Source organism: Tinamus guttatus, unplaced genomic scaffold, assembly GCF_059628265.1.
Source record: "Tinamus guttatus ecotype Peru unplaced genomic scaffold, ASM5962826v1 Tinamus_guttatus_pri_ptg000318l, whole genome shotgun sequence".
Classification (NCBI taxonomy): Eukaryota; Metazoa; Chordata; class Aves; order Tinamiformes; family Tinamidae; genus Tinamus; species Tinamus guttatus.
Window position 1 is genome coordinate 18,407 of NW_028288852.1, and position 72,089 is coordinate 90,495.

The 72,089-nt window shown below is 39.8% G+C and overlaps 2 protein-coding genes across 5 annotated transcripts in view; one reads left to right on the forward strand and one right to left on the reverse strand.

Moving 5' to 3' along the window:
• The window catches only part of LOC148593946 (T-complex protein 1 subunit theta), a 10,377-nt gene extending 9,068 nt beyond the window's left edge, over window positions 1–1,309 (reverse strand). For all 3 annotated transcript variants that reach the window (XM_088528960.1, XM_088528958.1, XM_088528959.1), the window contains exons 1-2: window positions 1,200–1,309; window positions 1–55 (exon numbers count right to left, since the gene is read on the reverse strand). The exon at window positions 1–55 is cut by the window's left edge and continues 36 nt beyond it. In XM_088528960.1, the coding sequence (XP_088385086.1) occupies window positions 1–55; window positions 1,200–1,259 (115 nt within the window). In that variant the 5' untranslated portion in view covers window positions 1,260–1,309. The remainder of the gene's footprint in view (window positions 56–1,199) is intronic.
• Window positions 1,310–14,974: 13,665 nt separating this feature from the next.
• MAP3K7CL (MAP3K7 C-terminal like) lies at window positions 14,975–44,026 on the forward strand. Of its 2 annotated transcripts, none has more exons than XM_010227287.2 (5): window positions 14,975–15,148; window positions 17,930–18,038; window positions 26,083–26,144; window positions 35,607–35,722; window positions 43,495–44,026. In XM_010227287.2, the coding sequence occupies exons 2-5, from the start codon at window positions 17,969–17,971 to the stop codon at window positions 43,673–43,675; spliced, it is 429 nt and encodes a 142-aa protein (XP_010225589.1). In that variant the 5' UTR covers window positions 14,975–15,148; window positions 17,930–17,968; the 3' UTR covers window positions 43,676–44,026. The 2 variants fall into 2 exon arrangements, with proteins under 2 accessions (XP_010225589.1, XP_088385135.1); XM_088529009.1 differs by lacking the exon at window positions 14,975–15,148 and adding an exon at window positions 17,551–17,673 and having other exon boundaries at window positions 35,577–35,722.
• The last annotated feature ends 28,063 nt before the right edge of the window (window positions 44,027–72,089 follow it).

Sequence of the window (72,089 nt, forward strand, 5' to 3'; positions counted from 1 at the left end):
GTTCTTTGCAAGCTTGGATATTCCTGTAAACAGCTTCTTCAAGTCCTGAATAATGCTACACAGAAAAAAAAAATGTTACCAGTTTGAAAAGCTACAAGTTTTTGACCATTCTGTTTCAGCACACACTTTTTATTCACATTTTTGCATTCTACAGAGATCTACCATCAACTCTATTCTGTATTCAAACATACATTCGTGTTAAAAAAAAAAAAAAAAAACACACACTCAGGAAATAACTGCGACTGAGAAGCTAATCAACACCTATTTGAAAGCCTTATAAAATGAAGGGATCCCCAGTAAGAGCCTAAAGAAGAGGAAAACATTACAGCAAAGAAAAATATAGGCGCATAGCCAGGTATTCTACAAATACAAAGCATCTTATGGAGACAAATGTTCCCTTGTTTTCTGAAATACAACTCGTGCTGTTCTTAACCCTTAAAGAACCAGGATCTGTGTTATTCTGCTTCCCCCTACCTCTCTGTAATATGCTATTCCCTGCCCCCAGAAAAGCTTTTGGAGAGATAGTACAGAGTTTTCTGTGTTGCCTAACCTCCTTTCGCATACAGTTAGCATCAGCATTCATACATTTTTTTTTCAGGAAAAACTCAGCTTTCTCACACTAGTCATACACTCCATCAGGCATTTGATAACTGTCAAAATAAATGATTATTATATAAATGTAGTGCCACGTGTAACTGTATGAAGATTATCTGCTCACTTTGCAGTACCCTTTTTTTATAGATAAAGGAGCAGAGAGCAACGGAGGAACATTGGCAGGAAGCAGAGAGGCCCGTACAGAACTGATCCAGCTCTAAGAGTTGGCCCCCCTCTGCAAACGCTCCCCAAAAACCTTTCCTGCTGAGACCACTTTCAGCTCGAGGGCGACCACGGAGCGACTCCCCAGCCCCACCCGGGGGCAGAGCTTTCTAGAAGGCCACGTGCGCCGGGCCCCGCCCGCCGCTGCCCCGGCCCAGGACGCGCGGCGCAGGCAGACGGGCAGCAGCAGGCTCGGTCCCGGGGCCCGGAGCCGCCGCACACGGAGCGCCAGCCCCGCCAGCCTGCGGAACCTTCCAGAAGCTTCCCCGCGCCGCCATGCCGCCTCCCTCCCTCCCTGCCTCGCCGCCGCCAAAGAAGGAGGAGCTCTGGGGCGGGCAGGAGCAACGTCCATCCATCCCTCCGCCCGCCGCCGCCGTTCTCACCTTCGCGCCCTCCTTGAGCATCTGGGCGAAGCCCGGGGCCTTGGGGACGTGCAGCGCCATGTCCGCTCAGCTCCGGCCGCCGCGCGCCAGGGACCACGGGAGAGCGGCGCACGCGCACCACGCTCCTCGCAGGCGGCAGGAGTCGCTCGCCGGGAAGGTCGATGGGGGCGGGGCTTGAGGGAGCCGTTGGGCGCCCTAACGGCCGCGGTGCCGCCCGCTCCGCTGTGGGGCTTGTGGTGCCGCTTGGGGAGCCCGTGGCGACCTCAAACCGGGGCTTATGAAACAGGGCAAGGCAGGCCGCGGGGATGGGAAACTCTCTTGCCTGGAAGCCTTGTCCTCAGAGGAAAGCTCAGTTTCTGAAAGAGGTTCTTGCTTTGCAGGAAGGGCAACGATTAGAGATTACCGTATTAGGGCTGTTGTTTTCCTTACAGCTTGGTATTTTGCTTAAATGAAACCAAATGCATTGATTTCTACAGTATTTGAGCTGGCTTACATTTATGTCATTTTATGTAAAAATAAAAGACCTCCAAATCATACTTTTCTGAAGCAAGTGATACAGTTTCTTCACTCCCTGCATTCTTACTATCCTTGCTCCCCTTTTTGTAAAGGGCCCCAAAGTGGTGGTGGTTTTTCCTAAGGCACATTGTCCATGCAGTTAAATAGAGGCAAGTAGTATCACAGTGGTGGATGATGTTTGGTCCATCAAAAACTATTTCTCACTGTCTAGCTCAGCCTCTTGCGGAGCAGGCATGTCTCTGAGTGCATATAGTGATGGAGAGTCCAAAAACAGGAGCTACCAGCAGCAGCCAGTTGTAAAACCTTTTACATTCCAGTTTAGCATTTGGTCTAATACACACCTGACTTGCTCAGAAGAGCAAAACATGTCCATAATTCCAGCACTTCTTATTCAGCACTTCAGCTGTCTAGTTCACTTCAATATAGGCATCTTTTTGCAGAATTAAAATTTCCCAATCTTTGTTTAACTCAAAATATTTCAGGTTCATAAGGAAAGTGAGTGGTGGCCAATAATTCCATGCTCTTCCTCCACTCAAATCCTCTTTATGAGGAACTGAGTACAGTTATGAACCCACAGAGTGAACTCAATTAGGGAACTATCTTACATTAAAACTGAACCAAAAGAAGCCTGACCAACTTTCAGATTTCTCACTACATGGCTGTGCAAAAGCTTGTGCTGGCACAAAGAGGAATGAAGAGAGACAGGGAAAGAACCTCTTTCTGTGTCAGTGCTGCCTTATGTTATAATATTTCTGGAACTGCCTTGTAGGTACAGTACCTTCAATGAAGCTTATGCTAGCTACATTTTTAACACAAAAGCTCACTAAAGCTAATGCTTATGGGTTTGCATGTGATTAAAATATATACTACATATATGTGTTTACACATATCTATATTAAACCATCACTAAAAAAATCACTAAAAAAATCTAAAGAAATCACTAAAACCAAAAATACGAGCTATTTGGGGCTGGATGTCTAATTACGACTTTGTCTTGGCCTTGATCTTTTTTTAGCCACTCCTCCACTCTGTTTATATTCTGCACAGATATTGCCATGTTAAAGGACCATCCAAAGGTCAGAGGTTTGGCTGTTGGCAGTTGGCTGTCCTTTCACCAGCCAAAATCTATTATTGTACAAATGGAAATCCCCAGCTTATCTGTAGGCACATGTTTGTCAAATTTTGGGATGGTAAAATTTAAACTTTTGACAAGTTCATGCAGAGGACAGAATGTTAAAGAATGTTAATTTCTAGTTGCTTATGTAGCAATAGGAACATGAACAATTGGAAAATAAGGGATAGAAAAGTGTCTGATGAAAGTATAATATCTAACTGTGTTTGCCAAATAAAATGATATTTGGCCAAAGAAAAGCTTGAGTGGCATGTTGAGAGAAGCCTGAGGTTGATACCTGGTTCGCATAGAATGATATTTATTCCAGAAACACAGAACCTCATAGGGCTTGCAGGCTCGAATATTCAAGGTGGACATTTCTCTCTTAGTAATAGCAGAGCAGTGACACAAGCCTGTCTCAATTAGTGCTCCTCTCCCTTGCGGCATAGTGAGAAGGAGCACTCTAGTCAACCTATGAGTATTTCTTAAGTCATTGGTCCACAGCTCCTAGCTAAAATGCTGCTCGCATGCTGGACTTAGCTTGCATGATGGTAAATACAATTCCAAGCTAGACAGGAAAGACGGATTTCAAAACTACCTCAATATATGTGCTTTCTGCTAGCTGTCTTATAGCTAAGCCAGCTAGTTGGGGTCACTCGAAAGCACTTCAGGGGACTTCAGAAGAGTATTGCTCTTGTATGGGAGCCATAGATGAAATTATTTGAAAACAGGGAGTATTGACAGTCCTAGCTGATCTAAGGATCCACTATGCTAGATTTTGCTTCACATGTTGCAAGAGTTCAGAGGTTACTCTGAATAGACGAGGTTGGAAAGGATGATAGGCAAAAATTGGAAGTGATGCTTTTTTACTTTTTTATTGCGGATGCAATCAAGGTATGAAATCTTGTTGTAACAACAGGGTAACACAGTCCAAAATATAATCTAAGTCTGTCATGAGAGAAAGCTACATTACTGAGATTTTTCAGGTTTCATCTCACAAAAAGGCAAGATAACTAGGTAAAAATGGCAATATATCTTGCAGATTATGGGTTCTGTTTTGCTTGAGGAGTTCAAGTCCCTGGTCAGATAAGGCCTAGAGAAATATTTCTCTTTAATACTATGTGTGGTCATATAGATGCTTTCTCCAGGGGAGTACACAGCAGCCTGGAAATGCAAGCCAGCTGCTATTATAAATGCGGGTATTCTTAGTGGAGGTGGGAAGAATTTATCAGTACTTCAGGGATATGGAAACTCAGAACATCAAAATGACGAGTGGGAGAAAGGGTCAGTCATTTTAGGTTGCTCTTGCAAAGGAAAGGAAATACTGGAACAAGATGACATAGCTAAAGACTTCTGCAGAAATAGCACCGATCTGAGGTCATGAAGCATAAAGGAAATGACAACTATCTGCAGTCTACTGGAAATAAGATGCTACTCACATAATTAGGATTACTTTCAATTCTGTGAATGCTACAAGAACTGCAGCTAAGATAGAGGATTCTGAGGCCAAGACCACACCTCGTGTTGATTGGCACTGGGGATGTTGGGGTGCGTGATCTTCTAAGTTTATCTTCACAGTTTCATGCCTTGACTTGGATTCCCAATTTGGAATTATCTAAGGAGGGTCTAAAACAGTACTAGATCTTCAAGACAAAGATGGAGAGTTTTCTTAATATTTAGAAGTTTGTTTCTCTACCCAAATAAGCTTAAAGACCTTGTCCAAGTAGCTCCAAATATTATTTTATAGCTCCAATCTTATTTTGAAATTAATTTGAGGATTCTTAATTACATATGATATGAATAAACCTGTTGAGAAGTCCATAAAGTCTCCATAACTCAGTCAGTGGGAGCCTCCTGGCTCAGCTCTCTCTGTATGAGGCCAGGGATGTGTAGAGCACTCTCCGTCTTGCTGCCAGCAAAGACTGTGACCATCGGCATAACCTAGGGAGCTTCCATGTATCCCGATATTTCCTGGCTACTCCATCAGCCCCATATATCTGCCAGCAGCTAGGAAATTGGCCTGACTCTTGGTTGCGAATCAAAAGAATTCCGAGGACACCTTTGCAGCCCCTTTTTCTGTCCTGCATAACCTTCTTAGGGGTAATTAAGAGTTGTGGCTTGCACAGTAATGTACAGTATTTCATACAAGTTTCTTGAAGTTTTTAAAAAAATTATTAATGAATAAATTCTTTGCAGTTCTGCAAAGAAGGAGGTACTACTTCGGCATGTTACAAATCAGGAAATCACGTCCTAGTGATAGCAAATGGCACGCCAAAGGCCACAGAAAGGATTCATGCCAAGATTGGGGACTACAGCACAAGACTTGTTCCCAGTAGGGTATACTAACTTCCAAAACTGTGACCCATAACCATAGTCCAAGCTGTAAAGCCATATTAGTACCTTAAAAAAATTGAAGTTGAATAATATACTGTTATTTAAATTGCCTTAATAGAGAAAAAATATACCAGATATAACTATGTAAATGTTATATTTTTTCTCTATTAAGGCAATTTAAATAACAGTATATTATTCAACTTCATTTTTTTGTTATACCAGATATAAATATATAAATGTTATAACAATTCTGGGCAGTTGCGTAAGCAGCACTTAAGTTGTGCAACACGGCTTACATGTAAAGAAGAGCAGTGAACATTTTTTAATAAGCACCTTTGAAACAGTTACTTATAATATGGGCACAACACCAGAAATAAGAGTTAACGGAGTTAAAGTCTTGGAGGTTCATTTAATAAATTATTTTAATGTACAACTGAATGGTAGCAAGTAGTGTTTGTACAGTGCTATGGCAATATCTACAGCTATTTAAATACTGCATGACTTTATCCTCCCAGATTCCAGTGTATTTGCGAAGTACTGGATCTGTCGCCGTTTTACCTACTATATACAACAAATGGGTTAAATGAGCACTAGAAAGCTCAGTGAAGCACAAGGTGTTACAACACACTGAAGTACTTTGGAACTGGGGCTTGCAATAGGCAGGGATTGCAGGTGGCAACAACAGATCCCTGACTCAGCAGTAGCAGCAGTTTTTCAGTTGGATTTCAGCCAGATTTCATTCTGAACCCTATATTGGGGTTAAGATTCCTGAAACAGTACCAAGCAATAACAGAATCTCTGCCTTTTTGCTTTTGAAGGATAGTGATCACAGCTGCTCTTTATCATCAGTATTTCTTATCTTACCTTACCAACTCTGCAGCCTAACTGTTTAACTCTTTGTGAAGAACAGAACGTATCTATGATACATTGAGCTTCTCCACTTCTATTTTTTTTAATATAAATCAATAGCAAAATGAATGCCTGTCTGTTCTGTGTGTTTTTATGGTCCAGGTTCTGAATTCTGTTCACTGAAATTTGGTCCATCAGTGAGTCACATAAGAGATTCATGAAAGATTCTCTCTGAATCATTCTTCTGCATGAAAATGGTCCAAAACATATATTAAAACTTCATGTAAGTTACGTCGATCCACTAACACTTGTCCTTTATTATCAGCCAGCTGGCAAAGGGACGGTAGAATGCATTAAACCAGCTCTTGAAGTGGCACAATTGCTGGCAGCGTGCCACACCAACCACTGCTCTCCCAGCCTGAACGTCAGCGCGCCGCCACGTCGGGGGGACTCATCCGAGTTCCCAACACCTGCAGAAGCTCTCAGAGAGCAGCTGCCTCGTTTGAGCACCTTCAAGTATTTTAGATAGGCTGTTCCAAAAGACACCACTTCCACAGAAAGGAGTGATCAAGACAGTCTACTCACAGTTTACTGCTATGGGAGTTTTTGTTTGCTGGTTGGTTTTTGCTTTTGCTTCATTTGAACTCTGTTTTTTTTAAGGAAAATATTTAGCAATTAGATTTGCTTTGTGCATGGACTCAAAAAAACAAGCAAGCAAGCAAACAAAAACAGAAGAGTGGAACAGAGTTCAAAAAGAAGTCTTTGGGAAAGATGAAAAACCCAAAGGCGTCACTAAATGCCAGAAATGTTTAGTTCAATTTACTGCACACTGGAAAACAAAAATGTAACTCCCTTTGCGTTCACTGGTGGTTTGATGCTTTCCTTTATGGGGTTACATCATTGTGCTTCCATCATAGCTCCATGTGTAACCAGCAATTTGTCTTCCATCTTTATTTTCTCATATTGGTGGCATGTGCAGGTGAACTAAAAAATAAAATGTTCCATTCTGTTGACCCCTGAAAATAATCATGAATTAGAAGAGGTAATAATGATGTATCATAATTGAGCCACAGGCGAAGCTGAAACAGTGAAATACAGAGTATATGCTTTAAGGGTGCCACATATTACTGATATTGGTAAGGTATTGTTACTGGAATTGGTGAGGTTTGTTTAGTTATTCTATAGTCATATTTAATAGTTAAAAAATCCCAGAACCACCAAAAGCATGAAAATAAAGGAACTCTTAAACATTTTTGTCAGGAGCTAATAGTTCAGCTGTGTTAGAGATCAATATTTCCTGATACCTCCTTGCAATTGTAGGAATTTGTAATTGCAGGAGCATAGCTAAGATACCATTCCTGTCATTTTTGGAAATAAATCAGGATTTGGGGATATCAAGCAGGAGCTACTGTAGCCTGCTTGCAGTTAATTGTGTGATACCATTGCTAACAATACAGAAGAGAAAAGGGAAGGGAAGGGAAAAGGGAAGGGAAGGGAAGGGAAGGGAAGGGAAGGGAAGGGAAGGGGAGGGGAGGGGAGGGGAGGGGAGGGAAAGGGAAAGGGAAAGGGAAAGGGAAAGGGAAAGGGAAAGGGAAAGGGAAAGGGAAAGGGAAAGGGAAAGGAAAGGAAAGGAAAGGAAAGGAAAGGAAAGGAAAGGAAAGGAAAGGAAAGGAAAGGAAAGGAAAGGAAAGGAAAGGAAAGGAAAGGAAAGGAAAGGAAAGGAAAGGAAAGGAAGATTTGATACAGGCTTATCTTGGAAATTTCTTTTGTTCTTACATTATTGTGGAATTATTTTGGATGACAAGGAAGAAAACATGAAGATCAGGATGCTGTTAAGGGACTTGGGCAACAGTGGTACAGGGAATCCAGCTATTTTTCTGAAAAATAATAACAAACAAAATTTCTTAAATTAATTAAGGAATTGTACATGTCAATATGCCATATTGGTGAATAGTTGGTATCAAAATAACCAAGAAGCTCCGAAGGGCCCAGTCCTCTTCGTACCGACTTCAAAGGATCCGTGCTGGGATGGGTGAAATTCCCGCACGTGCCCTCTAGGGGGCAGCATTGAAGAACGGATACCGCTGAAAATGGCCGTTGCCGTCCGCAGCCTGGGCTGCGGGTAAGCGAGGGCCTAACGGGTGAGCGCCTCTCTGTTTTCTGGAATGAACAGTTTGCAACGGTGGCCAACGTGTTTGGGAGTCAATATAACCCAAGATCCAGTTTCAGATGACGTTCTAAAAACACTGACATTCTCGCTTATGGAATACTAAGAATTATATACAAAAGTTGGATATTTTATTAAATTCTTTTTTTTTCCTTTTTTTTTTCTTGGGGTGAGGAGGGGAAGAAACTGATGCTAACGGCTATTTTCATTTCTTTCCTGTAATAAATATCAATATTATGTAATTTCTAGGAGTAATATGTCATCTTTTCAGCTACTACTAATTAGATAATGTCAAGTCAGGCAGTACTGCACCTAAGAAACAGTATTGTAGTTACTTAATTGTGCAAATATTCCAGAGTATTAATATCTCTGAGTTAGTGAGTATGCTGGATCACAAAAAAAGGTCTTTTTTTTTTTTTTCATTATTCCATGGTAAGAGGAAGGAATATGACATTAATAATGAGAAAATGGTAGTATTTGGCCCAATCGCAAGGGCATAGCCAACCCTTTAGGAAAAACAAAGTTCAGGTTGTTGAACTTTGAAATGGGAACCCTTTTCCCTCTGGAAAAAAAAAAAAAAAAAAAGGCAGCTTCTACTTACCCCATTTGTCTTGCCAGCATCCAAGTAGAAGACTGGGTAAAGTCTTGCCTCCTGGGCAAGAACTGGCCATGGGTAAGCTGGCCTTTGAACACATCGTGGGTAATTAATCTGTCAGAAAAAAAACTTTTTTTTTTTAATTTATTTTTTACAAGCATAGCTGTATAAAGATAAAACAACCTTAAATTTGTAAGGCTGACCTCTTTTTTTCTTCTCTCACTTGAACAAGCAGGTTTGTCTGATTTGAGTTCCTGGAGGAATATAGCATGGACACTGTCATTAAAGACTATATCATAGATGCACAAGGGTTCAGAACCACCTATAAATAGACAGGCTGTCCATAAGTTTGAAAATGTTTGGCTTTGTAACCATAATTATACCTTTTTGGTGTAATTAATTCTATTGAACAATATGAATGCAGGCACACACATAATACTGTGGCCTTTTGTAACACCTAAGTGCCTGATTCATCCACTATACTCCAAAACTGTCTGCCCTGCTCTGCACTTGCTGGTTATAATGCCATATACATTGTCTCTTTGGGTGAAGGACAATATATATGTAGAGGAAACATGAGAACATCCTGGCCTGTTACCGGTTGTGTGTTAATGTTGAAATGAGAAATGATGAAATGTTGTTTTTGCTAATAAAGAGTCCAGCATTTATCCTTACTGAAGTTCCCTCCATGTTTGCAGCTGGCACTAAAGCAGAGGCAGCTCCAGTGCTGTATCAGCAGTGAGGGTTCAAGGGCACCAGAACACCAGCTGCTGCTGGGGATTTTACTGCAGGTTCTGCCAGGGGCTGGTCCCTTCCTGATAGTAGCAAGGCTCAGTGAAAAAATACTGGGTGAAAAGTCTTCTGCATAAGAGCATGTTGACCTCAGCTATTGATCAGTGAGCCTGTAATGTCTTGTAGTAATGTCTTTAAGGTAAGTTCTTAAGGTGATCTAAGGATCACCTTAAGGAATAGCAGATCCAGCCTGAGTGGTGACTCCAATTCTACATGGATGTAACCGAATTATTTTCCAGCCCTTGGAGTGTTGGATTGGGGTCAATCACACAATCATTAAGCAAAATCTATGTACTTGTGTTTTAAGCATTTGTGACATTCTACTAGTATTTCCAGAAGTCTGCTCAAGCCAATGCTAGCTCTGAACACTCAGCTGCTGACCCTCTAGCAAAGTGCTACACTATCTCCATCCATATCCTCCCTCGCTATCCTCTGTCGAGATGACCTACCACCATTCTTCCCAAAATTAGTTTCTGAAGGTTATTTCCATCTTCATGCTGATGCAAGTGAAGTATATAGGTTTGCACCTGTTGATTTCTGACAACAGAGTGAGCCTTTTCCAATAATATTTCTAAACTCGTCTTTCATCTTATTTTCCAACCAAGAGATATGCAAGGATCTTTGGCAGCATCATATCTCAAAGGCTTCAGTTTTATTCCTGTCAGCAGCATTAGCTTCCCACAGTTTCTGTCTAGATGTTGCTGTGGATGAGATGGAGCTTTTCATCAGTCAAGACTTTCAAATGATTCAAGATTAACTGTTCTTTCTAGATGGTCATAAGGCAAACATAAATTTGCTGAGTCAGGTCCTGTCATTCCACATTACCCTGAGTGAGCCAATTCTTAATTTTTCCTTTTTTTCATTAGGTATACATTATCCCATATAACTGTACTCAGATATTGTATCAATTTGCCATGAATTGTAAGGTTTTTATGTGCTACATTTACTCATCAAGTCAGTGCTCACATTCATGAATATTAATCATATGACCTTGAAAAAAAAATCAAGTATTTTAATTAATTTCATCTGACAGTGTTCAGCCATTTATTAGTGTAGAGCTTGGGAGAAAGTACATGATCTTATCTGTGTTAAAATTACCAGTGATATTTCCTACTAATGGCTTTTCAAATTCTTGGAAGATGAGAATTGAAATACAGCGAGAAAGTAGCACTTTCATCAGAAATGTACCTCTTCCCAGAGAAACCACTCTATCTAAGATGTAAGCCCTTGACAAAGTGCAGTTTTAAATTATCAGGTCCTGTTCCTGCTTCACAGAATCTAGAGCATGATTTTCTCAGAAAGTTAGGAGGTTGCTGATACCATATTCAGAGAGTAAGATGGGGAACAAAGGGAACTGCCTTCTTGAAAGTGAAGGAAGCAAAAGCACCATCCAAGAAAGGAAGGAAGAGAAAAGACCCAAATGGAAACTGTAATGAAAGGAGAAAAGGAAGTGAATCTCTGATCAGAGACCTTCAGCTGCAAGACAGAAACTTAGAGCTGAGATGGACAGACACAGGGCTTACCTGGGAAGGAAACTGAGAGCGGTCCGGTAAGGTGGGAGAGACCAAGGCAAAGAGACTGGAGATGGACACTAAGAACAGTAATGAAGTGCTCTGTAGCAACCCCAGTTGTTAGGAGCTGGGCTGCTAGGTTGTGAATGAAGTACCACAAGACCTAAGTTATGTATATTTGATACATGCTTTTCTGTTACTCAAAAGACAGGAGAGCAGTATGGCTGCTGGCTTTGAGTTTCTAACTGGGAAAGTTGTGGCTTTCATGCTTGATCACATTGTTGTCCATGTTCTGATCTCAGCAAGTATAGCTGCTGTGTTCAAAACAAAACACTTCCGTACTCACTTCCATGCAGACTTGAAATGATTATTCTCTTAGACTGCAAAAAGAGATCAGATCAACAAAGAGCTTATATTTTAGTGACTGGTTGAAGGCACTTACTTATCATTGTAGTCTGCTAAAATATACCATCTAACTTTTAATATTTAGTAAATTCTGAACCTTGCAATCAAAATGGAATTGGAATTTCATCAGATAATATGGAATTACAGCAGGAGGTGACTCAACAATGTTTATACCTTCAAAAGTAGTTATGTACAATGATGAACAACTTCACCCTAATCAGTCCAAATGAGAATCAAGGGAAACAATTGCCTCCCACAGTGGTTTTTTTTTTGAATGTATCTTGCTGCAGAAAAAATGTTTGCCAGAAATTCCCCAAAATACGACTTGTTTCTACTCAGAGGGAGCTGTAAAGTGAAAATGTTATTCTCTGTTAGTTTTTAGGCAAAGTGTTTTTAAGATTTTTTTCTCTTTGGGACATCTTCCATATGCTACAATATTTTAAGTGTATTTTTAAACAGTGACTGGCAATCTCTGAAACACCACTTTAGCAGGAGTGAGGTCATATGCCACTAAAATACTACTTATACTGGGAAATTGAAATGAATTGAAAGTAGCACAGCTAAAAAAAGGAAAAGCAACAGGTGTTTTATTAGATAGCAGATATTGGCCTTTTTTTTCCAACTGTAGAATAACTGATACCTCATCCTAAAAAAATTCTTAAAAACTTGCATGTTTCTATTGCTAGATATTAATAAGTGGCAGGGTTCCTGATTTAAAGTGTTTCTTTAATTGCTTTGATAAATAGAACATGGTAGATTTTCCCCAGTTTCATATTGTGATACAGTATTGAAATAATTTTGCTTGGGTACCAGGCATCTGATGACTAAAAGAAAAAAAAAAAAGGAGGAGCCATCAGCACACTGATTTTCACAGAGATTACTGTAAATTGCATATGTAGCCTGTAATAAAGAAGTATTTATTGTACTGCAGTAAAGAGTAATTCTCTTAGATGCATTTCAGTCAGCCTACTTAAGTAAGAGAAGTGGGATTTATCTCTTCCTAAGATTTACAGTGCCTTTGAATATTAATGTGAGAAAATCTTCTCAGAATCACAGAACTGAAGAACCCTGTACTTCAATTTTGCTTTTGTTTAAAATGGATATGCTAAATCTTACCCACATTATTGCTACAAAATCATTTTGAGAAACTTTTAAAATATTCCGTTTGGATCCATAACCCCCAAAATAAATAGATGATAAAATAGTTACAGTTTGATCATTTATCCTGATGTTTCAGATTGAATGTTGTATATACAGAATGCCATAATGTTCTCATATTTTTAAAATATGCTGTCTTTTGCTCAGTAGAAGTTCCAAATGACTGTTTTATAAAGCACAGAGCTAACATTTAAATAGAGATCAGAGGCTTTTTGGTTTGTGCAGTTTTGATATCTTAGCACATGATTCACTGCCTTCAGGAGCAGCATGTTGATTAGAAGAGGAATGCGTGTAATAAGTGAAGCACAGGTGATTCCACCTCTTTTTGCAAAGTGTATATAACGCTACAGGATTTAACTAGAAGCACTAACATTTAAGAAGTATGTATCTGCAGTGGATATATAACACAAAATGATTATGAACTCAATTTGCAAATGCGGGTACTGTTGAAACTGCGTGCCACTAAGGTGTCACTCTGGAAACGTAGAGCCATGTGGAAAAACTATCCTTGGGCTATTCAGCCATCATTTCAGTCCATTTTGTTAGTATCTTAAAGGAACTGCTTATGTACGATCTATGCCGGTGAGCGGCCAAGACCCTTGCAGTGATGACTGTTGAAGATTTTGCAAGACTTAGCATTTTACATAGGGCTTCTTTTTTAGGCTTTACTTTATTTTATGGCATGTAATGAAGTCACTCATGCAGTGTAAATACCATCTGTCCACACAGGGCACAGGAGAATCTTGTGATTTGGGGGAAACCCTGGCTCCATGGAAACTGAAGCACAATATTTTTCAGTGGCTTCGGCGGAGCCAGGATTTTCTGCATCTTTAAATAAATGCTTTCAAAATAATTACTCGCCAAGCTGGAGATCAATATCAACTGCTGATGGTATTGTGTTGTGGAGTATTATTAGTAGCGATGGCTGTGAGCAACGACAAATCTCGCTCCCGCCTCTTCCAAAGGGGACACAGAGGGAGGAATCCTTGCTCTTTTCAGAACCAAATTAAGAGAAGAAAACGGTGTGCGTGGTCAGGGGCATGTTGCTGCTTTTGGCTACCCTTTTGGGCCAGAGCCTATAGTCTGCTCTGGAAGCACCGTGCTGTTACAGAGAAGACCTCACCAGATGCCTAAGTAAGGCAATTGCTGTCTGATACCCTCCGGGGTCAGTGCTGGAGGAAGGAAGTGTAGGTAGAATATCTTAGCAGTTTAGTCATCGCAAAGTATGAAAAAGGCCCTTTGAGGCTGCGAGGGCAACTCCTGGGTTCCTGAGATTTGCACGGATCAGACCAATCCTGGGCTAAGAAAGTGAGGTGAGAAGAAGGCGTGAAGAGATGAAATTTGATTTAAGATAGGCCTTCACATCTCCATGCATCCGGCAGCCTCTGCGTTCCTCAGCTGAGCCCAGAGAATTGAGCAGTGTGCCTTTAGAGGAGATTTCTGTTCCGTAAAGCTTTGCATTTGGACTTTTCAAAAATAAACAAGCGCAAGCAGAGGAGAGTAAACATAATGATATTAGAGCTAATCATTCTGTAATTGCTCTGCATTATCCTCCATTTGTTTTAATCACTGTGATAGCAATCAGTCACAAAGGGTCGTGTAGGCAGGCTATGTGATACAGCTACAGCAGATAAACCCTGAAGCTGGAGAAGCGCTTTTCTGTTGCGATATTTCAAGATTTATCTATTCCTTGCCCATGCTTCTAAAAGTGGCAAGCGCTGCCAGTGAAACCCATGCCGGTAAATCCCTCGAGTTCAGTCGAACCCCAGGTTTAGCCTCATCCTCGCCCGCCCGGCTGTAAATAGGCTCTGGGGAACTCGCTGCTGGTCCGCGGGCGTCGCGAGCCCGCCACGCGCTCCCAGACAGGCCTCCCTGCAGCGAGGCCAATGCGGAGCGAGCCCGAGCCGCGAGGGCAGCCCTTGCCGCTCGCCTGGACAGCCGCTGCTATCGCTCCATAGGTCTCCTGTAGCCGGTCCAAGTTGGCAATGTCACCCCGAGCTGATTGGAGCCGCAGACATTTTTGCTGACTGGAGTCATGCTATCTTTGCCAGTTTGCTGGAATAGACACAGACACTGATTGGGTCATGCTGAAAACATTCCTGTCCCATGAAGCAAGTCTGTTTGTATTTTAGGTTTGCCAGGACTAATGAATTAAAAATCTTGCGCTCACCAGTTTGCTGCTTAATAATGCCTGTGGCAGAAGGATTTTTTCCTCCCCGAAGCGTGACAGCGTCGTAACCCCCCGCCACCACGGGAAGGGAGAGGAAGGAGAAGCGGAACCGTGGCGAGAAGCGGAAAAGGGCGCTCTTTCGGGGCAGCAGAGCCCGTGGGAAGTGCAGGTAGCAGCATGTTGCCCTGACAGCTGTCTCAGCTCCTCAGAGCGTGTCAGCCTGTTGCTATGCAGCAGGTGCAGCCTTTTCTTTTATTGAAGCCCTAGTGCATAGAGGCAGCAAGAAGCCAAGGCAGTGGCTGGCCCGGGATTACACAAGTGCAGACACTCCACTAAGTGAGGTAAGGCGACAGGTGTGAAAACCGGACTAAATTGATCGAGCTGTAGCAACACTTCATCTCAGCTCTGCTACGGATTTCTTTTTTTTTTTTTTCTTTTTTTCTTTTTTTTTTTTCCCTTGTAGAGACATCAGCCGGCTCTATAGGCAACTGCCAGGAACAAGGGGGCTGCTCATGCAATCGCACTGCATTCCACAGGTTGCCCACTCGCCCACCTCTCTGCCTACAGAGACACCGCTCTCTGTGCCTGCGGAAAGCACGGAGGAGGCAGCATGTTCCTGCATCCCCTTACTGGCACGCAGAGCATTCCCATCCCTTTTTTGTCCCGTTTGCTTCTCCCCCGGATGAAGAGCTCAGGGAATCTGCATTAAAAAAAAAAAAAAGAGTGCAGGGATAAGTGTTGCATAAAAAGAAAAAAATGCAGATAGCAGGTTACTGGTGTACACAGAGATGAGATTTTCTTTTTTGTGAATGATGAAAAGGCTCTTTTGGGTGAAGAAGGAATTCACCATTACTCACCAAAGGGGATATTGATTTTTGCCCTCTCATGGCAGGTGGTTAAAGGAGGCAATTTAAAAATATCAAAGACCACATAGTATGTAACTGGTATAAGGCGACAGATTTGCTTCTTGCAGTATTGTTATGGCAAGTTTAAATCCTCTAGCTGAATGTGTCGTTTTAATTTCTTAGGCTATGATATGAAATGTGAAGTATCTTCTTATGTGGAAGACCACTGGTGCTAGTAAACAGATGTCAGGGGGATGTGTGCCAGCAACATAGACTCATGTCTTAAAGCCTTGTTCATCATCTATTTTTGTTTTGTTTTGTCTTACCTTAATTTGGGGAGAATGGAAGGGAAATATGATAAAAAATGTTGGAGTAGCAGTTGGGCTGTTCTTCTTAAAAAAAGAGTGAGATATCTCAGATGTTTCTCTAAAAGTGAGGCTCTGCGACAAAGAGATCAATAACTTTGAGAAGGTGAAAATTATTTAGTGTGATGCAATGCTCTTCAAAATAGAATATTTCAGTTTACCCCAGAGATCTTTTCCTGAGATGACAAATATACACTGTGGAAGTTTAGTGCACATTTTTGTGTCTCTGCCCAATTCATATTGATCAGTTCAGTTTCTGTGTGTTGTGATTATTACTAACGAGGCATAAAAACTATACTGAAGATCCTTCTTGTATTGAGATGCTCAGCTGCTAATCAGGATAATTCAAAATAATTTTAGAATATTTACTATCGTTTTCAAGTAAACATTTTAAACAACCAATTCTCTGATCACATTTAATGCTAAGACAGATGAAGCCAGTGAAAAAGAAATGTTGAAATGAATGGGCCAAATGCAAGTTTGGTTCTCTTCCAATGACTGCGAGGCAATGATACCAGGGAAGAATTTGATTCATTCGTGCCTCACCAAGGAAGATTATAATCCTGTAACATTTTTCTGTTCTACTGATTTTCTGAGATTGCCAGTAACTAAATTAGAATGGATAGTTGGGTTTTCAGTGCAATATAATGACCACTTGTTGTTCACTGAACACCTGCAAAATATCAACTTAGGAATAGATTGGCTTTTGTTTTCACTAGCTAAGTGCTGTGTTATCTACTGACATATTGTACAGCTTTTAGTAAATTCATTATATTTTCATAAAGAACTTAATTTTCTAATTGATTGAGGAGTTATTACAGTAATTTAAGTGCTATCATAATTGTCCACATAGTTGGTATGGGTGCAGTGCACTCTGGATAGGATACTTTTCAGTCTTAAAATGATTTATTTATGGGCAGATCCTTTGCATGCATCAAGTCCCATTGGCTTCATGTTCTGCACAGATGGAGCTAATTGGAGGATTAGTAACTGTGAATTTTATCAGCCTTGTGCTCACTACACAAGGAGAATAACTTTGTGTTTAGATGTTTAATAGACTTGTACCAAAGCTTTGTGTTCTAAAGGATAAATATATATAATAGAACCATGAGGGCAACTTGATTTGGAGATGCTTTAGGTACTAGTACAGATAAGCAGTAACTAAACTTTCTGTTGCGCAGTGATTCTATGGTGCCTTGCTGGAAATGAATTAGTAGTTTTCTTAATGGACAGGGTTTCATCTCACTTTTTGGACCTGCTGGAACCTGCATTTTGGAGCTGGTGGTCTTGGAAGAAAGAGCAAGGACTGACTAACGGTCCCGATCCGGGAGTCAAACCCATGCAGGCAGATCCCTACATCTGCGCAGAGTTCCACTGAAGAATCGCCACCAAGGTTTGGAGAGCCACTAGCTTTGTGGCCATTACGCATGGGTCTATGTGGCACAGCTTGCCTGGGGGAGCATGGGTGGAAGGTAGGAGGACGGGTTCCTCCTCGTTGACACCATCTGGAGTGGTGTGCACGTTTCCAATCACATGGCAGCCGTGGGGTCATGTTACTCTCCACTCCCCACCCCTTCTTCCTTCTTCACCTTCAGAACCAGGCAGCATTGCCACGAGTCAAGGCTTGCTGAAGGGGCAATGGCAGGGAGCAAGCAGGTGAGGAGAGGGGAAGCTTCCTTTGCCACTGCACTTTTTGATCTGTAAATAACAGAGAAAGGCAGTCTCTGCGCTGAATTGCACTTAAAACCTTTTTAACTGAAAAAAAAATGGAATGGCACTCCCTTGACTTTGATGCTGAACATTACTTAGCTGAAATGAGAAAGGCAGCTATAATGCATGTAAAAACATTTTAATTCATTCGTTGGATGGTGTCACATGCTCTGTAATGAATGTATTGTTTATATTATTGCAGCTGGAACAAACAAGTAAAAGCGTTGACTCGAGTGCCCACATGATCACCACCGCCAGGGTACCTGCTGATAAGCCAGTACGAATTGCCTTCAGCCTGAATGAGTCCCCAGGTACAGTGTAATTTACAGAGTAATCCATAAAGAAGTAATTGCTTTTTACATTTGACATGTTCTTGCTAATGTTTACAGTATCGAGTGAAGTCCAATGTTATGGGTGGATTTTTTTTTCCTCAGTGATAGCATGTGATCAGTTTTTCTGCCCAGTAACTTTTAATGTTTTCATTAAAAAATTCACTGGACATAAATTGCTTGACTGACATCTCAGATGTTAACTTTCTTTCAACCGCCTGTGGACCTTAAGTCTGCTTAAGTCTGTAATTAACTATCAAATTTATTTACATAGATATAGTGTATCTGATATAGTATAGATATAGTATAGTATATAGTACTATAGTATAGTATATAATACATAGATACAGTATATCTGACATAGTATAGATATAGTAAAGTATATAGTACATAGATATAGTATATCTGATTTGGAGGTGTGATTTAAAAAAAAAAAAAAAAAGGAAATATGAGAACTTCATAGTGAAAGCTAGAGCAGTAAGAGACTTTCCCTTCAGCAGCAAGGCTGGAAAGTGCCACATGTGCCCAACTTGGTGAAAACTTTCAGGAAACGGATGCCCGACATGGCATGTTCCCCGACAAAGCAGCAGAAATTCCACTGATGTTTATCCTGTCAGTGCTGACTGAGCACTAACTTCCCCTATGCCACCTGTGCAGACGTGGCTCCTTTGGATTAGAAAAATATGGCTAGCTTGTGCCCTAAATTTTATTAAGGTCTGGAGAGCTTTTGACATACAGTAAAAATCTGAATAAAATGAAGTAAATCGGGAAGCATCCCAAAAAAATACCAGGTGTGCTTTTGCTAAAGGTGAGTGCCTGAAGGCCAGGAAGCCGAGATGTGTTTATAGCATGAAATACAAGGACCTCTGATAACGGTAATTGAAATCTCCTGTTGATGAATACTTTGTGAGATGGCATGCATTGTAGGGATGCTATGTCAGGAAGCTTCCTGAGCTTTGTGCGAGTACAGTTTCAGCCTGGATACATTTTTGTCATATTCAAAATATTCTGAAATGTACAGCAGATTTCTTAGTTAATTATTATGTAATATGCATTTGTGGTCACCAGCCTGAGTTCGAACCTCCTTCCCTGTACAAGGGGACTTAAAATACACATTTTTCATATATTATTGCACATAATTTACATTTCATAAGGATAAGTGATACTGAGAAGTTGGGAGAAAGAATATGATGAAATATACGTGGCTGTCTATGAGGCTCTTTTTCTTAAATTAAAATAATTACATTTTTACTACAGAAACTGATTATGAACAATTCTCAAATCTCAACATTTATTAAATTTGCTTGTCTTAAAGAGCGATGTGAAAGGAAGAGGAGTGCTCTTACAAATTATGGAAAAAGAATGCTTATGTGAGAAACTGAAAACAAGGCAACGAAAGCTGAGACCATAGGAAAATCAAAGAGGGTAGAATAATTGGTGACAAGAGATGGCAATAGGAAATGACAAGGTTGTGAGTAGCTTGGAAGAAGAAGGACATGAAAGGCAGGAAGCTTTAACTTCCTTAACGTTGCATCACATTTTATTTTTTGCTTTTCTATCCCATTAATAGTTCCAGTCTCTCTCTCAGAGTTTATAGTATCTCAGTTACAGCAAGGTAGTATTTGCTGTTACCTTTTGTTAAACTTTTCTGTATTTTTCAGTCTTTTATCATGCATATACAAGAGTTCCTACTGTGTTTCTCCTCCTTGGCAAGGATACTGTTCTCAGTTCAAACAGTTGCCTGTGTCAAGTGTGATAGTAAAGCATTAAGTGAGGGTTTTTAAAATTTTTTGGACAGCCAAGGTGGACAGGAAAGCCCTTCACCAGGGCTAAGTGGAGTGGGAATCTGTTTGATTTGAACTTTCCCTTAAATTTTATCTCATTTGAAAGGCGCAGAGACAGATTTCACCAAGTGGAGCTGTATTATCCTCCCAGGAGCTGCACAACTGCTTACTAGAAGGAACTTGCAGCATAACTAGATATAAAAAGGGGAAATGGAATGTTTCTTCTGGGTGGTGATTATCTCACTGGCTAGGATTGTGACCAAGCGCTGACTGTGAGAAGCACTGAAAGGAGAGACTGCACTCAAGAGAAGAAGCTTACTTTCTGTTAACTGGACCTACAAGAAGGGATTTGTCTTATCCTGAGCATCCAAGAATAATTTAGTTATGTTATATTATTTATCAGTCAACACAGTATGACAGAAATCGTGGCCAGCCTTATGTAGTATTTTCAATGAGAAAGTTGGCTAAACAATTCCTTAAAAGTTGCAGAATCAGCTCTTCAGCTGCTGACAGGGATGCTATATAAGAATACAATTTTATTGTGTCTCTTATTCCTGTATGTATAGATATCTATGTTTGGCTCTTTTAATGAAGTTCACTAAGCTGGCATCAAACACAGGTTTCCCAGGGTGTGTCTACACGACATATTGCACCAGTTTGACTAAAGGTCAAAGTTTTAAGTTAAAGAGTTAGAGGTATTTTGTTTCAGAACATCTTATATACTTGGAAATTAAGGGCAGTTGAATTGAATAGGGTGTTCAAAAATCAAAATAAGCATTCCTAGAGAGAAAGTTTATGATTGTCACTTAGCAACATCAATTTAATAAAACCAATGAAATTCAGTATGTATTTATTTATATCATTAAATCTCATTTATTGCACATATTAAGATAGGCTATAATAGGAGCTTTATTAAATTTGGCAGAGTGGATTTGCTTTGTGTAATTTTTCTGAGGAAAGCTTTATAAGTAAACATCCCTCCACCTTCCTTCCTAAAATAAAAGTTTGAATCTAGCTTAAAAGTTTTGCTAGTGACATGTGAGTGATAGTAAATGACTGCTTTTGAAATCATTAGTCATTTCTTTTGTTTTAAATTAGTCTACCTTTAATAAGCAGTGTAGAGAAAGCACTGATAACAAAGGCAGGAACTGACAGACAGGGGAACAAAGTGTATTTGCAAGCATAGCAAATGACTTATTTTACACCTCTTTGTTATCCTCATGACCAGGAAGATTTTTTTTTGTAGTTGATAATGCAAGGGTGTGCTGCTTCTTCAGTAGCTCCTTCACATCCTTCTCATCCATTCTCACTTTGGTTCTAATAGCAACAGAGGATTTCCAGCGGACAGTGTATTGATTGAAAAGTGGTGGGGGCTAAAATTTACAAAGCTCATTTCCCAAAATTGCACTCAGTGTGCAATTAAGTGCCTGGATTTCTGGAAATGATGAGAACCATTCTGGCTTAAGATACACTGTTAGCTCCAGAGGGTAGAAATGCTTTCTCTTTGGCTGTCTGTCCAGAGGCTTTCAGCGTGGGTCTTTCTTTGGGATCTTTTGAGCACTTTTGTGATACAAATGAGAAATTATTACTTTAAGAGAAAGTGAGAACATCATAGTACCTTCACTTTTTAGTTAGCTCTTAGACATGTTTTTGCAGCCCCACATCTTTAAGTAATTATTAGAGCTGGACCTCATTAGGACAGGAAGTACCCACTGTTGTCCTGTGTGGGAGTTTGAGAGGAACTTAAGGAAGATAATCCTCGGAGGGGCAGAGGCTGCGTCTTCTTCACAGGACCTTTTTGGCATAGGTGAAGACTTACTGAGCTAGAGATATGCTGGAGATGGAGCTTATCTCCTCTGGTATGAGCTGTTGCTATCTTTGGGATGTCCACAACTCTTATTGAACAAGCCCTCATAGCCTATTCCTGGGTCAGGCAGTGACCATTCCCCACTATTTTATGAGTGAGGTAACTGAGAGGTTGTGTAAGGTCATTTCAGGCAGAGCTGTGAATAGAACCCAGGGAGTTTCATACACCACTGCCAAATCTCAGTCACTTAGCCACAGAGCCTTCCAGGATGAATTTGATAAGTCTGTGTTTGTCTGTCAGTAACCACAGCTCTAGCCAGCAGCTCTCGCCGCACTCCCAGGGCCAGGACTGGACCCCTGATCCCCTCTTGTTCCCCAGCTAGTTGCAGGACTTGCAGCAGAGTTTGAGTGCTGCTCCTGTGCAGGGGCTGATCCGCTTACAGGATAACAGCCTACTTACATTACCAGTTTGATTCTTTAAATTAGGAGGAAGAGATCTGAATACACTTGCCCACGCTCGGGGAGAAAAAAATAGTACCTGATCATATAATTAAAAACTGGATCATAACTCAGTTACTCAAGGAAGCAGAGTTGTGATTGGCATTTCCTAAATTCTGAGTGCCTGATTTAGCAACCTTAATGTGCTTTTAACACATTCAAATTTGTATCTTCTATTTCTGTCTACCTTTACATGCAGGATCTTCTCTAACTGTGAAGATCCTAGGGAAACTGTAACTTGTGAGATTATTCTACAAGTATATTTAGATATTTCCTTAAAGTATTTATTCATCACAACGGAGCAGCCATATAAGAACAGACTAGGCCAATACTCTTTACTGTCCCAAGCAGACAGTAAAGTGTGAGCAATTTTACTTGTTTGTCACTGTCACGGAGGTTTGGGCTACCAGGACCTCCAAAGGCCAGAACATGATTAAATCATCAACCAAAAATAAGGTCAGGATGTACAGGAAATCAGGAAGAGCTACTTATTTAGAAATCATGCCACATTCTTATTTGAACTTCGGAGGCTGGTGGCGAAGTCTCTAACTGTCTCACGTGACAAATTAGTGAGCATGGCTTTACGGGGATGGCCAAAACACACACATGTACATTTTTCCTCCTTTTTTGGTTTTGACCAGAATCTTGACTCAATTACAGATGCAGTAAGTTTCTGGTTTTAGCATTTTTTTTAACAAAATTGGCTTTGTTAGAACAACCATCTTCATCTATAAATCCAGTTTAAGAGTGATGGAGAGGGAAGGCAAAAAGGTGAGATGCTGTCTGTATCTGGTGTAGAATAAGCCTACTTATTTTCAGGCTTTGTCAGTCATAGAAAAGTCACTGACTATTAGAAAGAAGGTCTTTGATTATATCAATGACACCTTATTCCAATCTCAGAACTTATTGGTGATAAAATAAGAAAAGAAAATGCAGAGAATTTTCTGAGCTCAGTTGTCCAATGAAGGAAATATAGAATAGAAGTACAGGTAGATAAGCAGATAATTGGGAGAGTCTTTTGATCTTCAGAATTGACATTTCATTGCCATTGCCATTTCAGGTATTTTCACTGTTTCTAATTTTCAGAGTCACAGATTTTTAAGGCTGGAAGCCACTGTGATTTAGTCTGATGTCCTGCATAACACCCAATTTGTAAGGGCAGTAGTGGTTCTTTTGGAAGAACATGCAGGAGGTTATAGCTTTCCCCTTAACTTTCTGAAAATATCCTTGAAAGAGTCTTAGAAGGTGAGTGATTGCTGTCATTTCCCTCTCTGTGAAACCTAAGCATGTGCCTAATTTTTGCCAAATGATTTTTTTTTGTGATTGCTGTTTTTGTTACTTTGATGACACTGAAATGCAGACTGACCTGAAGAAGTAATTTATTTCACTGGAAGCTATGAGGAAAGTTTTTGTTCATTCTGTGGGAAACAAGCTTGCAGTTAAAGGTTTCCGTTCATTTTTGCGGATGAAATAGTTAAGCTGAGAATTTCAGAAGAGCCTAAGAGAATTAGGAACTCAAAAAAATTTCAAGCTACCAAGGTCTCCAGCTTATCTGATGTGCAGAACATCATACGATTTAAATAAGTCTTAAACTAGCATAACTAAAAAAAACCCCAGCAGCTGTTCAATAGATGCTAGGGCAGGCCCATTATAAAATGTACTATGGTATGCTATAATGGTTAGGATACCGATATGTTCTATTTTTAGTACCATTGACTCAGTCACTTGAGTTCAGAAAATAAGCAGGGAACATCTGCTTATTGAAAGGATTTCCTCTATAGTACTTTCTTTCTCCATTCTATCTTTTTTGAAGTATTTCCAAGCTTTTGAAATTTTTTATTGTTTTTTTTTGAAGGTAATAGAATATATTTCTTAATATCCTGATACAGCTTTGACTTCTTTTTATTAATAGTAGATGATTCAGGAGAAAAAAAAGCTGATTTTCCCTCAAAATTTCTTTGGGTTACTTTTGCCTCGTTTCTATTAAGTTAAAATCATCAAATGTCCCTTCTTACTGCTCCTGTACCGAAGGTTGTACTGCTGGAATTGTCAAAACAAATATCAGCTTAACTGCTGTCCACGACTCAGGTCCAGTATCGCTGTCAGAATATTTATCAACTATTCAGCCAAATATTTGTAGAGCAGCTGTACTCCCAGTACAACTGAGTCCTATTCCGTCCTTCCTTTTAGCCCTGCCGTATGATTCATCTTTCTTCTTTTAGAATATTAGACTATTTTTAAATATTGTGCAAGAAAGCAACAGCAACTTAAAGATAAACACTTTCATATCATGGTGAAACAACTCTGTATAATCACAGCAATTTATTTATTTTCCAGAAGGGAAATGTTTGGGACAAGGTATACAAAATGAAGTTATGTGGGAAGGGGAGGTATTTTTTTTTGTTAATAACAGCAAGAATCCTGCCCCAAAAGACATAGCACTTCACTTTGGTTTCTGATGAAGTTTATGGTTTTGCTTTTGTCTCTGTCTCCCTGTATCTTTTTCTTCTCTGGCCATCCCTTCCTAAAACTTCTTGTTCGTGTAGGTTTTCACAATGGCATGCAGACTGAGCCTGGGGATAGCTTGTTTCCCTGGTGCTCAAATCTAGCCATGCTAGTTGAAATAATGTTTAGACTGTAAGTTATCTAGTATGTTCGTTCTTGGTAGTACAAGGTGGCGTATTTTACTCTTCACCCCTAGGCTGATTTGCTGTGTGACCACTGGTGGCAGGGTAAAGAGATAAAATGCTTAATGGGACACATAATGGGACACTGGGATCTATCCCAGTCTATACTCATTAAGAATATGCAGAATACTGCTTTGACGTATGGTTCTGTTGCAGTGTACAAGTCTGCTGGCACAGGGCAGTTTGCAGAATGCGGCCTACGTTAGCAGTGTTCTCCTGGGAGAGACATCCTTGTTTAATTTTGACCCATTACATATAATTGACGCTGTAAGCTGGCTCATAGTAACCTTCTCTTTACCTCCCATAACCTGTAGTAAGATACGTAAACAGTCATCACAATCCAATCCAATGCAAAACTGATAGTGTGAAAGTCACTGAGTAAGAAATATTGCGGTGGCCAGTTGTGACGCTACCAAGCATGATTCATACTGCTGATCCCAGTCCAACTGCTAGTGGGCAGGTGTCCACATCACAACACTGACGTAACTGGCACACGCTGTCCCACCTTGCTGGAAGCCTGTGCTAAAAATAAAAAATAAAATAAAACCACAATTTGGCAGATTGTCATGAATGAATGGACCCTATCACATAAGGAGAGGTACCTACAGGTCATAGTAAAGACATTTCTTTGCAGTATGAAGTGGTTTATAGTGTTTCACCATTCTAATCGCGTCTGTGTAGGTAAAAGGCTTCTAGGTCCAAAGCTTTGCCAGTGTGGTTTTTGTGTTCTTATGGTTGCCTGTGAAAGGTGGGAGAAAGCATTTCTGTTACTGCTGTTTTAACCCCGCTAAGCCACTGTACTGTGATGGGGCTTTTCCTTTTCATTGAAGTCATGACCTCTTCGACAGCAGGATGCTGTCTGTTGAAGTTTCTGTAGTTCTTTGCACTGTGTGGACAGATCGAGAAGATTTTTTTGAATTGACTGGGTTTTTTTATATATTTTTTAGTTTGTTTTGCTTTGTTTCACTTTTTTTTTACAATATCACATGCTGTATTCCTGTAACTGGACTTGTTTTACTTCCTATTCACCACAGTACAGACAAGAGTTTATGTCTTTCCAACACCTAAACATTTTCCTCTTACTAAGGAGTTTATATTAAAGTATCTCAAGTGTAGAAAGGTAAGTATACAGAGGTGTTTGAAGGGTCCTGATATTATTATGGATATGTTCAATGTACAACTACATCAACAGATCGTTTGAAATGCCTTTTTTAGTAGGTATTAGTTTTTAAATTCATGTTTACCTTTTAGATGATGCTTCTCCTGAAAATGACCTCCCTTTGGCTTTTCCAGAACTAGATCAGCAGCTGCAGGTAACTTGTTTATTCTACTTCATGTTGATTACATTTGTTATATTAGAAAAATCTGGATGTTACGCTAAGATAGGGTTTTTAGTGTTGCTTCTTTAAATTGTTAACATTTCTCGAGACTTCACATTACCATAAAAGGAATCAATTTTCTTTCAAGAGCTGCAGAAAAATCATTTGACATTTTTAATCCAGTTGCAGAAAATTATGGCTATTATTACAGTCTCACATGCTTTTTTTATTTTTTACAATTACTGTGCAAAACCTGACCAGGAACAATTGCCCTACAATGAACAGTTCCTGTACTTTCAATGGGAGAAGGTGTGAGGCAGGTATTATATGCTAACACCTGCAAGCTGTGTGAAGATCGGTGCGATAACCTTCCTCTGAAGCATTCCAAGAGAATGCAGAGGTATAGTTTGCAGTGCCATCTTGTCTCTAATCTTGCTTAATCTCCACTATAAATAATGGCATCCTCAATGTTACGATAGTTCATTCTGCATAACCAGCAACTCTAGTGGTTGCAGGGCGAAAGAGGCGAATGGTTTTGTGACCAGGCTGATGTGTGATGCTGGAGCAGCAAGGGAGAGCCCCGGTGCATCGCTCAGTCAGATATCGTCTGTGGAAACTCCATGGTTCAGTGGGCTCAGAGCCAGGTCTATCCAGGGATTATTTCCCTTTCCTCTGTGGCCGTTCTGGAGTGTTTGTTGGCCATTGCAAGGTACTTCAGATCATCTGTGTCCCAGGAGCATTTAGACTTCCTCTGATATTTCAATACGCAGCCAGTTGTTTCCTGAGTGTAAAGTGAGAACGGCATTAGCAGACCATGTTGTCCAATGATGTCACCCTTCCTGTCCCCATCAACTAGTGAGACAATACGGGAGGGCTGCTGATCTAAAGGACTTTATTTTCTCTCCTGTTACTCTCATCAAAAGGAAGGCTGGAGAAGGAATTGAGAAAGGCAGAGACTCTTCTTGTTCCGTCCCTCAAATCCTGAAAATAGAGGCAGGTTCTTTCACTGGCCATAGCTGGGCAAGATTAAAGGGAAGAGCAGGAAATTCAGATCTGCACTGAGCGGAAGAGGAAAGTATGTTTGGTTTGTGCTTGGTCCTGATGATTCTAAAGGTCTTTTCCAACCATAATGATTCTATGTTTGCGTCTTCATTCTGCTGACCTTCCAGCACAGCAAAGGACAATTGGTATTTTCTCTCTCAGCAGAAATAAATTTGAGAAAAACAATACTCTTTCGTGGCTGAAATGCTGAACTGAAATTTAAGAACCTGCATTATTTTTCTCACTCTGTCAGTGACAGATTGTGTGATCCTGGAGAAGTTGCTGCATCTCTGTCTATGCAATGAGGTTAATAGTTTCTATCTTCTTGGTTAAAGAACAGGGAGATCTGTGGGTGATGAGGGCTCAAAAAGAGCAAAGTATCATTATCATTACTACTACATTGGTACATAAAAACAAATTACCGGTGTTAGATGTAGGTACTTTACAGGCAAAATGATGATTTTTATTAAGACTTTTACAGCCCATTTCTGGAATATATAATGTACTCTCTAAATATGTACTTTCATGATAGATTGAAATTGTTGCCCTGGAAGCATTCAAGTCCATTTGATAAATAATAGCCCTTCAGTAAGAGTTTTCTAAGTGCACACAGAGCAATTCCACTAAGTACACTCTTTTGATCTAGCACCTAGCATTTTTTTTTCAAAAGAAACCTAAATCCTTCCATTACCTTTATGATCTCAAGATGACAATAAATTCAAAGAAACAATCAAAGATTTTAACTCAGATAATATTCTTTTTATTATCCTTCAGAAACTTTTTCTTGGCAGTGAATTCAAAGGATAACTTATGAGAAGGATCTGGCTGACTCAGCCACTCTAAAGTGACTGTTAGTGCTTTATCCTTTAGCTTTTCAAGCTTATATGTTCATTTTTATTTTGATGTCTTTATGTTCCAGCTGAGGTAGTTGTATCAGCACAAGATTCTGAGTTGATGCTGTGATAGCAGGGCTTTCTGCTTTAGCAATAAATACTTGAATTTCCTTGCCCCTGTCAGTCTGGATCACACCTTAAAAGTTACAACTGTTTAATATAATTGCATCATATGTAAACTGCTTTAATGTTTCAAATACCCAACAACTGCAACAAAGTCATAATTTACCTAGTTGCATTTTCCTATTATTTAAGTTATTGTTTGTTTTGTTTTAATTGCTATGATCTAAACTGATAATGCTATCTCAGCTCTGTATAGTACGTGGTTGCAATTTATGTTACTGTAACCAACCAGTCTTGAAAAGAGCTAGTTCCCATATTAAATAGGTATTTAAATGTAACAACACAGACTTCAGCAGGACCTGCCTAAGTACTGAATGGTGGAGTCCCTTGTCATTCCATCCACACTTTTCTCTATCCTAAAGTTAGCTAGTATAAAGCAGCACACATGAGGTTTCGTGCAAATGCACCCTTTAATCAGCTCTGGCACAGTAGTCTGAAATGCTTGAATTTGTGAGAATGCTGGTACATACTTTCATAATAAAAATATCACAGCTAGACCCGCAAGATTTTCATCACCATGCCGTAAATACAATCAAAGGCATTAGTATTTTATTTAAAGAAGCAAACTATAAATGCCTGGTAGGTGGCTGTATAATAATATGCACTTAAAAAAATGTGGTAACTTGTCAGCTCTCCAATGTATAGAGGAAGATTTCAAAACTTGTAAGAATGAAGAGCCCAAATTAGTTGATCTTTGGGTTGGATTTTGAAAGTGGCTTGAAAGATATGTGAGTTCACAGAGTGACTTGGAAATGGGAGCCTTAGAATTTTATGCATGCAGGCAGCAGACCACAGCCTGAGTCTCAAGCAATTTGCACCTCTGTTTTGGGCTTCAAGCCCTTGTCCTTCTATGTTAGGCCCTGGCAGGCAGCTTGGCTGTTTGAGCAGAGTTACCTAGCGTTCCCACTTTTCCTACTACGAGCCTACCATGCTTAACTCCCTGGGCACTGGTATCCAATAGCAGGGCCAAAGTTCACTGCAGCCTCCCCATGCCCGGGCAGTGAAACCTGCTCTCAAGGCGCTGATGCCAACTTTGCAGACATAGAGGTGGAACTGGCTTGAGAAAAGGTATTTCTGGAAGACTAATTGCAAGTACATAATGCTCTAAAAACACTCTTGCTAGAAAACAGTCTTAACAGCAGAAAGTTAGAGCTTCCTTCTGAAGAATAAAAATGATCAGTCGAGCATGCTGATCTACTGTGTAGACTACTACGTGCAGACTGAAAATATTGCCTTCTCAAATTACCTTTCTGAATGCTATGTTTGCCAGTATTTTTACAGGAATATGTTCCAACAAATAATTTGTAAGAAAATAACATCTCTAAGTCAAAACTTTTTATTTTGTCTTCTTTTTAAGAAATATTATGTAGGGCCACCTCAGAAAGAAGCCCTATATATAAGAATAAAGGAGTTAAACTACGTACAGGAAAAGCCTAATCTCTTTGCAGGTTTTTTGATAAAAATCATGCAGTTCCTAAGATGCCCAAGTAAATCTAAGTTCATGTTAATACAGTCTTTGCTTCTGATTTCTTTCACTTGCAGTCTTGTATTTTTTTATTTTATTTTATTTTTCCCACTGAAGAGCAGCCCTTTGGATAAGGAGAAAGCACTTGCTTTTTTGAGTTTCAGTGTTTTTTTTTCTCCCCATTGTGTAGCTAATGAAGTCAGAAGTGCAGAGAAGTGCCTATGCTCACTACATCTGTCAGTTTGTTGTTGGGAAAAGTTAACCTTTGCCCCATGTAAAAGCTGGCCCTGGCCTTGGAAGGCACCCCTTTGATTAGCTGCCTCTTGGGTAGTGGCCTCTCTGACAGACAGTCTACTAGTGGTTATTTGCTATATTTAGACACCACATCAGCATCTAGGGCCTTGGTGTTTAGGTCACTGAATATAGATGAAGGTATCCCATGTTAAATGCCTACATTATTTAGCCCTGTGTTTTGTCTCTCCTATTCCAGCATTTCCTGTGATTTACTCAGTTCTCTCTCTCTTTGCTTTGAAAGTCTTTATTCCAGCTGAGAATTTCAGCCTGAATAGGGAAGCACAGAACTCATATACAACACAGGGAGTCTGTGCCATCTCGTTTTATGAAATCATGAGCTTGATAGAGGCATTTTTATCATATTCAGTGCTATAAATCTTCTGAAATCAATGAAGTTAGATGACCATAAAATTGCTGCAAGAGAGAAGATGCTCCAGTCATTTATCATATCAGTTTATTAAGTCAAGGGAATGGTTTTCATGCTTCAGTTGGAAATGTCTATACAAAAAAAAAATGAAGATATTTTATGTCATGAAACGGCCATTTTGTTATATGTGATGCGTACATTTAGCATTTAGTAAACAAAACCTTGTTTACTCTACAACTTGAATAATAGAAATCTCACTTCTACTGTGAATAACCTCTGTAGAGGCATACAGATAATTTTAGAAAGCCAAAAAAGTATACTGTATTTTATTATATATGATATTTTTGAAAATGTATTAAATTCTAAGAGAACTTCCAGAGTGTCTTGGTAGCCTAGAATTAGATTGTATGGCTTATGCACTTGATAAGACTGCTTTAATATTGCTGTGATTACTACTAATGTTATTTTAGGTTATGTAAATCATGCCTGCTGATTCAGAGCACCATACTAAGATGAGAAAAAGATTGGAAGATGTCTCCTAAAGGAGACCAAAACAGCCAATTTCTTCCACCTAGCCGCTTTGAAAATTTGGAGGGAAGAGAGCTGATTGTTTTTGTAATAAACTTCTGAACTAGACTACAGATCTCCTGGACTAGATATTTGTGATTAGCTGATGGGTTGCAGTTGCTCAACAAGACCTAGTTGCAATGTATAGATACCAGTTTCGCTTGGTATACTTTGGTTGTTCCTGTTGTGGAGGAGTACCCAAGGCCATATAATTAATATGGCCATGTGCAAAGCATTGATAGCAAACTTTCTGGTTCTCCAGAATTGTTTAGCTGCAAGTAACCAATTCTACAGAAAGTGAGGTACCACTTACCTTAATTAGGCCAATGCTGAGGACTGCCCTCTAGGTGAGTCCACATGTTCAGCTGTCGAAAATTCATGACACGGTATTTTTCTATAAACCTTAATCTTTTCAGAAGCGCACTTTGTTTTTCATTTCAAAGAGCCTAGAATCAAAAACTAAATGTGAACAACCCAAAGTACATTTAAAAACAGAGTGTTACTAATTTTTGGACACTCGGGTAATTCTATCAACTACACAGAACTTACCAGTGCAGCTGTGAACATGTGTGGATACAGAATGCTGATATTAAGATGGGAAGGCAAAAAAAAAGAACGTAAAATACACTTTGTCATGCAAGTGAAGTGAATAAGAAGACTGAAAACAACCATCTTTTAGATTTTAATTAGAACAGTTCCTTCAACCTACCTTATAAAACAGGTCAGCTCAGGCTCTCCTATTTCTCCACGAACTGCCTTTTCATAGCATCTTTCCACATCTTTCTTTTCTGATTCCAAATAAAAATTTGAACGAGTAGTGCATGTGTCTTATGTGCATATACCTATATGCATATATATGCATATATTGCATAATATATTGCAGAATAGCCTGTAAGAGAGGTCTCTTAGTGTCTAGACTCTGTAAAAAATTTGTCAAACTGAGTTATTCAGTAAACTACAGAGATTTTTTCCCATGCTGAAAATAAGGGAAAACAGGATAGACTGGGAGTATCAGGGAAAGCTGTAGCTTTTCTGATAGCTTTGTGAAGAAAAGCAGAGATGCTGCACATACATGTTTTGCCAGCACAGGAAAATGAGGGTGGATGTCACTGAAGCCTGAAATAAGCAGGATTAAAAGTAGCAACTGTTGCCATTAAATATAACTTTCTTTGGCAGGGCCTTTTTGCTTATGTAGCAGGTATGCTTTTATATATATTAATTTCTGGATGGGTGAGATATGTCATGAAGTAGCAAGCTGGGGTGGTACTGAGGAGAAATTAAAGTATGTTTGTTGGATTTTGAGTGAAAAAATACAAACTGAAAACTGACAGTTATTCAGGTATGTACAAATTAGTTGCCTATGTAAAGTCTTCCCAAAAAATAGAACTTAGGCTTCATGGATGAAAAATACTTTGTCTTGGAATTCCATTTCTTTTTCTCTGCCAGAGGTGAGTTGCCAAAGGAAGGCCACTCATGTAGCATCTATAATACTACGTAAGGCTTGGTCGTAGGCATTCAGAAAAGGTATTGAAGCTGGAATAGGAACCAGACAAACAGATAGAATAATCTAGGGAGAATGGAAATAATCACCTAGGAGAGATGAGAGGGATGTAGCTTGGTTGACCTACCAAGATGTAAGTTTGAGAATTGCATAATGCATCACAGGTAAAACAGACGGGACAGAGAAGACCTGTTTAAATTAAGGTCGATGCTGGCACAGGAAAGACATGTACAAACTTTTCTTCAATAAAATCGAAGTGGAAATTGAGATTTCTAGTCCTTGGTGAGGCTCTGAGACAGTCTTCTGCCTGGGTCAGGGGACTTAAATTGTTCTAAGGTAGAACTTAATAAGCCCATGAGTCCCAGGGTTTGTCTGTGATAGCAATGGACAAGATTCAAGGTTTTGTACACTCCTCCCAACTCCATTTAGATGAATAAATATTACTGTTCTGTTACTGTTCTCTCTTTTGAGAAAATAATAGTGGAAATATCTGCTGACTAGTTGGGATTACTGCTTTGGAACAAGAAAATTTTGCGTTTGTTTCTGCATTTGTTTTTTAAGGAGTTTTACCCTACCCTTTACCACCTGAAAATGCTTCTCCTGATGGGGACAGATGTGTCATTAATTCTATGTACTCCTGTTTATCTCAAAAAAGAAGGCTGGAAGACATGGGTAAAGTAATTTGTGTTGCTTTACATTTTCTGATTGGCAGAACAAAACCGAATATTTTATCTCCAGATTTTTCTTGTCATTGTAGTAGAGCAATCTATTAAATAGGAACACATAAGCTTGCGCTTCATGCACTAGTGAGCAAATATTACTTATGTTATCTGTGGGTATTACCTGCAAAAACCTCTGATGGAAATTTCAAGCTTTAAAGAAAGCAAACCATCATCTGGTCATCTGGTCTCAATAAATCAGAATCAAATTTACATTTTGTAGTAAAAATGTAGCCTTAGCTTTTACATGGTAAACAGGCAGCTTTATGGAGTGAAAAAGGCTCCCGATTTAGCACTTGATAGCATCACTCAAGATTGAAACCATATTGTATGAAGAGAATATTAGTAAATGATTGTTTCTTGTTGCAAGTTTATTTTGAGTGAAAACCTTAAAATATCAATGTGAGAAAAAATGACATTGAAGAGGAAACAATGAGAGGAAGGGGTTTGAAAATCAGCAACTGGTTCTAAGTGGGAATTAGATACTAAGTCTCAGCATGACTAGATAATTTTTAGCTCTCTAAATATAACTTTTGAGTGGGAAGATGGAATATAGAAACTGAGTGCTGCTTTAATTTTTAAACTGGTTTAAACCAGCTAGATTTGCAGAAACTAAGTTGGAAGCAAAAGCAATTATTTTCTCTTCTGAAGGATCACTGTTTAGGGACTTTCCCCCTGGATACTGTTCAAAATTGTTTTATTGTGATGCATTTGTTGTTTGCTGATCTCTGGTAGATACCAGAGCTACTTTGGCTCACCCTTGCATTCTCGGATTAGAGCACTGAGACTTCTATATTCTGTCCTGTTAAATTTATGCTTATTATTTGGGTGACTATATGGATGGTGCTATTGCTCATCCCCATTGAAATGCAACTATTATTCCTTTCCTAGGAATCAGCTTCACCAAGTAATGGACAGCACTTTCCTTGAGATTCTCCAAAGTGTTCCGTAAAGCAATTCTGACATAGCATTTTTACATTCAAATCTTGGAAGACGAGTGTCTGTTTCAAAATATCCATGAGGAACTATGTACCATATGCAAGTATTTGCAAAGGTCCATATGATAGTTACATCTATTTATTGAGGTACCGCTGAATTTACCCTGCCCGTGGGATTAATCCTTGTCTGTGAATATGTTAAGTTAAATTTAAATTCGCTAAAACAGAGCGTTGCAAGTTCACAAACAGGAAATGTCTGAGACCTTGTGCTTTTCTTTCTTTTTTTTCTCTATCAGTGTCACTGGAGTATTTTACTACAAATATGAGGCAAAATAGGACAATGAGAAGTAAAGAAATTGTCCACTAGTATCATGAAAGGCAACTGGATGTTCTTTAACTGCGTAGTAAAGGAACTATTTTAAGTGTTTCCTTTTGCTTCAGACAGATGGCTCAAGCATGCTATTTGGAATTCACTTACAGTCAATTGATTCACAGCTAATCATTTAAAAATGCTACACTTCCTGAAAGTGTTATGGCCAAAATGTGACAGTCAGGTCTTAAGCCTGAATTAAGTTGCATGCTTCTTAAGGAACAAAAAAGCACTGACAATTTACCAGCCTATCTTTTCAAGACTTAGCTGTAGTTCATATGAGGAGTCCCAGGACTGAGGGGTTTCTTTGACATATTTATTACCTTCAGTTTGCATTAAAAAAAAATCCTTTCTACTCTAATGTAGATAGTCAAGTCACTCTCCTTTATCTTTTTTTTTTAATTGCTGTTGTTTTCCTTCTACTATTAACTCTCTTTGGCGCATCTCATGGAAAATCAAAACACTGTGCAAATGTAACATTTAACTCTAATATCATTTATCTTAACTAAGCATGTCGGATTGAGGCATTCCAAGGATTGAACCTGTCATGAAATCTTGGCTTCACTGGAGTCAGCGGTACAACTTCTATTGAGTCCAGCAGGATCAGCATCCCATCCCCAGTCTTCCAATTCATGTCCTGTCCCATTTGGTATTAAACTGGGAAAAGCATCTCTGTGAAAAAAGAATAGTCAATAGCTTTCAATATCTTTCCTTCTCATCTTGCAGAACTGGAAAATAAGAGCCTGTTTGCACTCAAATTACCATTCTGCTTAATGATGTAGTTTCTACAGTGAAAATATGCTCTTATATTTTATGTTACAGTGTAGATGTGGATATGATCAGTGAAACAAATTTATCATTTTTATAGCAGAAAAAGAGTGGGGTAGGAGAGAAATCTTTTATTAAACAATCTTTCAGGTGTACTTGAGGATACAAGATTACAAGGAAAGTTCTGAAAAAAATAGTAAGTTTTGGAGGTTTATGCATATTCTTATACATGAAAGTGTTTAAGTGTTTATCCCTTCTGTGAAAGACTTTTACTAGGACTATTAGGCCTAATAGATCTTGCAGTGAGATTTAAAGGGATTTTTCTCCGAGTAATCGTCACAGAACTGATGCATTAATTCTAATATTTCATTCAAAAGCAGTATATATTTTTTCTTCTTCTATTTGTAAAGCCTCTGCCTCCTTGTCATGACTCTAAAGAATCTATGCAGGTCTACAAACAGCACTGCAAAATAGCAGAAGAGTACCATGAAGTCAAGAAAGAAATTGCTCTGCTGGAAGAAAGAAAGTAAGTAACTTCACCAAAGCATTTTCTGTTGTATGTTCTCTTTGTATTCTCTTTGTAAAGCCCAGTCTGAAGTCGTGTATCTCAGACGATATTTTCTGATGTTATTCCTTTGCCTGACAGTCACAACCAGGCCATCAGTCCTTAGGATGCACTGGGAACTAAGGACACTGCATTGTCCTAGCTGTGGATCCTCCTCTTTCCAGCTGTTCTCTAAAATGTTCACTGCAAATGCCCAGGACACTTGTATCTTTGTTACACAGAAATCTAGTTCAGCTGGTGCAAGCCCATTTTATAGTTTTAAGGACTTTCTTAGTTTTAAGGATTTTCAGCTTCATGCGTTTTAATGAACAGTGCATGAATCCTCCCTTTGGTTTAGATTACTTGGCTTAAAATTACTTAACAGAATTCTATCGATCAGGTGTGTTGCCTCTGTTTATACTCACAAGCTGCTTAAGTAGGTGACCTTTTTTTTGGCTACGGCCTTTACTCCTACTCCCTCCATCTTTACATGACTCCTAAATGGCCAGGTGCCCTCAATGACTCCCAGTTCCTGTCCATAAAAAAAAAAACAAACAAACAAAAAAAACCTGACAAAGCCATTCTGAGAGAGAGAAAGGGAGGAGGGTGAATAGAGAATGTATTTACCAGATGACCAAGGCCAAGGAATAAGAGTTACTGCTAGGTAAATTCTCCTTCTCCTTGAGATGCTTTTCTGTTTTCACATTGACACTATTGTTGACTTCAAACAATGTTACCTTCTTGAGGGAGAGTTGCCTCAGTGTGGACCTCCAGGTTTTCTTGCAAAAATAAAACCAAATATCTCATGAGGTTTCTGTGCATAGTGAAAGAGGGAATGGAGCTGAATGAGGGAGGGGATGTATGGCAACAGTGGTCACAGGAGCTCTGGCAGAGAGGGCTCTGAGTATAGGGGAGGAATCACTGTAGCTGTTTCATAGTGGTCTCAGTGCAGCTGACAAGGGCAGTTCAGCTGGCTTTGCATCTATGGGAGCTCTCAGCTGCAGAAGCATGCTGGTGGGGGAAGCTGCTGATACGCTGTAGCCTTGGCAGTACAGATAGCCAAATACCTCCTTCAATCCAAACTACACGGGGTGGGAAAGTGAGACTTGTCTTTATTGGCATTGATCGCTATAGGCACAATATGGTAAGTCTTTGCCTAGCATGTTGGAATTCGCTTGAGGGTTCCCACTACCAGATCTCCTTCCATTGCTGACACATTAGCACAGAGGTGAACAAAAAATAGCCAAAAGAGATTGACACTAAGTTGTCCCAGTATTTGAATTTGATATCTTGTTAATTAAATATGGCCAATCAAAATTAATTGGTGAATTTAAAAAGCTATATATAGAAGGTAATTAAAATAAATTTATAATGATTTGTCAAACTAGTTGTTTTAAGTAAGCTGCTAACATGTGTCTTTGGTAACAAAGTGACTTCAGTGGGAACCATGCATGCTTGACCTCCCTGAAAATCCAAACTGCATATAAAATGTTAAATGGTGCTTTATGTGCTTAACTTTACATGTATAATCTCAAAAAAAAAATAGCAATAGATTATTTGGTTTATTGGAGTGTACTAATTGCATAGTTGTTATTGACACATGCCTGAATTAGTTTTGCATATTTACAAGTAAGTTTGAGGCTCTTGAAGGCTAGACACATATCTTGGCATCTACAAGAATGAAATTTTGTCTGCATTTTTGCATGTCTGTGCAATCTATAGTACTAGTAAAAGATTAGAAGTATTTTACTCCTTGGGAATGACAGATACCTGCACAAAATTATTCACCTGAGCTCAAAACTACCCTAATCAACCTCTGAAACCATGAGCCTCTTAGCCATGGTCATCCTGGATGAATTAAGAGGCCTCAAACTGGCATCTTGACTCCAAGCATGTGTGTCAGCACTGGAACAATGTGAGGAAGTTTCCACTATTGCTACCTTTGATTAACCTGTTCTGTGAGTATAAATGACTTCACTACCCAGTAAACACATGCTGAAATAAGAGAGCTCATTAATGGAGCAGATTCCCTTACTGTTTTTCTTATGGGCCTCGTAATTACAAATTTGTGGCATAGATATTCACATGCCGTGTAACTGTGAAATGCCTAGACTTTACGATGTCCAGCACCTTTCAGCACTTCAGAGTTCCCTAATCTGAGGAAGTGCTCCTACAAGCACTAGAATTAAGAATACTCAATTGCCTACAGATTGGTGTGCCATGATTATTTGATTTTGAGGTTGAAAAAGGTGCAAGTGCCAACTGAAGTTCTTTCCCCATCTGGGAACTGTTTATGAAGTCCCTCTCTAGGTAGATTCTCTTGCATGTTGTATTTTGGGGGAGGCTAATGATACTGCCTTTCCATCCTTCTTGGTGTCTTTTATTTTCTAAGCATGTTTTCGTAAAACCTGTGAAAACCTAACTCTTTGTGAAAACCCAACACTTCATCCCCATCAAGTTTTTTTGAAGTTGGAAGGTGGATTCAACTCATTCAGATATATACACTTTGATTTTATATAAAACTAAGGAGAAAGAAGGTATATGTGTGGTAGAGAAGGATTCAACAAGATTTTTTGTTTTTTGTCTAGTGATCAGTGGCCCTTTTTTTATAAAAACTTATTCTCAACAATAACAGTTTGAAAGTTAAAGGATGGGGTAGCATATGCTGAATTGAAGAGGTCAAGATTGGGTCATGATGGCTGGGATGATATGCATATTGAATATTCCATTCTCAGAAAAGGAGATGTTTTGTCTTTAGAAAAGAAGTTTGAGGAGATGCATAGCTTTTAACCTCAAAGTAGATGTAATCGAATTGAAAAGGTGGAGTTGTTTGGATGTTTCTGAAATTTGAGCAGATTAGGAACAATTGCAAGTATTTTGATCTTACTCTGCATTTGAATTTGAAGGTATGGAGATGTATGTTCACAGATGTCTAATACACTTGGTATCTGTTTTTTTTTTCTAATATTAAATGCAATAAAATGGACAAAGACATAGTTTTATTCCTTATAAGGTGAATAAATAGTAAGTTGAGCACTGTTCTTCCATTTACATTTTTTACCAAATGCAACAAAAAGTGCTATTGAGTGATTGTCCTCCCAGTTTTCTTAACTTCCTCTCAACAGATTAACTCATTTGTGGAAGTCAGATCCCACCTGACAGTGTCTACACCCATGAAGTCTACTAGCAGAAAACTGTATTCGGAATATTGATGATGATCAGGATCAAAGCAGAAAATTGACTGATCAATTTTTTTGGATTTGGTGGTTAGGAGAAAGAAGTCATTTTAAGTTAGTATGACGTGTATGTTCTTAGCAGTGCTGGAGCCTTTTAGTTAAAAAAAAATTGCTTCAAACAAAATGTCTTTTTTTCAAAATTCTAAAATTCAAATATAAAAATAATGAAAAATTCAAAAGAATTTATAAGAAAACTGGTTGGATTTCTTTGTTAATATAAATGACCGTAGCTCTCACTGTTCTCTTCACTCAAACGCTGCCCATTTATGCCAACAAAATGTGAAGTGAAGGACAAAATCAGTCTGGAATGGGAGACATGATAGAAAAGAAACAAAAGGGTGTGGAAGTGAGAACACACCACATTTAGGTCACAGAATGTAATTTAATTTATGTTCCAGAAACACACATGTATTTCCATAACAGATGTTTTGGGGTATCTAAGTTTGGGTGAAAGGGATGGCATGGCTGGTTATTTTGAGCACTAGTTATATTGCTATTACTAGATAATGACCCTGGATTATGTAGTTAAATATTAGAGTTGCCATGGTTGCTAGCTATATCTTATATTCTTAGCTCAGGCTGGTTATCTCTTTCTTTTTCCCAGACAATTCTAATATAACTGTTCAGAAAATATAATTTGACCACCACCTGATTTAGGATCACTCCTTTTCTTTGTCATAGATATGATTTATTTTCCTTCATTTGCACATATTACCACTGACGTACTTGGAGATGTCTGTTTAATTTATGGGGCCATTCCTTATGCTTTAGAATGTTTTGATGATCCTAGGTGCATTTGCAAGGTCCCAAGTCCAAGTGGATTATCTAGGCACATGGTGTCTGGACTATCTCTCCCAACACTGTTGAGGCAAGCAGTCTTCTGACTTTCAGGTACTTTAGAAAGAAGAAAAAAAGGTATAAACCATAAAGACAACATCTTTTATTAGTATTTCTAGACTTGATTTCTCATCAATTTGCACATATCCAAAATACCTGTTACCTGCCAAAATCAGTGGAAATTAAAAGAAAAGACTGCCTGCCATACTTCCCTTTTATGTGCTGGCTTCTGAGAAATGGTGTCATTATGTTAAAACTGTCATTTACATTAAAACAGGATATCCATTTGTTTTATAAATGAGTTACTAGACTTTGAACATGCAAAGACAGTCTTTCCAGTCAGCAGCCAGCTCGCTGGGGTCTCCTGGTTCCTTTTAATGTGAAAGCTTTGCCAAATACAGAATGAGGAATTTACCTTATGGCACTATTGTACTGGAGGGTACAACCCCATGTCACCTAGGAAGAACTGTATAGCAGCACAGATGCAGGATGCTGAATACATTGTTCACAACTGGAGAAGGACAAGACAGCCTCTTCAATCCGGGGAAGCTGTTTTCCTTGGGTCTACTCCATCTCCAAATACACATTCCTCCAAAAACTCTTATCTGCTCCATTTTTAGAGATGAGCTAGCATATTCCTGCTAGCATATTGCCTTGGTATTATTCATTGAGTGTATTGCTATAAGGTTGCTCTGTGTCCACACAGGTAGTCATTAAGGACAAGAGAAATAATTTCTAACTAACTAAGACAATCCTAGTTTTCTTTTTTTTTTTTTCCTTCCTGCTGTGGTGTGGCTTGTGGTTTTTGGTTTATGATGCAAATCTAGTCTTCTCTTCCCACCTCGACACCTCTCTGAAAAAGGGCACGGCGAGTGTATGTTACAGGTTGCCTCAAAGCTTCCAGCACATTGGCACAAAGTAGAAAATACTCTGTGGATGCTGTTAATGTTTAAACGCAGGGTAGCCATTAACAGAAAACATAGATTGCACAATGCCAGGCCCATTTATTAAGCATCCATAACAAAGGCTAGATGGTGCAAGAGCTTAGTAGGATGTTCTTTAACCTCTGAGGGCTAGTTCAAATCCCAGATGAGATCAGGAGCAAATGTTAGTTAGTGTCCTCATGCTTTTGTGAGCTTCGTAAGCCACACCATTCATAACATTTAGCAATTCCCTGGTACGCTAATTTTAGATCTCTGTGGCAGGCTGGCAGTATTTGCCTGAAACATCACCCTCCCCTGTAAACAGGTGTTGATACTGATGGGAAGGGAGTAAGTAGGTTCTGCTGACTCAGAAGGGCAATTTTACTACTTCATTTGAAGGAAGCTGCTTTCTGGAAACAGACTAAACAGAAACAAGCATATTTTGATCTTAGCCCGTTTGTAGCTTGTTTAATAGGAAAGCTAAATCTCAGGGAAAAAAACAAGAGTGATCTGTGCTGCATGAGTTTCACTGGAAAGCAGCATGGGAGCCAGACTTGGAAACAGTCTCCTCTTATCAAATCCAGATTAACATTCATTAGCAGACCTGTTTGGTTTTGCACCCTGTCTGCTAGCGCCAGTCCTGGCTCATTTCCAGTAAAAGTTCTTGGTACTCTCTTTTACATGTACTGAAAGCGGAAAAAGGTTTAACCTGCTTTGAAGATGCTGATTGCTTATTAGTGTATTCATTGCACCTCCTTTAAGAACTTGATAAGCAGAAAAAAACTAAAGAAAGAGGAATGAATCTGATTTTTTTTTTTGGTACACTTCTGAGTGAACAGTCTGTAGTTTGGAAAAGTTTCATTCTTCCGACCAGCATTGCAGAAGCAGAAAAATTGCAAAGGAATACTACTGTAGCTCACGTTTGGTCTCAAGAATCAGAAATCTTCCAAAGGAAGCTTTAAGTGACTGAAGTGATTAAACTAAGAGATAAAATCCGATATTCCTTAGATGCATTTCTTACTCCCTCAAATATACTTGAGCTGGAATATTGAACTTTCTAAGCCAGATCAATTTATCATGGCAATCTGAAAACTGGTTGGTCTAGTATGGCCTAAGCAAAGAGAAACAAACCTGTTAATGGCTTCCTCCTTTTACAGGTTTTATATCTGAATTATGCCAAATGTTAATAGAATTCAGCTAAACAAAAATATAACCCTAATATTTCCTCTCAAAGAGTTGTTCAGATATGCCTGGTGAGTATGTTGTAGTCCTAATGAAAGGAAAGAGGAGAGGTTTTTGCTACCACCGACCAAAGCAGTATAAGACAAAGCTGCTAGTTACGGGAGGGTATCTGGATGCTTCAGTGCTTGGATGGTTTAAAATTCCGGTAATGGCTGTTCCTCTTTCTGGTAGCTTTTGTAGGGGGAGCAGGTTGATAGAAAAGAGTGTACCAGGGTCTCTCCTTGAGCTGTAGTCACTGTGACTGCAGCCAACCCACTTTGCCCCAAGCAAACTGCTATCCCTGGGTGCTGTAATGAACAGCACGAGATCAGGCTGGTCCTGAGGGAAGGCCATACTGAAGAACATGTATTTCCTTATGCAGATATTGAAGACTTAGCATTTTATGACTACTCTGTGACCTGCAGATAGAATTACTAGTCTGTAAGAACTTCCTGTCTGAAAGCTCTGGTCCAGCTTGACGGGAGGGCTGGAGCCCTTCAAAGCCTGTGCAGAAAGCTCTGCAATGGGAGGACGTTACATCTTCCCCCGACGACAAACAAGCATTGCCTTGGCATAACTGGGAAAAAAGTCACAGGGGTATGACAGTTAAAGATTAGCTAATCTTGGAGATAGGACGATCAAAAGAGCTAAGAACCTTTTAAAAGAGGTTTCCTGTAGCGGGGATGAAGAAGTGATTTGAGTTGGAGAGGGAAAAAAAACACAGGCCAGGCTAATCTGCTGGGTTAACTAAGTGGAGAGTGATTAGATATGGCAGGAGTTACTCATACTCTGTTGTTACAGACCTCTTTTATCTTAACGTCTGCTGAGGTCATTGCAAGTGACACTGCCCAGGAGACGGCTGCTCCGGATCCGCTCTGGGAATGCAGGGAACTGTGTGACTGTGTCCTAGACGAAGCCGCAGCTCCAAGTGTCTGCACTTAAAAAGACCAGGAGGGGTCAGGTTTGCAGTTCGATAGTCCTTAGCGGTAGAAATAAGGTCTGCATGCGTTTAAAGAAGTGATACAAAAATAATGTAGGTAGCTCAGATTCATGTGCCTACTCTTTAGTAGGAATGTTTTTCTATGTGGCAGAGAAAAGGAAACTCTGCATATTTCACAGATTCTTCAAAAGCACAAAATGAGAACAGCAAAACCTTTGCTTTCAATTATGTTTTATATTCTTCTTATTACCCATATAGGCATTTTATTCTTCTTATGAGCCATACAGGCAAAATATTAGCATACAGTGTCTAGAGACTTGATTCTCTGCATGTTCAGCTCTAATTGAAATTAAAGTATTTGAAGGCACTCAGCATTTTGCAGGTTTGGTCACTGAAGAACAAACATATCACATTTTGACAGCTTAATATTTCAAGGGAAAAGGAAGACTCTGCTCAATTAGTTTTCTATTGCACAACAGGACAGGTAATGCCATATTAGCAACCTACAGTCCAGCTTTAACATAACAGCTACTCAATTTTTACAATTTTTGTGTACTTCAATTCTTAACCTTTGCTTTTTTTTTTCATAATCATCAGAAAGGAGCTGATTGCCAGGCTGGAACAAGTGGAAAAAGAAAGCATGGATGCTGCTCAGCTGGCTAAGGAGTATGCAGAACTGACAGAGGAGAATCGAACACTGAAGCTGGCCCAGACGCAGTGTGTAGAACAACTGGAAAAGCTCAGAATACAGTATCAAAAGAGACAGGGATCCTCATAACTCTCAGCTAGCTTGTTTGAGGCAGTATAATACAGGATTGTTCCTGTGCTGGAAAGAGATTTTAAAATAAAGGTCTGTTTAATATGTTATATTACTTTACTACAGATACAGAGTATGTAGAAGTCTATATTTGATTTAATGCTTACCAGTCAGTAGCTTAATATAATGGATATTTCATCCATTATATAATGGATATTTTATTTCAAGTAACATAATTGAAGTTAATCTATCCCCATTATATGTTCTAGTAGATCAGGTTTCTTTTCTAAACATATTTCTTCCAATTTAAGAAGATATGGACACACTAGAAAATGATATAAATAGTCTCTGTGATGGGAATCTGGACCATACTAAGGCATACAGCAGGGGCAATGTTAATATATGGAATACATGTATGTTAATTTTAGTTTGGTGAAGATGTTTTTAATTATTTTCCTCATACCTAAAGTGTTTGGAAGTTATCTTAAAATGGATCTCCTTATGGGTGGAAAACATGCTTTATGAGCCCATAGCTACTTTACGGTGTTGTATAAAATTCAAGAGATTGCTCATTAAAAAATTAAAGCAACACAATTGCTTTTTATCAACTGAGTGCTTGTCAGTAATAGTTTGAAAGTTATGAAATTGAAAGGAAACAGATGAGATCATTTTGATTCCACAAGCATCAAGATAACAGTCTTTTTTTTTTTTTGGTACTTTTTGGCATGACAGAAAAAAAAAAAAAAAAAAAAGAGCCCTACTGTCAAAGTTGCAACTGGGGATATGGGAATATGTCAGTGAAAGTACCCTAAGGTTATTTTGTTCTTATTTTCTGGGCTGTTTTGAAACATGAAATGGCTGTGAGTAGGGACAGCAGTTCTGTAACATACAAATAACTTGGAATTAAAGTATTTGTTTTACGTGCTCTATTTATCCCTTTATTTTCTTAGATTGATTGAAAATTCTTTGTTATACTTCCATTTCTATTCATACAATATGTTTTTTCATTAAAAGCAGATAGAGAAAAGCCATTTGATGTTCTGAACATTCTTAAAACACCCTCTATTTTCAACTCTGCTTGACAGATGCAGCATGTTACACTTTTGTGAGGCGGGAATACAATACAAGCTTGATGTGTCACTAATACCAAAATGTGTCTTAATAACTGAAAGCTATGACATTAAGATTTCCACAGGAACTTTAGCTTTGATTGTTATCACTGATCTGTTATAAAAATGGGATTTTAGGTTAATCAGAACAATTCCCGGGGAAAGTCCTTTGGCACCGAGATATTCCCCAGTAATTTAACAGCCCCGCACAGGAGGAGGGTGCAGGGAGGTAGCTGAGGAGTCCAGCCTTGTCTCCTGCAAGAGCCTTGGTCTGAGTTTCATGGCTAAGGGCAAACAGACCCTGCACAGTCTTCTTGGTTGCACTTTGAGCACAGGAAACAGCAGAGTTTGGGACGTATTCCTCATTTCTTTATTTACTTGTTTCAAAAATGGGAGGATCGTTTTTAAAATTCATTTTTTTTAGTCACAGAATTTCTATCTAGTTTTGAAAACACCAGCTGCTCTGTATGGTACTGACTTTAGATTTTTACTTCCACAGCTGTCAGAAACTTAAACTACCTTGGACTCCACAGAAAAGTACTAGCACAAATTAACTTGAGGACCCCAATTCTTCCTAAAAGAATTTTAAACTCAGTGAAAAGTGCACAAAATGATAAGATAATGGAAGACACACAAGGCTTTCATTATCTGACTGGCTTTGTGTGGAAATGGGCTCTAAGTGCTCTAAGTCAGTCATAGGTTAATACTGCACTATGAAAGTCTTTGGGAAACATTTTACAGGTGCATAGACACCAAATTCATCGTGTGGTCCAGCTACCACCCAGGGTCTATAGCAGAAGTTTTTAAACATCCCAGGCTAACTGAATTCATAGATCTGTATTTAAACTGGTCTTTAACTATTTGCTTTAACCATTTGCAATCAACTTTTTTCCTCCTATTTTTAGTTCTGAAGTTTTTAGTTCATGCCAGCATAGATGCTCATATGTCTGAGAATAGTGACTCAGAGATTGCATGACAGTCCAAATGAGGAAAGCTAAGCTAGGAGTACCTGTGAAGAAAGATTAAAGTGTATCATGAAAACAAAAATGGAAAAATAAAGGGGGAGATTTTATTCAATGAGAAGAGGGGTAAAAGAGTGAAATATTCCAAAATTTTTCATGGACCAGTGAAATTAAATTGCAGAAAAGTCAAGATCACCCCCAAAATCACTCAAAGCTTGCAAAGAGAAAAAATGGCTGGAAGAACCTTCTGAGAGGTAAAAGCTGTATCTATCATTCATCTCTTGATTTTTTTATGTTAGTTAAAGTGCAATGATGTTTTCATACTCAATGACCTCTGATTTTTGCATGCTGGATTCTTCTTTAGGAATTAGTGTGAAATGCATAGCTCTGCTGACTTAATAATTTAAATTATGATTTTTTAAGAGAAGGTTTCCTTTTTGCTGAATAATTTATGCAGTGTTTTCCAAATAGCTGTCGTGCTTTGCGTCCTTCTGTCACTCAAGGTGAAACCTTAAATTATTCTGCTTGCTAGGTCCATTTGAAATACAGCTCTTGAAAAATTGTTTTATGACACTGTTTCAGAGATGTTTTTATACTGTATTTCACTGAAGAGCTTAGAGTTTCAGCTCCTGAGTTCAAGCCCCAGGGGAACATCCAGTTTTGTAACTTCTGACCAGAACCTGTAACGACTGCAGTTATAATCAGCAAACCACCAGAGCAGTCTGAAACATTTGGTCACATTTCACTACTAGTAAAAAGTCGAGAGAAAGGCTCTGGTGACAAAAGTGGTTTCTAAAAGCGTAAAAGTGCATAGGCGCAATCTGTTAGACGCAGTGCATCTTTGTATTATTTGGGTTATCCAGGATAACAAAAATAAATGTGTCATTACACTGACAAATGGATTTGCCTCAGATTGCTTAAGAAAACAGCCAGCGAAGTACATGGGTTTAAAACAACAACCTGTGCTTTCCATTTCCCATTAGTACTCACTGACTTCCTTCCATCGTAACAAACGCTGAACAAGCTTATTTTTAAGTATTCCAGTTAGCAAGGATATGACTCATGCAGTCTTGAAAATGGCAAACTCTTGGGTGATTTCACATTTGAAAAAAAATCTTGAAAATAAGCCTCTGCAGGTGTTTTTTGTTTGTTTTGTTAATGTTTGCCTTTGAAGGATTATCTCTATTCTAGCTGGTTTTGTGAATTTGGAAATGTCCTTCCCTCCTTCCTCTTCTGATTGTTTTATTGCCTATAGGGTTTTGTGGGCGCTATAACTTGTTCCTGAGGGTTAGAAATGCACAGAGATAAAACACACGAGTGTGTTCTAGCAAGACGGTATGGAGCTCTGGCACGTGCCCATTTGCTGCTAGGACATCATCTCCCTTCGAGAAAGGATCCAGTCTGACCTGGTCTTTAGTTACAGTCACATGGTCTCTACCACCTTACCACAATTCACACTAAGGTGGGGAGAGAATACAATAAAATCGTATGGGTAACCCTTGATCTTACTCTTTTCCCATCTGAGTTCTTTATTTTGTAGTTTTAAATTGCAAAGTATTGAGGTGATGCTTAAATGCATGCCAAAATTGTAAAACTGATATTTTAATTTAAAGAGGAGTATTGTTTTATAATAATGAAAAAAAGCAACTTTGTCTGGAACAACAATAATAACCTGTGAGTTCTTCACTGTTCCTAAGGGACACTAAAGTAGTGTCATGGTTATTACCACGGCATTAGGCATATTTGCTACCCATTTGGTGGCAACCATTCACAAAATCCTGTTCACTTTGACCAAGAGTTTCCAGGCTGCGCAGCCGAGTGGTTTAGCACAAGATTTAGCGTATGAGTCACTCAGCACTTCTATACGGCAAACATCATTTCCCCCTCTGAAGCTCCGTTCCTTTAATTGCCCCCCAACCACAAACCACGTATCTCTTCCCCCAGCTCCTGAGTAAGCAGCATCAGTCTGGAACTCGGATCCAGCCGAGTGGTCATGTCATGACGTGGCCTGATGATGGCTGTGAGCTCGTTAGGGCTGCCAAAAGTTGGGATTGCACAAGGCTCCGGGGCTTCGGATGGGCCTACGGCCGCAAGGCGTTCGGCAGCATCCTGGAATGTGGCTGGGAGATATCTTTGTTACTCTGAACAGCTCAAGGAAACATGTGAACAGGTGACCTCTGGATTTAGGGACTTGTCTGAATTTTGTATTAAGTTTTCATGCAGAAATTAGGGAAATGAAATGAGGATGTGAGTGCTGATGTAACAAATGTATGGCCGTATGCGAGACTGTCTCTTGGATCCTGAGAATGAGCACAGTGATAGGAGAACTGTGAGTGATGGAAAGGAAGCAGTCACAGCTGAGAAGAGGAACCGGTGAGTGGCTGCATGCCACTTTCTTGCTTTTTATGGCTTGCGTCTGTGGGATGTATAGGCTGTTGTCTTAAAATTTAAAAACCCCTCTGTGAACATTTTTCAGGGCTTTTTCAAGCCTGGTTTACATAAACATTTTATACAGGAACATACATGTTTTGGTCTATCCTATGCCTAGGGTAAACAAAGGTGCACAGTGATAAAGCTGCCCATAGCTTTGTAGATCAGTCTCATAGGAAAAGAGGAATAACCAGTGTTCGGCTCTTTTCTGGTGATACAGATGCGTCTTATGCATCCCTCCAAATCAGCTGTTAACTGTTTTCATTGTACAAATACAATTTGATGCTTATATTAACTACGACATATTAGCATCAATAGTAGACCCACATGAGGAGCTATTGGTGTGGTGTTCAGGATCAAAAACCTTCCCCTTCAGTGTTGTGGCTTTCCTAAAAGCGTACGGCCCATCTCAGTGCACAGCCCACACTGTCGTATCCCTGCAGGCCTCCTCAGTAACCGCTTTGCTGCACTATTCTCTCTGCTTTGCTCGTGTGACTCTTTCCTGTCACGTTTTTCTGCTCTGTTTGGACAGTTGAGATACTTCAACACTCAGAAATTTTTAAAAGAGCAGGCAGAAGCACATAGACCATTTGAAAACATCGCTTGCCAAAAGACGTAACTGTTTGCGGTCAGATACTTTTGTATTCATGTTCTATAAGTACTGCAATAAGTAAGTTAACTGCTTAGATTTCAGTATAAAAATACAGGTGATAGTGCTCATGGAAGATAGACACATTCAAACATGTACACTTACAAATATGGCATTAAATATCAAGCTTGCACAGAGATCTCAGTCCCTGATTGTGTATCTAATGAGAAAAAGGCCCCATCTCATACATGAAATAGTACCTGCTAATGAAATTATCTGTAGGTCAAGAAGAATATGAACAACTATTTGTGATTTTTTTTAAAGGAATATTCTTTCTAGGAAAAATTCTGCATAACATTGTCCAGCCAAAATAACAAGATACAGTCACTTATCCACTAATTGCTAAAAATGTTTGTAAAACTATTTACAACCCTTTAAAAAGCTCTTCGTTTATGTCTTCAAAAGTTCTTCTCCATTCGACTCTGTGAGCTCCCTCTGGTGGGTAATGTGCCATCTGCCACGTACTACAATGTAAATACAGACACGTTTGGGATTGCAATTATGTTTAGCCCAGTGAAGTTTTGATTATTAAGTTTCTACATCTAACAATTCTTCATTTTCTCTAGATGTGGAATGGCATACTGATTTCTCACCATCTGATTACCTCTGCCTGAAACTATCAAAAGGGGTGATCCTGTGTTCTTAACATACCAGAAATACTTGCACAAAGGTGTTATTTTCAACAGTGTTAGGCAAGAGGTAACATGAACACGCAGATTAAACGAAGTCTGACATCCTAGGGAAGCCAGAATAGTTCATACTAGTTACAAATTATCCAGAAATATCTTTCCAGAGCAGTCCTCTCCTCTGTGAGTAGTTTCTGTTGACTTCAGTTGGGTTTACATTAGTTTGTGTTGATGTCTGCTCAGGAATCTGGCCTCTATGACTTTATTTTTTACTTAGCTGAGTGCAGGCCTTTTATGTTAAAAACATTTATTAATATTGTAAAAACAAAGAATCAAACCCACTGTACAACATGGCTGGTATAAATCTGTTTTTTTTTTTTTTTTTCTCCAAATGTCAATATCTCTTAAGTCCAGTAGGCCCTGTTTTTCACTAGGAGCATTTTTACAAAAACAAAAACCAAGCGCTGTCTTCCAATGTTTCTCTCCCTGCCCAGGTTAGGTAACGTGAGCACCTCAAGGGCTGGCCTTGGGAAGGGTGCCCGGGCACGCTGGCAGCGGCCCAGCCACAGTTCAGGTTTCAATGACCCAGCGCGGGTTGCGCTGGTGTCTTGGGTCTGCTCTTACACACAGTGAGTTGGGGGAAATCTTGACCACCCCACCAATCCATCTGAGCAACAGCAGTTTGGAAAATTAGGATTCCTAGAACATTTGGGAGGAAAAAGAGCCAGAAAAGCAGGCTCAGAAGTTTGTTTTACTACTTTAGCTGATTCAGAACTCCCCTTTAATTAGCAAAAAGAAGTTTATTTTCTTTCTGCCTGCGTGAAACCTGGTAAGAGACAAAATTCTAGTTACACAGTATTTGAATGTGAGGCATAAAAAGAAACACTAAGCAGGATTTTATCAAAGGCTTGACATTTTTACTATGACAGCACATTTTTACTATGACAGCTGTGTATCTCCTGAGTATGGCTCTACATACAGTGTTTTCAGATGTTTATGGTACTCTCCTAAACCTGTGATTTGTGTTCAAGAGACTGTTAATTCAAAGTTTGACTGGCAGAGTGCTCTGCAATAAAGCTAGCATATCTCATTATCCAAAAGAGAATAATCACTGACTTTTCAAACACGCACACAAAAGTGGCTTTTAAAAGTGCTTAAGCTTAATTCTGCAATGAGAGACTCCACATCCAAGTGAGCAAGGCTGTCTGGAAGGCAATCAGCAAAGTCAGGAACAAACCACGCAGAAAACTGGATTTAGGCCCTGGTTCAACACAGCACTTACCACGGGGCACTGTGGCCACATCAAACGAAGCACTTTTACTTAAACACGTATCTAGCTTTAAGCTGTGAGTGCTTCCCACTGATTTGCCACCACGACTACAGAGTAGTGAAGTTTTATTCAAGCACTGAAGTGATTTTGTGGATCAAGGCCAAAGTGACCAGTACTTCAACTTGCAGCTTGACAGTTAGTTAAAGTTTCTCTGAATTTAATTGTGTGCTTGGAGTGTTTACACCCTGTGCTGCATCCGGGCCTTTCAGCTGAGTTGCCTGCAAATGAACTAAACAGACCCTTTCACACTCTCATAACAGGAAGGATCTTTTTCTGCGCGGTGCTTCACACTGAGGTGTGTACAAAACTCAGGCATCTTGTGCCAGTCATTTGAGCTGGGTCTAGGTCCAGTTTTAGCTGTTGGAGAAGCAGACACTGGAGTAAGGAGTCAAAGTAATGAAGAAAACATTCCTGCTTGTCATTCCTGTTAACCACACTTGTTCCCACTCACATAGCTACAGCTCTACCAGCTCTTATGAAGTGTCTCTGTAGAGTCACTGTGTGGAACTGAGTTAAAAAAATGCAAGCAGAGGAAAAAAAAGTCAAATATTTACAGAATGCTATAAAATACATTTTAAAATTGCTCTTAACTACAAGATCATCTACTAACATCATAATACTGCTAAAATATTTTAGGAATGGTCTTCTTGATTCTCCTTTTTATTGGAAAAAATAGTAGAGATGCTGGTCTATAAGGGAAATGCCATGGGTTTCTCTGTCAGATAGCTCCCATTCTTCCTTTCCCCTCCCTTTACATACCCTTTCCAGTTCTTCCAATAAGAGATTGTTGCATTATCTGTCATTAAGGGAGACAGTAAAATCCAGAGGGGCCTTTGCAACCACTGGCCTTTGCTTAGTTGATTTCATTTACCAGCACAAGATCTTTGTGATAAGAACATCTACCATTACCTGGCAGGGTTGTTATAAGGGATCAGCTTATCAAGTAGCAACTAGCGTAACCAGAGTATGCTGCTTGTCCCAGAAAAAAAGGAACAGAAATAAAAATAATTTAAAAAGCAAACAAAAAATAAAATGAAATTGTTCCCCTTATGGCATCTCTGCCACATCTCAGAGTGCAATTCAGCAGTGTCATCCATAAATAACTCTTTACTCACCCATCAGAAGTGCCAGCTGTTTCAAAGATGAGGCAGAGCAAAAAGTATTCATCAGAGCAGAGGTTGCAGCACCCTTTTCTCTGAGGAACTCCATCTCCCCTCTGCTTCCGAGGTCAGAATTGGGCAGAAGGGTGATTTGGTTAAAAATATGTTCTTTGCTCTCGACATGAATGCTTGCTCAGTTTTGGAGATGTAATAAATATATACAATTTTCAGTTTTCACATCGTAAGTAGAGACTCGGGATTTAACAGCTAAGGTATTTCTTAGCTGAATGTGCTCTATAATTCAAGAGCTCTGCAAATGAGTGTGCTTCACACAAGGACACATGACCAAGGACAGTTTTGCTTGTGATTTCATCTCCCTAATTCTCCTATGCCAACAATATCCTTCCTTTGGTCATTGTAAAATGGTGAAGGAGGAAGATGTCACGTTCAAATGCAAAATAGCAAAACACCTGGACCCAGGAAGGAAAAGCTGGGATGGGTTTGGGAGCCAGGGAGAAGGATAGTAGTGATGGAACCAAGGGTTGGGAGACTACGTTCAGGGACTGATGGGGGATATGGCAGTTCTGGAAAAGGATGGCAGAGGAGAAGAGGAACAAGAAGAATGGGCAAGAAATGAGGGCAGAAAGGAGACCCTGCAAATTAACACTGGTAACAGATGTGAGGGAAATGCTGTGAGGAGAGAACAGATAGATCTGATAAAAAGTTGAGCTATCAGAGGGGCCATTGACTGGAAAACCAAAAAGTCTGGAAAAAGCAAGCAGAGAGAGAAGAGCGAAAGGGGGACATGGGAACAGCCGCATGTACATGAAGTAAAGAGACAGAAATTTGGGATGTGGCATCAAGGCTAGAACAGGACAATCAAGAAGGCAGGATGGACGTGAAAAAATGTATATATATTTGATAAGGTGCTTAACCTATTATAATGCATTTGCAGAAAAGCTAGTTGAGTGAATAGTTTCCTACTGTTTATCTCTACAATATAGTTTTTTTAATACAATTTGTGTGAAATTAGGAATAGATAATCCCATAGATAAGGAAATATGGCATCCTGGCAATGTCAAATTCTTCCCTTTAACAGAGGATGAGACACACAATTAAATGTGTATAGCTTTCACCTCTGCATAAGTAAATTTGGAGTTATCCAAATTAAGTCTGCTACAACGCTTACTATTTTTTAAAAGCAGTAATGCTGTTATAGACTGCCTTTAATTTACCCTAGAACCCATTGCTACTTTTCTGATTTGCTTTATCATCACTAATCACTACTAATCAAACCTAAAGCTTTTATTTGCCTTTATTCTTTTTTTCCTTCCTTTTCTCTCTTTTTTATTTCCCTGCTCTGTTCTCCCCTCTCCCTTTAACCTTTTCCTTCCCTTCCCTTTTCCTTTCTTCCTTACTTCTTCTTACTTCTCCCTTCCTTTTCTCTTTCTTTCCCCCTTTCTTTCCTCTTCCTTTTTTGTCTGTCTTCCTTTTTGTCTTTCTTTCTTCCTGTCTTTTTCTTTTCTCTTTCTCTTTTTCTCCTTTTCTTTTCTTTTTTCTTTTCTTTTCTTTTTTCTTTTCTTTTCTTTTCTTTTCTTTTCTTTTCTTTTCTTTTCTTTTCTTTTCTTTTCTTTTCTTTTCTTTTCTCTTCTCTTCTTTTCTTTTCTCTTTTCTTTCTTTCTTTCTTTCTTTCTTTCTTTCTTTCTTTCTTTCTTTCTTTCTTTCTTTCTTTCTTTCTTTCTTTCTTTCTTTCTTTCTTTCTTTCCTTCCTTCCTTCCTTCCTTCCTTCCTTCCTTCCTTCCTTCCTTCCTTCCTTCCTTCCTTCCTTCCTTCCTTCCTTCCTTCTTTCTTTCCTTCTTTCCTTCTTTCTCCTCTCTTTCTTCTTTCTCTCTTTCTTTCTTTTTCGTTCTCTCTTTCTGTTTCTCTCTCCCTTTCTTTCTTCCTTTTTCATTCTCTCTTTCTGTTTCTCTCTCCCTTTCTTTCTTCCTTTCTTTCCTTTTCTTTAAAAGAATGTTCTCTTTTCAGGAGCATTAAAACATATGCTTAGAGAAGATAAGCAACATAAGTGGAGTGGCTTTCTAAACACACTAGATGATAGGCAGTGAGCTCAGACCTACCGTGATATGTGCAGCTGCACAAACAAAATGACTATGTCAGTGTGAACTTAAGCATTTGGAGCTTTTTGTCTGATGACGCACTTTCCTATTTCAAGAGTAGGAATTATTTAATATCTGTCTGAAGTAAGCAGAGGCTTTGTGGAATACATCATCTTCAATTAGTCTTAGCCTTAATTGAGCATTAGTGAACATTTTTGTTTAAAAATAAATAATTAAAAACTCCCAGCCCCATTTAATTAGGTGTAACCATTTTGGTTACAAGAGTCAATGCCAGCTCAAGGACAAGGTTGGAAGAAGAGGCCTAGTCTACACTGAGATTAGATAGCTCACCAGATTAATTTAGATTAGATAGCTCACCAGATTAATTTAAATCAGTTTTTCAAAACTAACTAGCAATGCAGTAAGGAATGCAGTAAGTCCCAGAGCTTGATTACCAGGAACTCAGTATTAGGACTTTCTGAATATCAGATTTCTTCAAACATATCAAAACGGACACATAACAGCAAGCCAGACTTCACCTTTGAAAATTTAGACTGTATTAAGACCTCCTCAGACATATGTCAAGGACTTGGACAACACCAAAAGTGCCCCAGTTCAAAACAACATGTGCAATTCAGACTGCATGTTATCCAGGACTGATGCTGTTCTGGGAACACAGTCAGTAGCAGGGAGTAGGTTTATTTAGACTGTCTTGTAAGTGCTTCCTATGGAGATCTCTGTCTTGTCCATTGACCATGGGGTCCAGCCGCCCACTCTCTGACTCCAATAGCCACCTTACTATATCTTGCATCTCTCTAAAAGAGCCTCTTCTCACTTAAACTTGGGCCTCAGTGCTTAAGTATTGTTCATCTGGGGATACTGCTAAGACTGAGACTGCTGGTACTTTGAGTCATCCACTTTTATGTGGATATAGAAGGCACGTAAAACTCAAATTCAGAGGAGCATCAGCACCTAACTGTTTTATCTTCACTTGAAAAATCACTCTGGGAAGCCAAGCATATAAACAAATTATTGTCAGCCACTCAAGAGCCTGTGTGGCATGGGTACAACTCCACGCACTTGAAAGGGAGCTTGAAATGCTTGCCATATGTCTGCTCAGCTTTAGGCACTGGTCTCCTGTGCTGCGGTGTCCGACCCAAAGCCCCATTGCACGCCACACACATTGCAGCAGTATGGAGCAACTTCCCTCCCTTAGGGAACGACGTCCAAATTTTGCTGGGGCAGGTGGAGCAAAAGGGTTTGCTCCACACCTTGCCTGTCTGATGCTACTTTTTTATTTCATGTGGTTGGAGAGAAGTAGAGAGGTTCTCAGAAGAGAGAAAAATGTGCATTTGTCACCATAGCTCCACAGACAACAGTGGACAGCAAAAAAAGAAGCCCAAAAGACTGCAAACCATCTGGACTGAACTAATGCTCTTACAGTTTCCTAGGCTCTAGAGCACTCAACAGTAGGAGATGAAGCAAATGAGACACTGGAAACATTCCTGCTAGCAAAAATGTTTTTAACAAATTGTTCTCTGGTGCTGCAGTGAAAATATAGGAGATAAAATGGAGAGCTGATTGTAGCAACTGCTTGAGTAGGAATGCTATTGAGTGGGAAACAGAGCTTTTTCAGAGTTAAACCTGCAAGTTCTTGGAACAAACTTATTTCAGCTTAATTTGAGTTTAAAAATGGGCTTCTGGTTCTACGTTATTAAATAAAGATTAGGAAAGGAGATAGATATTCACTGTAAGTCTTGCAGCTGTGTATTAGGGTTTTCTTGGAAAACTCTCTTGGTCCATTTCCCTTACATTTGGAGGATGAGGGGAGAAAGAGTGTGGGGATTTCTTATCACCCTCCAGTGTGGGTTTGTAGGGACAACCCCCAGATACCTCTGCTGCTGCATCTCCACTGCTGCAGCAATCCTTGGAGACAACACGGAGAACATCCACGAGCCGGACATGCGGCCTTGGCAGCCACCGCCTTGTCCCCACCTGCAGCCCACTTTGTCCCTTTGCTGTGAACAGCTCACTAGGCAATCGGGATATCTATTTTTTCACTTTTCCAGGAGATCGTTATCTCTCTGTTGAAGAAAATAATTTGAAAGTCACATCAAAACATCTACAAAAACCTGGGATTTTATTGATAGCAACACAATAACAGCCTTCATTAATTGACAGGCAATTAATTTCCCCATAGCCAGCTTTTCTCTGATTGTAAGGGTCTCCAAAACCATGCTGCTTGTTTTACGAATTATTCTGCTTTCCAGTTCAGTGTACTTGTCTTACTGGCTGGCTGATTTCTTTTTCCTTATTACTCTTTTGAGCAACTTCTTTATTTAAAAAAAAAAAAAAAAAAAAAAAAAAAAAAACCTTTTCTTCCAGATATAAGCTAATTTCACTTTCACCACCTGTATGGTTGGGAGACGACTCTGTCTCTAGTACGTGTGCTTTGGCACTGATAACCTAAAAGCACCTTTCCTATCTGGACCTCCTTTTCCCAGAAGTTTGTTTCCTGCCTTTATTTGATAATGCAAACACATTTTGTTCTAGCAGGTTGTTTGCCATGCTCCCCTAAAATCCCAACTCAAGCACATGGCTGAAGTATGTAAACTATACATTATATATTGAACTAAATGTACCACAGATTTATACAGAGTCCTAATATACAAAATACTTTAGCAGTTGCTGTAAGCGACGTGATTTAAATTCAACAGGAAGAATGACAATTTTTCTCAGCACTTCTACTTTTTTTCTTTTTTCCAGGACTTTTTTTTACATAATTAATTTTCTACTCTAGTCCATCAATGGTTAAATTTTATGCTTTCACTGTAAGGATTTTCTAGGGCATTTTCTACTTAAATATCATTATTTTGTCCAGGCAAAGTTTCATTTTTAATATTTGTATTTTGTAGCACTTGTTCATTATTGATGCCTATCTATCTAAAAAATCAAGTACATCAGAGATTTCGAAGTTTACTAGTTGGCAATATGTCAGATATTGTTGTTTGAAACCTGGACAGGCTCTGAATAAACTCAGTTTAATCCAAGCTGATTTTTATGCTTTTAACAACTGGGTACCTATCTTTTTAAGCCATCAATTACATGCTTAAGACATTAAAATTAAATTCTGATGTGCTTATGTTGCTTAAAAATAGAGGAGTGATTTGAAAAACAGAGACTATTGACTTGAGAATTAATAAAAAAAGATTTTCTGAAAAGTATTGGTGGCCCAGCTTTTATCCTTGACTCTTTACTAATTTCCATATTAAAAAAAAAAATAGTTCAAAGGTACTCAGAGAAAATAATTAGCAAGTCCAGTGATGTCCCAGGAGAATGTCTCCATCACCAAAAAATAGGTTAAAGTGTGCATGTGGATGGAAAATCCCTCTTATGATGCTCTCATGTCACAGGTGGCTCCTTGTACAGCAATTTTTGTAAGATCTCTAAGCCAGAATAAGAGCAAACAGGAAACAGAGACATAGAGCTTGCATATCGGAGCACCTCAGATTTTATGCACAAACTTTTTTATATAATTTAGAGTTTCAAAATAAAGGTTTGGGTACCTTCAGTCTCCAGCTAGACGCCCCAGTCATAACACACAGTCAAACGCCTCATTTGCTTTTTTTCTTCCCCTATCATATTCTGCCCTACACCCAGGGGTCTGATTTCAAGGGAAGAGGTAGAAAACACTCCTCGCTTTGGCTTGGAGACTAGGGTATTTTCCTGGAAGACAGGAGATACTTCTTGAGGGAGTATTTCTAACCACCAGAATGCTATCTATGTCACCATTACTGGTCATGTCTTCTCTTGTTGTGTTAAAAGGAAAAAAAAAAATCAACTAACTAACCAAGCAAACAAACAAAAAAGAAGGTACTGCATTTTTTGAACATTCGGTCTTGTCTGCACCCATCAGACAGCGTCTGCTCGCATCAGCTAGTCTGCATACGTTAGAAGAGCTACTCAGCACTCTGCGACCTGGAAACTTTGTAAGAGAATTTAAGCAGGGATCAGGCAGCAACGTAGTCAGGCCTTGGCTGGTATGAAGCCGGCCTTACCCAAAGAGAAGCAGGACCCTGGTTATGCTCAGGTCAAACAGGGAAGCACAAAGGAAATTTAGCCATGCTCAAGATCAGGATATTTTGAATTTAAGCAGATTCAAGCAGATTTCGATGTAAAGATGTAGTTATATGCCTAGGTATAGTTCAAAATATTTCAAGATGCCTCCCAAGATGCCTTAGTATTTGCAGTTATTGCAGCTCACAACTGCAAAAGTTTTGAATGTTATACCAGGTATAATGTGTTTATAAAACACTAGCTATTTGGTTTGTAAAGTTACCTCTTGTTAATATTTTATATCTTCTAACTCCTCAGCAGGAACACTGAAGAACAAAGCTTGCAAAGAGAATGTGGTTCTTTAAATTTTCAGCATAATTTTTAGAAACAGTCTTTGCTATTTATTTAGAAGTAGACTCACTTCTATCTACCTTATCTACCCTTAGGACAGAGTTTACTTGGGTGCATAAAATCCAGATCAAATAGCGATGCTTACTCAGGATACTCAGAACATTAGATTCACTCAAGGCAAGGTTGTAGATTCACTACAAACTGCTGGAAAAATCCACAAGTATCAATCTGGCTGGCTCTCCGTGTGGACTCTTTATTTCAGCATATGAGTAACTAAAGGCCTTTAGGACAGCCTTTGTTTGTCAGAAGAACCCATCAAAGGCCTCATATGATGAAGATGCTGTCTCTCTTGACTGAGAGCATCATCAGCTTTATCCTTATTTATTTGGCCAGCTGATTTGGGGGTTTCTTATATTTTTAATACCAGGAGAGTTGTGTCACTTCCAGCAGTGCATATTAATACAGAGCCTTGTGGTCATTTCCATACACAAGCAAATTATAGTTGTCTTCAGTACTGGATGACTGCTCAACAAGACAAAACATGAATCTGTGTAGATGTGTTAAGATACAACATCATTTAAGGAATATCATCACAAACCTGCATAAGAATCTAAATGTGTTAAATTTAACATTCAGTTTGAAGTGACTTCAGAGGTATTGTTTAAGGTAGATTCCTCTATTCTTAGAAGTATCATCAGCGTAAAAACTGGGCAACAGTTTAAGCCAGGCAACTGCAGCACTTGTGATAATCTATCGTGTTATTTCAAAACGAGAGAGTACTTAGAAAATACAACTGAATGTTCAGTCAGCACTTTTTTTTTGTGCTGCATCATTTCCACTGCAACTGGCAAATAATGAAAAACAAGCAAGCTGTTCATGTTCTGACAAAAATAAGATTCCTCTGGCACTGTGCACTTTCAACACAAGCTTGATAAGTTTTGTGTTGAAAGTGAGCACTTTCAACATAAAATTACAACACAATGTGTATTTGAGAAGTTTCTACCAATTTATAAGTTGTTATTGTATAATATTTCCCACCTTATGCAATAGCAAATATTGATTACAACGACAGAGAACTTCTGAAGTAATAGACACTTGGGAAGCCTAGTCATCACGCCTTAAATTCAGTTGCCAACAACATTGAAACAGTTACAAGTTTCTTGCTGGTAGAAGAACAGCCCCTAGTCCAAATAAAAATGATTGTGGTGAAACATGACTAATTTCATTCAGTGTGACAAGATTTGCACAATAAAGACACTGAACTAAATGGAACTGGTAGAACTTCAAGCTCTATTTTATCTGTGCATCACTTTACATTTTAGCTGTTTTGAATGATTTTTGTGTCGCACAGGCTCAGAAGCCTCAGATAGGATTAGCTGGGAAGGAAAAAGCTCTGATATTTCCTAATATAAAACATAACGGGACACATTTTGAATGGATTTTTAAATGCTTGGTAATTCAGATCTTAGTACGAGTACTTATCTGCCTAATGATATGTACTCTGTTAAATGTCTTATCGAATGAGGGACCCAGTGTTTAATATATTCCATTTTACTCTCTCTTTGGAGTAATTAGTTGCCTAATTTTGCATAAACATTAGCTACAAGTGATAGCTAATGTTTATATAATATATTGACATAAATTCAAATTCCAAATCTTATATTCTCAGCTGGAATGGCTACTCACTTGCATTCCTGAATGATTCTTTTAAATTTATTACTTTGTTTCACCGTTTTAACTCCTGACTATTCATTCTCATCTATGCCTTATAATCTATTACAAGGCAATAGTAACTATTGTACATCTACGCACAGTTTCTGCATGTATGCGTTCTACTTTGTATGGAAAAAATTGCATGCCTTTGTTACTTTAATATTTTTAGGATTTCTTCTCCTAGCAGTTTGTGGGACTTCAACTGCTGCACAGTTTCTACTACGTGTTTCTACTACCTGAAAGGAACATGCCGAGTAATAGATCTCACAATGCCACATAATAATCACCATGCAACACTGTCACTAGCTACCACATTTCAGGATGTTCTACTTTGTCTGAGATCTTTCATTAAATGTGACAGGCATGGCCTTTTTTTGTGTGTGTGTGTGTGTGGTGATTCATAAACATTTTAATCAGAACCTTATTATCTTGCTCTTTTTTTGAGAGGGGCTTCGCATGAGACAATTGCAACAATTTCTGGCTTACCAGGTTTCTCATAAAGCATAAGGCATTTGCATTTTCTTCGGCAAGAACTTGCTTCCACATGGTGGGAATGCATGTGAAGAAGCACTGAGAACTGCAAGCTGCTGTCTTATCAGCACCAAACACGGCTGTTCTGCTGTGGCTGCGCATAGGAATTTAAACAGGTTGTGTGTGACTTGCAGAGCTCCACCTGAACCCTGGCACCCCAAATTTTCCAAATCACTCTTAGGTGAAGGGATGTAAAGAGGAGCAGGCAATACGCACGACATGCCCCGGAGAACATTGCTCCTGTGAGCAACTTGCAAGCCCTAAATTGAAGGTCTTTGAATTACTGTAGGACAAGGGCGGTGCTGTTATCTCAGGAAAGATGCAAGATACGCCCTAGGAGGTGTCACCAAAATACTTACAGGCTACTTTTCAGAGCTCTGCTTAAGCCTGTTCTCTTCATGTGAACAGTTTGTATAGGCAACCTGGCACAAAGGCAGAAGGCAGCAGGAGGCTGCTGTGTGGGCCGGGATGTATGAGTAACACTTTTTCTGATGTTTTTGCAGAGTGGTTTGAAAAACTCCTGGGCTAGGTAAGCTCTGCCTGGGAAACACCCAAGATCAGCTGTCGTCAAGTGCAATTTTTACACATTTGCCTGAGAAAGAGCATGCCTCAGAAAGTGTTGCAATCACCAGAAAGCAGCAGGAAGAGTGCAAGAGGTTTTTGCTGAGTAAATCTGTTAGCTTAGCCCCTGACCAGGCAGCTTGGCTGATTTCAGCTCCACTCTTCATCCCAGCTAAGGAAAAAGAGGAAAAGAAACCGTGTTCCTGAGACAAGCTGTCAGTGAAAGTAGCTTCAAGAAGATCCCACTTTGCGCTGTAAGATGCGAACTCTGAAAGATCTCTGGAAAAAAGCTGAGTGTGTCTCCTCCCGTGCCGGTGCTTCCAGTCTTCCCAAGCATGGATCTTCAACTGCTCAAAGAAGGGAGAAGAAAAGCAGGAAAAATAGGAAGTTATCAAGCAGAGTATTACATCCTAGCAATATCTCATAAGACAAAAAACAACCAGGTTATCAGGAAATGATGCCAGATAATCAGTCCCATCATTTCTGTAACAGATTCCAGGTTTGCAAGTACACTTGCCAATTATAAACCTGCTGTTCTCAGCATCTCCCATCCTCTGACAAGACAGGACCACTACTCTCTGCATCGTCTAATGTTCTAGTTTTGAGACCAGCAGGTTTGTTTCTCTTTTTCTATGTCGCTGGTGATAACCTCCTTCTCCTTCTTTTTCCATAGGGTTACCTTTTCCAGTTCTGAGCGCCCTGACTTACACAGAGGCTAGAGGTACAACTAAAAGCGGAGTTAAAATGGGGCCTCCTTTTCCTTTCGGTGTGAGCTGCGCGCTGAGACCGTGACTCATCACGGCTTGCAGTCACACCCAAGCGAACCACGAACCGAGTGGCCAACGCTTGGCGAGCGGCAGGAAATCCAGATAGACAGAGCACATGGGCTCCGGCTGGCTCCCTTCTCTCCCCCGAGCACCGCAGGGACACGTACACTAGTAACGACTCCGGTTTCTCAACTGAGACTCCAACGTGGTTAATCAGGAGCAGGAACTGAACAGCTTCTGTTGTGGGGCATTTAATTTTCTCTTCTAAACAGAAGCAGGCACTGAATCAACTTCTCCTCTGTTATGACAAATGGGAAAATGTACAACCCTCGGAAAAGTAAATCCCCTTTTCAGAAAGCTAATAACAGTAGTTAGTATGTGGAGCAGCCAGATTCCCTTTCTGGCAAATCACCATGGGATCAATATAGAAGCAATAGTTTACAATAAGCAGCTTATGTTGTGAGATTAAAACTGAGCCAAGTATTTGAGTGTATGATATTCTTTCCAAATTGGTATTCTTTCCAGTCTCAGCTCAGTCTTCAAACACATCGTTTGCTTTTACAGTCATCCTGTACAAAAAGGCAAGTGGTGATTGCAGTGAAGAACTAAATAAACAAAACTTGCTTGACTCTTTTTTTGTTGTTCTTAATACACATGTTGATGTTTTAAGAACACCATACTGCAAAGGATCATAACATTACCTAGTCTTTTTGCCACAGTCAAGAACTCCCTAAAAGTAAATGCAACTTGATTATTCACCTTTCTGATGCTGGCATATTTACGATAACCTTCAGAGGGCCTACACTGAAGACTTTCAAAAGGTTTCTAGTGAAACACTTCAAAATTAATTGCTCTTTAGGCATTTGACTCAAAAGGCACGTACATATGTTTAGATACACTGGCGTGATAATTCATTTCTCCATTTTCTTTCAGAGTGCTTGAGATTAGTCTAATGCCAGAAAACTTAGCCTTTTGAATCATTTAACCATTGTTTTTGTTGTTCATCTGTCTGTCTTGGTTGCGTCTGACCTCTGCAATGCTTGTAATAGAAAAAACATTCAGCTTTTCTTCTTTTCTTCATGATGACTCAACATCCTTCTCCTCTCAGGGGTATGACTACAGTTCTTAGGGAATCTTTCCAAAGTTTTAATCTGTTTCAAGTACTGTAGAGATTTATGAAGCAGCATGGGTATGAGAGACAAAACACTTCTGTGCTACTTTCAAGGGCCTCAATCACAACCACTTGCATCATTTCAGAGAACTCAGGGTACCTCCTTCCATGGATATGACGACCATTCCCTAAGTTTTCATCCGGGGGAGGCATGTGTGTTGCATTTTACTAGAAGAGCAAAAAAGCAGTAGTCCAGATACCCCTGATAATAATGCAGTACTGATGAGCAGACTTCAGTTACAGTAGCTTAGATTAAAAACAAGAAAGGTCTAAACAAGACACATACGAGAATTGCCAAGAGCACTGCCAGCTCTTATTCCCATCTAAACTAGGGTCTATGCTGTGACCACCCAGAGATCCGAATGCAGGAGAGTTGCATTAGGCTATATTCTACGTTAAGAAAAGAGATGGGCACTTCTTTCCCTAGTACCACAGAAGACATTTTCTTTGAGAGAGAATGATATCCCTTCCCTTGCCCTGTCTTTTCACAAGGGAAGGGAACACTGACACGGGACAGTAGAGTAGATTTAGAGAGAGTGAATGAACTCCCTTGGCCCTCAAGCACAAGGTCTTTCACCCACCAAGTCTCCCTCCACCCACCCAAACCCCTGGTACCTCCCTGAATCTGTTTGCAGAGCTGCAGCAGGCTGAGAAATGAACTGGTTTCAGGCTTAGTGGTTTTCTGCTGCACTGAGCTAACTCATAGAATCATAGAATCATAGAATCATAGAATGCTTAGGGTTGGAAGGGACCTCTAGAGATCATCTAGTCCAACCCCCCTGCATACGCAGGGACACCTAAAGCACGTGGCACAGGGTGGCATCCAAGCGGGTTTTGAAGATCTCCAGAGAAGGAGACTCCACAACCTCTCTGGGCAGCCTGTTCCAACTCACCTAGAACAGCTTCTGTTCCACTGCATTACTTGAGACTGAAAACACTCAGCAAGTGACACACTGGCTTTCCCGCATGCACCAGTTTCCTCCTGGGTTTCAAATGGCCACTGTGATAATGCAGGGTCTGGACAGTCTGACTACAATAATTTTCCTTCACTTTCTGGAAATACCTGGTATTTTCATAGATCCCCTGATCAAGCATTTCTGTCAGACAAAATTACAGCTATCATTGGGTTGACCTTCTCAAGGTTTCCAGGAAAGCAAAACCATTTTCCAGGAATATATCAATTGTTTTTCTATTTCAAGCTATTTCAAGTACCCTGGTAGGTCTTTTTTGTTGCCTTGCTGCAGTTCTCATGCCTTGATTTCTTTTTTATACCTCTCCCTCAGCTTATCTAGGCAGATGTCTTATTTTCCTAAAACATCTAGCTAGATCTTTTTCATGTTTCTCATTTTTTTTGCCATTGTTTACATGTGTTTTACCCACTTGAAGAATCAAAAAATTCTAGTTCTTTTGATGCAAAATTATAAAAACAAAATCCAAATTATCCCCATGGAAATATTACTATTTATTCTAAGGTTGTTGTATTTTAAGATAGTATCTGAAAAACATTAGTTTTAAGTGAGAGGCCATTTTTCAATTTAAGATGAGAATTTGAACCACAGTAACTTCTTAAGATAATCACTTTTACAATTGTATTTTTAAAGGACAGTCTAATAGAATAGTATGTACTTTTAGATGAGAGGCATTTTTTCCTCTCCCCCCCTTTTTTTTGATGAACGAGGAACTTAAAAATATTTTCCTGTGATTAGCAGTTTGTTTTCCCAGAATTAACAAAAGAAACCATAAAAGTTAAGGATATGCATTCTTAAGAATTAGAATAGCACAGCACAAAGGCAGTATGGAAATAAATTTGCTGTGCTTCTTTGTTTACATACTTAGAGTAAAATGTGAGGGGAAATATCCTCTTCAAAAAATTTCTAAAACATTTTTTAAAGACTCTAAGAGGCAGTTTTTCAGCCTGTACATATTGACATAGCCGTAACTGAAGTTTTTAGTCACCTAAATACATTCCATACTATAATAGCTCCCTGATAACTAGATTTACAATCATAAAATGTAACCCAAGTGTAGATTTAAAAATGTCTTTTGTGTTTGCAAGTTCACCTGAGGGAGTGGTTTGCTTTCTCATTAACCTCAGTATACATGAGATTACCTTGCATGTATCAGAAGTCATATTTGACAAGGATTTGCAGGGTGTAAGATCTTCAGCCTCTGACCCAGGAATGGAGGGTAGCAGTTACCTACAAGGCTTTCCTGGCAACCTCCTGGTGTCGACAAGTGCAGGAATACACAGAAGCAGGTCTTCACTGTGTCAGCAAGGACAACCCCGTCCCAGTTGTGACTCTTTTTATCTATCTGCCATCACATAGGCAATTCAGCATGCCTTGCACATAGGCCATTCAGCAGCTGTATGTACACACAGAAAATCTGCTACTCCGGGGAAACAGCTGCACATTCACAGATTTACGCTTGCTGCTCATGATAGTACAAGCAGGGCTTCCAGAAGACCTCAAATGACTGAGCATATGCAGCTCGTTCAGCCTGTGCACACAGAACTGGTGAGTCCAGGGCACCACTATGCCTGCTACACTGCTCTTCTGTACATGATCTGTGTCCTCCTTGGCTCCCGACAAAAACCCTGGGCTTGTTATGGCTATGCAGTCCAGCACAGGGTAGGCAAGGGGGCGGACACAGAAACCCTCTTTTGGCACTAAAAGAAGCATCCTGCCCAGGCTCAAAAACTGCAGGTTCCTTTGCAAAAGGCGGGAGTTAGATTGGGAGGGTTTCTACAACTCTACAGCACTTTTGTTACTGATGCTTCTGTCCCAGAACTCTATAAAGTATATATTGAGACAGAGATTCAATTCACTTGTAGTCCTCTGCAAGTTATGCATCTAGTCTAGCCTCATTACCTATGTTCCCAACATAAGGAGCAAGACAGGCATCTGCCAAAGGTGTTTCATCACCCCTGTCTCGCCCTTATATCATAGGAAGGGGGAAATTACCCTGTGGTGATGACTATCTCGTTCTGTGGACTGCAGAGGAGCCTTGGTAAGTAGCTTAGACGAGACAGCTAAAATTTAGATGGCTCAAGATAGGTGGGATGAGTCTCACCTCCAGAGTTGGGATATGTTGCAATTAGCCTCTGGAGAACTACCCAGGTTTCTGTGGTATGAATCAAGATTCAGCACAGGAACCGAGGGCAAGAGTAGAGAAAATAAAACACAGTCCTACGACATTCCTGATTTCAGGCTGTGCCAGTATCCAGCTCAGCTAACCTCTCAAGATTGTACCACTTCCACCTCAGCCAGAACTCATGCCGTCTCACCATGACGGCTACTAGCTGAGGCTGGAGCACCCGCTGTGCCACAGGCTGTAAATGACTCTAGCAAAGAGCAAGGTATAGCCAGGGAAACACGAGCACATTATATAATGGCCTTTATAATCCCATTAATGCCTTCAGCCTACCAGAAAAAAACTCTGCTGCCAAAGAATGGGACTTTATTCTGTTTTCTTCTAAGTATATGAATGCGTCAGTGAACACTTATGATCTCGATTTATATATTGTTTAATCTTTAAACCATCCATTCCTCATATGCAGGAAGATCTGCTTCTTTATTTTGCATCTTACCTCAGATTTTTTTTTCTGCTTTTACTTCTCCTTTTTAGGGGAAAAAAAGGCCTCTTTTTAGAATTATTTTTCCTCTCTCCAATTGTGTCCAATTTCAAGGAGGAAAGTACGTATTCAGTTCTTCAGTCTGACTATGAGTGAGCAGCAAGTTATTACACCATAATTTCATTCTCTATTGTGTGGGAAGGCAGCATTGCATCATCCTCTGGATTGAGCACAGGAGACACAGATCCCTCCTTGATAGGTGCGGTCCAAGATTTGGTAGCCAATTTTCAAGCCAAAGTAAGAGCTCTTTTTGTTTTGATTAGTTTCTTCCCATTCTGTTCCCTCACTAGAATCTTAAGTGTAATATCAGGGAAGACAAAACAAAACAACAACAAAAAAACCCTCTTGGTCTAATGGTAGGTACTTAAATTTTCTGCTTAGGCTTAAAATTTGAGAACAGGTATTTCTGCAACGCACATTTTATGACTTAAGCAGTCTTTCTAAAGCTGCTTTATGCTTGTCTGGAATATTTGAGTACTGGAAGTTACCAGCATGTGTAAGGGCATGAGAGCTGCAAGCCACTGAAAATACAAGGAACAAGTGTAAAAACTTAAGATTCTAAATATATACTAAAAATGTAAGAAGTGGTAATATCCAAATCTCAGGCAAAAAGGATACTCTTGAAACAATAATATCTAATCATTGTCTCATAAATTTATTTGCTGACAAACTGATATGTTCTTTTGTAATGAAACTTGAGGTAGTGAGGTGGAGAGCAGTTTCCAGTCACAAAAGTCTTTATTAGCTCTTATCAAAACTGAAAGCCCCAGGATTTTGCGCAGTATGCTCTTCATAGGAAGGGCAGAGAGAGCTGCTCCCTCCCTTCATTACCTGTGACTTTGCAAAACCCTGCATGAGATTACAAACCTCCCACACACTCATTTAAAGATATAGTTGTGAACCTGGGCCATCAATGAATTCTTACTTATTCAAAATAGGGGAGTTATATAAACAGAGGAATAATAATAGCTACATTTGAAAGAACTGCTAAAGGAGGATTATTTTAATCTACGAAGTAATGGAGATAACATTTACTTTTAGTAGATATGCGCATGGACAAATCTGACACAGGAAATCCATGCAAAAGTAAGTGAATGGAGAGAATAAGCCCTTCCTTCTACGGAAAGACTTTTCATATATGAAATGCATCATGCTTCCTTCTAAGACTGCTCACAATGATCATTTGTAAAATAAAGGGATACCCCGATTTTAAATTATTAACTGAAGATTCAAATTTGTTATTAACAAGCATTTTCCATTCCTTGTTTTCTCACTTTACACACCGGTGTCCTTTATGTTCTTTCAACACCTCTTTTGATTGATACCCTCCTTTGGCTCATCAGCTCCAATGTGGCATATGTTTTTTTTCACGTGTTTAGCATGGATGATCACACTGGCATATAATCCTGATTAGTGTAGGCCTTGTAGACAAAACAACACTAAATCTTTTTTATAACCAACATAGTAAAGATTACTGACTTTATCCACACTGCTTTTATGTGTTCTGTATGATTGCCAGAGACAAAAGGCAGCTTGTACTCAGCCATACTAGCCCACATTGAAGGTTCTTGAAGAATCCAGCAATGTGTAAAGCTAACGAAAGGTGCCTCAGTGGTTAAAAGATGGTTAAAATGTGCCAGGCCCACAGCAGGTGTTAATAAAAAAAGAAAAGAGACTGACTTTCACCTGGCACAAATCTAGGTAAGGTGCCAGTATCTACTTCAAATGTTGCTGGTTGAAGAAAGACAGGTTTTATGGTACAGACTTCTCCATTTCCATGCACACTTTACAGCCTAAGTACTGTGACTTTTCTTGGCCTGGAGAAAGTGAGAACCCTTGAGTAGGTGCTTAGGAACTGCTACTTTGGTTGCAGATCTGTTTTTATAGCTCATTAGCTTATCACTCTCGTTTTGGCTGAAAATGAAGATGTCTGGTTAAAGAAATGGAAACAAAGAAATATTGACATAGTATACCTTACAGAAGTTACACTGAAGGACTTAGAGGACTTGAAGGGCTTAAGTCCAGTGAAGCTTGCCTGATGAAATACAGCCACTCCCCATAAAAAAAAATGTATCTATCCCATTCATAACTCTCTCTTAAACTAACCAACAATTCAATAAACAAGCAGGGATTTCCTGTCTGTTATCAGTTTTAATGTGATATAATGACTATTTAGGAAAGCTATTGAAAAATTTCTAATTTGCAGTGAAAATGAAACTGTTCTCTGTGCGAGGACTTGTTAGTTCATTGCTCAGAGTCGAATCAATGGGACACTCCTCAAGCCTCCTAGCTTTTTAATTTCTAGCTGTCCAGGACACTGGAAGTAAAGAATTTCATTAGATTTATCATTCTACATGTGCATAAGAGATAAAATGAAGTGTAAAATTTCTGTGGGCCTGGTTTGTTCTGTGTTTACAATATTGCTACAATATTGGCAGCAACATTCACAATTACCATCATTAATTACTGAATAAGGATATGCGGTTTCTGGAAGGGGCCTGCCCTCAGCACCTTCTTTGAATAAATAGCGTTTGCAGAGTTCATCCACTTCTGATACGTCCAACAGAGAATTTCCCTGTTTTTAATATATAAGAGCGCCAAGTTTTTTCCACTTTTTCCATCACTCAGGAATACCAGACCAGTAAGTTTTTCTTTGCATTTCGCTTCATGATGATACCAGAGAGGGGAAGCTATCCTATCCTCTGACTATTTGCAGCTGCAAGAAAGCCCTTTTACCTCTTCCAAGTTGCTCTGGAGCAAGTGACAAGTATCCAACAAAGTCCAGATAATTGTCCAGTCCTGACCATGGCAACAAACCTCCACGTTTTAAAGACATCCCTACAACAGCTTAGACTGAATTTGCACACATACATGACATTGTGCAAAAACAAGACCCAAAGCAGTACCTTTTCCAGGAGGAAAGCTATGCCTGTATAGCCCCAAGCATCCTAGTTTGCCTTTCAAAAGGGCAACAGTGATAACACAGATAACACAAGAGTTTCCAGCTCCAGCATTAGCTTGGCCGTTGCTAGCCGAGGGCTGTTTGTGTCAACTTGCCCCAAGTTTTTTTTTTTTTTGCCTTACTTGCCATCTTATCTCCTCCTACATAGCAGAGCACAGAGCTTGATAGCAGCTTGACACCTCAGTCCCAGACTAGGAAGTGTCTCTCGGAGGGGACGCTTCCAGCCGCTCAACACCTATAGGCACACCAGAGGCCATCAGCGAGCGCCTTAGGCACTGCTCAGCACATACTGGGGTGCTTCCCTCAGCAAAGCGCGAACGCCCCAGCTCTCCGCAACGGCTGCCAACGGCCCCAACGGCCGCGCCGGGTAGGCATGGGGGGGAGAGGGCGGGGAGCGCGCAGGCGCTATGGGCGGCTGCGCGTCGGCGGGGATCGCGGCGCCCAATGAGCGTGCGCGGGGCGGGGGGAGCGGGGCGGCGCGGCGGGCAATGTTGTCGGGAGTCACCTGACCGGCCGCGCCGCAGTCGGGCCGCAGCCGCTGGGGCAGGAGCTGCCGGGGCTGCGGGAACGGCAGGAGGAGAAGGAGGGAGACGGGCAGGAGGAAGGCGAGGGGCAGGAGGAAGGCGGCCGCCGCCGCCCCGGTGCCGGCGCGGAGGTGAGCGGCGCGCGCGGCGCCCGTTGGCGCGGGCCGTTGGGCTGGGGCGTTGCGGGGGGGGGGCTGGCCAGGGCAGCACCATTCCGGCCAAGCCGGGGGAGGGGGGAGGTTGAGGCGTGTTTACACGGGCAGTGCCACTCAGTGTCCCCCTGCATTTCCCTCCCCCTCCGCCGCGCAGTGGTGCGTCCCGCGGCGGGACCCCGGGCGGCGGCCGTGGCCTCCTGCCAGCGCCGGGCACCGCGCGGCGGCCTCGCCCTCCCGCCGCCGCCCGTTATCGCGCCCCAGGGGCTCCCCGCGCTCGCTGCCCTTCGTGGGAGCCGGGGGAGACTCGTTTTTAGGCCGTAAACAAAGAGGTACAAATCCCATCTGTCCCGTTCCGTGCGGTGAAATCCCTGGCACGCTCCGGGGCGTGTGGGAAATGAAGTAACTGGAGGAATCGTCACCTGCTTTTCTGTCAAATTACGTTAGCGTTCTCCCTTTCGAGCGTGTTAGTATCACAGTCATCGTAAATCCGTACGCAGCCAGGGCCTCCTAAGACACGTGTCGAATATATAATAATAAAAAAGCAACCGCAGCAAATGTCGAAGGTAACTGTGTAAACATTGCATGCGTATGATCATGCAGTAACACTTTTGAAATTTAATTTGAGGTACGTCCGAAAGGTGCATGGAAAATGGTGCATGGAAAGGTGCATGGAAAAGCAGAGTAGTTATGTGGAGAAACCCTGTAAACTAAGGTTGGGCAGCACAAGGAATGTGCTGGTAAATCAGGCTTTTCCCTCAAAATAATGCACCATACTGAAGAGAAAACAAATGAGAAGCACACTACCAGGCATAGTGAGTCCAAGATAAAGTTCCCAAGATGATCCAAGTTTTATTATATCACTTATATGCTTAACTTCAAAGGTGATTTAACCAGCGTAGTTTTCCTTTACTCCTTTTATATACGAGTAAAGCTATGTGTGTAAATAGCAAGTAGCAAGACACCAAAATGGCAGGTTTGCAGGCAAAAAGAGGTGTTTTTTTTTTTTTTTTCCCTGAAAGCAGAATATCCATATTGTAAGCGTTTTGGAAGGCTTTGCTACAAGTTAGCTGTAGTGAATCTTCAGGTGTACTTCTTTAGATTTACTTTTGGAGTACACTTGCCAGTTTAGTTTCATCCCAGAGGATCTTGCCCCCTCCTCCCCCTTTCTTTTTTGTGTTGTTGTTTGCTTGTTTCCCTCTGAGACCATCTAGTGAACAAAATTGCAGTAAGTTCAGAGTTTTGGAAATTTGCTTTAGAAAGCACTTTTCTGTTTCTTACTGAAATGCCAATATAGAAGTTCACGTTGCATCTAATGTTTCATATTGAGAAAGAGAGTGTTTGTGTGCATGCGTATATATATATAATTGAGTATAAATTGGGTATTTTGTACGCAAAATATGCTAGATCTTAGTGTAATGTTTGTTTGCTTAATAAGTTCTAAAATCTTCTAAAATCCTTATGCAAAAGATATTTTGAACAGTAATCTTATATTAATGAAATCCAAAGTATATGTGGTTGATTATAACTGTGAAGAACAACACACTTTCACTCCTTGCTTTCTGTTATTATAATTGTCTAATATTAGGAAGTATGCTCTTTGTGTTTGTTTAGATGTGGCATTACCTTTGGACATAGGCTAGAGTGTCCTTGGGGGTAGAAGAGAGTTTGCTTCATACAGGAGTTGTGTGAGTCCTGGTTACCTTTTCCT

Bases quoted from the DNA above. Each gene is read 5' to 3' on its own strand.
- MAP3K7CL (XM_088529009.1), top strand. From the start codon at position 17,551: ATGGCAGCCGTGGGGTCATGTTACTCTCCACTCCCCACCCCTTCTTCC. The intron at 18,039-26,082 runs GTACAGTGTAAT...TTTACCTTTTAG, and splicing joins CAGCCTGAATGAGTCCCCAG to ATGATGCTTCTCCTGAAAAT. The intron at 35,723-43,494 runs GTAAGTAACTTC...CATAATCATCAG, and splicing joins GCTCTGCTGGAAGAAAGAAA to AAAGGAGCTGATTGCCAGGC.